This window comes from Vulpes lagopus, chromosome 5 (genome assembly GCF_018345385.1).
Source record: "Vulpes lagopus strain Blue_001 chromosome 5, ASM1834538v1, whole genome shotgun sequence".
NCBI lineage: Eukaryota > Metazoa > Chordata > Mammalia > Carnivora > Canidae > Vulpes > Vulpes lagopus.
This window is the reverse complement of record NC_054828.1, coordinates 82,479,930-82,552,018: the sequence shown is the minus strand read 5'-3', so window position 1 is coordinate 82,552,018 and position 72,089 is coordinate 82,479,930. Positions and strand designations below refer to the sequence as shown.

The following is a 72,089-nucleotide window of genomic DNA, read 5'->3' as shown; positions in this document are numbered from 1 at the left end:
CTTTTTAATTTCATAGAGCACTTTGTGCTCTGATTGTTTCTTTCCATAGCATCCAATTCCTATTTCATGGGTACGATCTCTTTTCTTAACTCCTTAAAGATACTAATCTTTAGGGTGGTTGCAAACCTAGAAACAAACCAGATGTATGTGAAGAGTGAGACCTACAGAAAGAAGACTTAAGGAAAAAAATTAAGTTGACAGATTCTTGTAATTGAGCATTTGACAGCATTTGAATACTTGGAAAAAGACATAGATAGAAAATTAGGCAAATAAAAAAACAATCTTTATCTTTTGGCTCACAGGCTAGTCATATTTACTTAATCATAATATAAAACCTAACTATTAATTCAACTAAATATTGAGATAAATGTCAACTGAGAGGATAGAGGAAGTGGAAGTAGAAGTAGAAGAGAGAGTAAAGGAGTTACATCCTTACCATAAAGTATCAATTCTCAATTTATAAAGGAAATAAAATAAATAATATCCAACTCATTTAAGTCAAGAAATAGTTACAGTATACTTTAAGACCTTAGGAGGTAAATACTAGAAGAAAAAATTTGGGATGCCTAAGTGGCTCAGCGGTTGAGCATCTGCCTTCGGCTCAGGGTGTGATCCCGGGATCTGGGATAGAGTTCCACATCCGGCTCTTTGCAGGGAGCCTACTTCTCCCTCTGCCTGTGTCTCTGCCTCTCTCTGTGTGTCTCTCATGAATAAATAAATAAACTCTTTTTTTAAAAAAAAGAAAAGATTAAAAGAAAAAATTAAAGAGTTGAAAGTAGTTGCCTCAGAGGAGAGAAATAAGGACTGAAGACAAATGAAGTGTCTCATATTTTTGTGGCAAATTTTTAAGAGCTGCTTCATTACTCTGATTATATTATATATTATATTATATAAATTTTTTTTTTTTAAGTAAAATTTTTTTTTTAATTGGAGGCACCTGGGTAGCTCAATTGGTTAAGCAACAGACTCTGGATTTCATTTCCCTCAGGTCATGATATCAGGGTGGTGAGACCGAACCTCAAGTTGGGCTCCAAGCTCAGTGTGGGGTGTACTTGTCCCTCTCCTTCACCTCACTTGCATGCTCTATCTCACTCTCTCAAATAGATAATGTCTTTTTAAAAATAACTTAATAAAAAAAAAAATAAAAAAAAATAAAAAAATAAAAATAACTTAATGACATTTAAACTGGAAGCTTTTACAATTCCGTACGCCAAGTTCAAGTACACTCAATATATTGTTTCCTCTTCACTCAGCAAGACAGTCTTGCACTCAACATCCCAACCATGAAGAAAATTCTTCCTCTAATTGTTTTAAGATCCATATCCTTTCTTCATACTCTATGTTCTAACCACTTTTTTTGAAAAAAATCTTTGAGGATGCTCTATGTACTATGAAAAAATCTTCATGACGCACGGTTGAACGGAAAAAGCAAAGGAAAAAATGGCATATATATCCGAGAAGGGGAAAATGTCAATATGTTTTGGCTTAGATACACATAAAATATCTCTGGAATGATAAGCAGTAAACGAATAATAATGCTTACCCAGGATAGGTGAATTGGAGAAATGGGAATTAAGGAGATGAGGAGCTTGGGAAAGAGGGAGACTTTTCATTGTATAACTTTTTTCCTTTTTTTTTTTTTTTTTTACGTTTTGATCTTCAACCCTATAAAACCATTGCCTACTCAAAAAATATATTTAAAAAAATTTTTTTTATCTAAAAAAATTTTAAGTACTACCCCTTTATCTTGCACACTTACATCCAACTTGAGAACTTAATTACCAGGCTTTTAATCATCACACAAATAAATCTATTAACTCATATTAAAATTACAAAGGTTCAGATAAAATAAAGAGAGTAAATCTTGGGGATAAGCAGAGACATATGGATTATCCTCATTATCTCTAGGGATTTGATGATTATTTCAAAGACAGAATGGTTTCAATGCCTACATATGAAAATATAGTCTTTGCTTTTTTTTACTTCTTTAAACCTAGCTCAAGGGTTTTTAAACTTTACCATGCAGAAGAATTTCTCTCAAAGTGAGAAGACTAAATATTAAATCATGCATAATCTTTACTACACTTCAGAATCTTCTTACACTTCTTTTAACCAAAATGGAAAAATATTCATACTTTTTTAGTATTCTTTTTTACCCTGATATCATGTTATGACCATCTTTTGATTTTTTGTCAATTTTTTCTACAACATGATTAGTAATGGCTGCATTAGTTTATGTGATATTAATATATTAATGCAACATATTAATCAATATATTGATCAATATAATATTAATATTATATTGTATTACTGTTAATTAATATACTGTAATATTACTACATTGTATAGATATTTTCTGGCTTAAATTATTTTACCATTTCCCTATTTGGGGACATTGAGTGTTTTCAAAGTTTCACCATCATAGGCAACATCACAACAAACACCCAAGTAACTAACCCTATATACAGCTCCATTAATATTTCCTTAGAGGTAGAATTGCTGGGTCAAAATGTATCTAAAAAAAAAAATGTATCTAAAATTTCAAGAATTTTAACAACTATGGTTCCAATTTTAGTATCTGTGCTGCCGAAGCGAGCACAAGAATTTTAACAACTATGAACAAAATGCTCTCCAAAAACCTACTTAACTGTTAATGGAAACCTAAACATAAGGTAATTAAGGGAAATGACAGGATGCTTTACTGATTCGATCTGTGAGTCTTCAGGTACCTCAGTGAATCCCAAAATCTCAAACTGCAAAATGTTCCACATGTATCATGTCAAAAAGTCAAAAAAAGAGGGTAACGAACCTTGATATTAAAACCATACCTCTTACATGAATGCTGCAAGAAATGTAGAAGCATTAGAGAAAGAGGAAAAAGATCTCTTGGCAGTAATACATCACTGAAAAATAGCAGACTCAAGTTCTCAAAAGCCTTCTAGTTTAATGTCATTTGAAGAAGTATTTCCTGTTAGTAATTATAATATTCAAAATAATTAAAGTATTTTGTCATCACAGCCATATATTAAAGGAGAAATGTCAAAAAAGATTTTGCTGGTGCTGACATTTCGATGAAGAAAAATAAAACTTTTAATACAATGAATAAGACCAACATTCTCTGAAGTTGCATATTCAACACCGTAATTTAATACCATTCAAAATTTGGAACCTGAATATGTAGTTGTAGGTAAAAGCAGGCCCTAAGTAAACTGGGGAAAAAATAATCTTTCAAAACTGATGACTCAAAAGACTATACATGAGTTTTTCTTTTATTTTTCTGCATTTTTCAAAATTTCCTTTAAAAAAGTGCATAAACATAAATTAAGAAAGCTCAAACTTATTATTTAGGAAACAAAACTATGGGTGTTGCATTCAAGTGATTACCCTGATATCAAAAACCATTTTTGGATGATATACAGCCTATTATACAATTCTAGAAATCATAAGAAACATAATGTAACTTTCTTTAAAAAGAGCGATCCCAACAAATTCTTTAAACCAGATTATTCTCATAGATGAAAACTGAATAAGTCTCCCTCACCACCACAAAATGTCCCCAGCGGCAAAAGGTAAAGAATTACTGCGTGTGACAGCTCACTCACCTCCCTTCTCTAAAATACATTTACAGTTCAAGGGAAAAAAAAATTTGATTGAGTGCAATTAAAAAGCACCCTTGTTAAAAACAAAAACAAAAAAAGACAAATACTTAAAGTTCAAATAAGTTACTACGAATCCTGACGACTAGGAACAGCAAAACACTCCCCAAGTCCTTTAAAGCATATGCAAAAAGAGAGAGAGAGAGAGAGAGAGAGAGACAGAAAAGATGAATTAAGGGTGCTTTTTGATTTTACAAGACCATTCACAGCGACATTCACAGTTGGAAGGCAGCGGACTAAATTCCGGCACCTTTTTCTGAAGCCAGGAATTCCTTTCCCTGATGAAATAAGGGAATCCTTACGGAATAATAAAAAAGACACTCCTCCACTCAAAGTAACCAACGGGCTCCCAGGAAAGAGCAAAGCAAGCTGACACAATGCCACGGAGCACTTAGATCTAAAAACGGAACACTGGACGTCCCGTTCTGCAAAATATCTATGGTTCTCCTCTCCCGACTCCCACCGACGCGCACAAACGCCACCGAGACCGGGAGAGGGCCCTGCGGTGCCGCACAGGGTTGGCAGAGCCACTACGAAGCTAAGCGTGGGTTCAGCCTGGTCCAGCAAGACGACCGGACGCAGACTCCGGCCCCCGGGGGAGAAGAGCTGATGCTGCTACCGAGAGCCACCCCGCCCCGCCCTCCCGGCGGGGACGTGACCGGTGTCCTAACACACACGCAGCGCAGCTCGCCTTTCTGGGGACTCTTGGAATGTACAAATCGCTGCCATCAACAGCCGGGCCGGGCGGGCGTCCTCTTGCCCTCCCGGAGCGGCGCGGCAGCCTCCCCGCGCGGGGACAGCCTGGAGTCCGCAGGCCAAGGGGGGCTCCCGGGTGGGCGGATTCCCCGCCACGGTCGGGTGGGCTGGGGGGAAGGGCCGCACGCGCTATTTGCACAGTATTCCGAAGTCTGGAACCTAGTTTGCGGTTGGGGGGGGGGGGGGGAGCAAACCTAAGCAAACTGGAAAAAACAAAGTCCTTCAAAACTGGTGACAAAGAAAGAAAGAAAGAAAGAAAGAAAGAAAGAAAAGAAAGAAAAAGAAAGAAAGAAAGAAAAAAAAGAAAAAAAGAAAGAAAGAAAGAAAGAAAGAAAAGAAAGAAAGAAAGAAAGAAAGAAAAGAAAGAAAAAGAAAGAAAGAAAGAAAGAAAGAAAGAAAGAAAGAAAGAAAGAAAGAAAGAAAGAAAGAAAGAAAGAAAGAAAAGAAAGAAAGAATATATACAGATAGATGACTCAAAACACTATCCAGGGTGTTTCTTTTATCTTTCTGTACTAGGAGAAACTCCTCTCATGAAGAAATCTATTGCTCTGAAATAAGAAAGGTCCAACTTATTATTTAAGGAACAAAAGGGTCAGCGTTGCATTCAAATGACTACTCCCGTGAGATCAAAACCTGTTTTTGGATGAGATGCAGCGTATCAGGCAACTCCACAAAGTAATTTTTTTTTTTTTTAAAGAGCAATCTTTAAAAAGAGCTCGAGCTCGGCGGATGTTTCTCTGAGAAGCGAACACCACGCTATTCGAAGACCCCTCATCACCACGGCGCCGTGTCCGCGGACCCCCTAGACCGCCCGCACAGCGCCGCGTCCACAGAGCCCGTCCCGACCCGGGCAAGAGCGCTGGGACCGCGAAGCTAAGCGACAGGGGCCGGCGAGGCGTCCCAGGGCTGTTTGCTGGCTGTCTGGCGCCTCCGCGCACAAACTTGCGCAGCGCTGAAGACCGGCCTACTGGGAGTGACAGTCACGCGGAGGGCGAGGAGGGCGAGGAGGGAAGCGGAATCCGGACCCGAACCCCGTGACGCGAGGATGCCTCGGCACGGCCAGGGCCCGCCCACCCGCCTTCGCTATCCCACCCACTGCCGAGAGCCCCGGAGGACGCAGCAGGGCCGGGCGCCCGGGGGCACCGGCGGCGCTCACCGCTTCAGATGGTCCGAAGCCCGCCCAGCTGCGGTGGTCGCGGAGACCAAACTCGGCGCCGTGGCCCGGGCTGCGGCCCGGGGGGTAGCCCGGGCAGGAACCGGCTCCCGGGGCATCGCCGGCGGCCTCCACGGCAGCCGCGCACAGCCCCCAGCGCTGGGCGCACGCCGCCTCTCGGGCCACGGGGCGCAGGGCACCCCGGCGCGGCCCCGCCCACTCCCGAGGAGGGCCAATGGGCGCGGAGCGCGGGAAGCCGGGGCGGGGCGCGAGCGGCCGGGTAGGCCCACGACGCCGTGCGCTCGGAGGTCCTAGCCGCCCGCCCGGGGCCTTCAGAGTTTCGGAGGCCGCCACCCTCCCCCCCACCTGCTTGTAATCGTGTGTGTCGGGTGAGTGTGGAGGGGACAGGAACGCACAGTGCGCAAATTAAAGATCTGTGAGAGTCGGAGGCGCCCGGGACACACCTCTGACTTTGCGGAGTCTCCTCTTTTCAGACTTCTTGGTCCGCGGATGACCGAACACCAGCCACAGGGTTTGGGGATGCGCGGGAAACATAAACAGTCCCTACTTTAAAGATCTCCCAGTCAGTCGGGTGGGGGAGCAGATAAGGAAACAGGTGACTAGGAGAGCACCTCAGGAGGGCATTCCCAAATCAAAAGTCCTGTTTTGCAATGCGGGGGGTGGGGGGGGTATGTGAAGGTGGGGGCTGGGTTCTCCCAGGAGAGAACTGTAAGACTGGTTACCCGGCAGTACCTGTAGCCATGACTCACAGTGGAGGACAGTGCACACATCTTTTTCATTTTCTTTTTTCCTAATGGTGACCTGATAATATGCACGACAGTTAAAAATTTCAGTAGCATCAAAATACAGTGATGTGCAATGAAAAGAAAGTTTCCATTAGCCATTGCTCCCTCCCACTCAGTTTTCTTTCCTGTTAACTAATTTGTTTTATGTCCTTTCAAAGACACTCTGTGCAGTAAATATATATTATATGCTGTGTATGTTATAATATAGTCTTCCCTCAATCTCCCTCCCTCCCTCTCTCTCCCTCTCTCTCACACCTAGTATTCTATGGAGTTTTGCCACCTTGGTTTTCTTCACTTAACACTGTATTTTGGACAACTTTTATTGTTTGTGATGATTGCATAGTATTTTACCAAATTATTATTTCAAGTTTTTTCCATTCTTTTGCTTTTCCAAACAGGGCTGCGGTCAGTAGTTTACTCTTATTTATAGCCACTTGGCATGTGACCAGATGTCTGTCTAGGCCAAATAGCTAGGTGTTGAATGCTGGATCCTAGGGTATGGGCTTTAAAAATTCTGGTAAATGTTGCCACACTGCTCTCCATACAGTGTGTTATCAAACTTAAGTTTTTTGAATTGCCATTCTGTGGATTGGCTATTCATATCCTTTGCCCATTTTTCTATTCAACTATTGATATTTTTTTCTTTATTATTGGAGATATAGATATCTATATTTATCTGTCCCTCTCTATATAAATAAAATCAGTCCATTGTGAATAAATTACTTCTCTTTCCTCCACCTTGTCTTTTGGTTTTGTTTATTGTATTTTTTGCAATGAATTATTTTTTATTTTCATATAGTCACACTAATTGATTTTTATTTATGTTTCTAGGTTTTTTAATCTTAGAAAGATTCTAAGATTGGCTGTCACTACCCCCAAAATAAGATTCTTCCATGTTTCCTTTGGTATGTTTGATATCTATATGATTAATCCATAATGCAGATAATCCACAATAAAAATAATATATGTTATGATAAGGAAATAAATCAGAGCAAAAGATATGATCAGATAACTCTCCAAAGAAGGTATCCAAATGGCAAATAAGCAATGAAAAGATACTTACAGTGTCAGTAACCATCAACAAAATGAAAATCAACACGACAATGAGATACCACTTCACACTCACCAGAATGGCTAAAATCAAAAAGACAGATAATAAGTGTTGATGCTTAGTCTCTTTGAGTCACTGTAACAAAAATATCATAGCCTGGATAGCTGAAACAATGAACATTGATTTCTCACAGTTCTGAAGACTGAGAAGTCCAAACTTAAGGCACTAGGCAGATTCTGTGTCTTGTGGGGATTTGCTTCCTAGTTCAAAAATGCCTGTCTTAAACATGAGAGACATCTAGCTCTGGGAAATGAACAAGGGGTGGTGGAAGGAGAGGTGGGTGGGGGGTTGGGATGACTGGGTGATGGGCACTGAGGGGTCACTTGGCGGGATGAGCATTGGGTGTTATGCTATATATTGGCAAATTGAACTCCAATAAAAAAAAGAAATGTCTGATGAAAAAAAAAAAAAGCCTGTCTTATTCTATATGGCAGAAGGGGTGAGGCAACTCTCTGGGGTCTCTTTTAGAGGGCACTAATACCATGTATGAAGGTTCCACCTTTGTGACCTCATCGTCTCCCAAAGGTCCCACCTCCAAATGCTATCATGTTGGGGATTAGGTTTCAACATATGAATTTTGGGGAAATGTAAACATTTCAGTCTGTAGCATTCTGGCAAGTGTTACAAACCAAACTGTCCCTCCAAATTCACACATTGAGACCCTAATTTCCAATGTGACTGTATTTGGAGATAAGGTGTTTAGAGAGGTAATCAAAGTAAAATGAGGTCATAAGGGGGCCCTAATCTAATATGACTGGTATGCTTAAAAAAAAAGGAAGAGATACCAGAGATATGCAAGGACACACATAGAAAAGACTATGTGAGCACACAACAATAAATGTTACTATCTGCCAGCCAAGGAGAGAAACCTCAGGAGAAAGGAAACCTGTTGACATCTTGATCTGGAACTTCTGGTCTCCAGAACTCTAAGAAAATTAATTTCTATTGTTTAAGACGCCCAGCCTGTGGTATTTTGTTTTGGCAGCCCTACAAAGCTAATGCAGCAAGAATGTGAAGAAATCAGAATCCTCATACACTACTGGTGGGAATGTAAAATGATGCAGCCACTTTGGAAAACAGTCTCAGTTAAATATAGAGTTACTGACTGTATGACCCAGGAATTACACTCCTACATATATACCCCAAAACATATTTCCACACAAAAACCTATACATGAATGTTTGTAGCAAAATTATTCACAAGGCAAAAAGTGGAGGCAACGCACATGCCCGTCAATTGATGAATAAATAAATGTGATATAGCTCTATGGTGGAACATTATTTGGCAATAAAAAGGAGTGAAGGGATGATACATGCTACAGGATGGATGAACGTTGAAAACACTATGCCAAGTGAAAGAAGCCAGTCATTAAGAACCACATATTATATGATTCCATTTATATGAAATGTCCAGAATAGGCAAATCTATAGAAACTGAAAGATTTATGGTTATCTAGGTCTGGGGTGAGATGTAGGGTAAGTAAAGGCTGGGGTATGGGGATTCTTTTTAGGGTAATGAAATGTTCTAAAATTTATTGTGGAGATGATTGCATAGCTCTGTGAATATACTAACATTCACTGAGTTATACACTTTCAGTGTGTCAGTTGTATGGTATGTGAATTATATCTCAATAAAGATGTTAAAATCAATACCCAGGGATCCCTGGGTGGCGCAGCGGTTTGGCGCCTGCCTTTGGCCCAGGGCGCGATCCTGGAGACCTGGGATCGAATCCCACATCGGGCTCCCGGTGCATGGGGCCTGCTTCTCCCTCTGCCTGTGTCTCTGCGCCTCTCTCTCTCTCTCTCTCTATGTGACTATTATAAATAAATAAAAAATTAAAAAAAAGTAAAGTCTGTAGATTTAAAAAAAAAATCAATACCCAGACTTTACTGGACATGAGGCCAAAGTATATGATCAAATATTCCGTAATGGGAAAACTCAGAGAAGTAGATTTTGGGGAAATGATTAGCCTTGCTGCGAGGTTAATTGAAAGTCACAAAGGAGAATGTTGGCAGAGCTAAGCAAAATGGCGAAACTCATAAATTTTTTTTTTTGTTTGTTTGTTTTTTTTTGCGAAACTCATAAATTGATACAATTACTTATTGGGACAACTGTTGATGAGAGAAGCACAAAATCTATGAGGTTATTCATGTTTGTGCCATAATCTACATTTGGGAATATATTCCCCCAAAACAACCCAAGTGAGAAAACCAATTTTCACTAAATGTTTATAGCACCACTCTTTATAATGTGAAACTAAACTGGAAATACCTCAAGAACCTGATAATTCGGAGGATGTTTATTAAAGTGGGAAGCCTGGGCTGCATTCATAAATGGGAAAGTATATCCAAAATAATGAGGAAAATAGAATTCAAATGAGTTTGGGAATGCTGATAAGTGTACATAAATAAATGTACATTGTTGAGTATAATGAAGAGGAAATATAGTATTAAATGGCACCAGTATTCCTCTTAGAAAGAAACTGTATTCATTTGGAAAAATAACCTGATAAGCTCTTTCTGGTATAAGGTGATACTCCAAAAAAGACATGGGGACACCTGGGTGGCTCAGTGGTTGAGTGTCTGCCTTTGGCTCAGCTCATCCCGGGGTCCTGGGATCAAGTCCTGCATCAGGCTCCCTGCAGGGAGACCACTTTTCCCTCTGTCTCTCTCTCTGTGTCTCTCATGAATAAATAAATAAAATCTTTAAAAAACTAAAAAAAAAAAAAAAAACCACCAAAACCAAAACAAAACAAAATAAAAAAACCATAGGAGTAGTTGAAAGCCCCAGCAACACAAGAAAAGCTGCTCTCTATGTAAACACTAGAGGAACTTACATTTACATTTGCTAGTGGGAAATCTCTGGTGATAGGGTAGCAAAATGGACCCTAAAGACAGGAATGTCTAATATATACATCTTAAATTGTTTTCTCAAATCTTAAAATCTCACTAATGCTGTGTATGAATGGGGTTTTGTAGAAACTGAAGAAGAGCCTGAAGATAGAACAGTTGGAACAGTGAAAAGACAGCAGCCATGGATATAGGGACTCAGGGGAGAGAAGACAAGAAAATGAGTCCCTGGGAGAAACATGTCAGTAATCTTGGGAAGGACTCTGAACACCCAGATTGGATGTTTGGGGCATTCTCCTTGAGATTACAAAGGGAAGGGAGGCTCTGGCTGACATTTGCCTTACATAAAGGGTACGAAAGTAACATGAAGTAAATGCAGGTGTTTTAAGTTTATAGCAGGCTTAAATATATGATTTTTTTTTAATTCTCATTTGTTCTAAAAATATTGATCCTTATCCACAGACTAAAACAGAATGAATGGATCCTGGCTAAGCCTCTACTGTGGCAAAAATCTGGGGGAAGTGATGTTCAAGTAAACCCTGGATAATGGCTAGGGGAATGGAAATGAATGTGTAAGATGGAAAAATGTATACCCTTTCTCTTTAGCAGTAAGGAAGGCCTGAAGGGGGGTAGTTAGGCTGTCCCATTATAGAAACATTGTTTTATGTGTTCTGCATTAAAGTGTTATTAGAGTAAAAATAGGATCAAATGTTCAAGAAGGCTGGTCTGTGCAAAAAGTTCAAAAGAACTAAGGTGTAAATGACTCTCAGTATGCATGTTGAGGTTCTTAATTGGCTAACTCCACAATTCATGACTTCCACTGACTTAGCCAGAGGCAGGTTACTAACCAGGCCTAATTTACAGATGGCAGGTCTGTGGCAGAGGGCCTAGAGGTGATTTTCCCAAGGTTATAGAGCAAGCCAGAGGGTGAGCCGAAAATAGAACTGTACCTCACACTGCCATGCAAGCTACATGATAACTTGTGTACTGTCCGCAGAATTGAGGAGTCAATGTCCTGGAGAGGTTAGCCTAGTTTTATGGCTAAAGGAGCTTTCCTCAACAATTGCAAAATGCTACTTGACAACAGCAAATGACCTACTTCATCTTGTAAATGGTAACATTATAGACAAAATTAAGCAAAAGTGTCAGGAAAAAAAATTACTTTTTTGACCATAGCAAATTTTGAAGCTACTATTTGTATAATGTGTAGTACTGTAGAGCTGGTTGTCCTCTTCCTCTAAAGACTAAACTTCCAAATGATGACTCTCAACACTCTAATACCAGCAAGCTTATGGGATCTGGCTGACCTGCCTAAACATTTTCAGAAGTGTAGGATTTTTCCGGATTTCTCAAAGGGTAGGATTTTAGGCCTCAGTGTTGACATTCTGTAAGTTTCCTTACTAAATGAAGAGAATTAGAAAGTACAATGGGATAGTCAGATAGTTAGAGCCACAAGGCTTAGCCACTAAATTTATGCCTCTTGGGTTACCCTGGCTATGAAAGGATTGCTTAGCCAGCTACTATGCTGCACCTGAGCTACCGTGCTCCTATTTTCAGGAAAAACAACAAAAGCTAGTACCACTGTTAGGTAACTCTTCTCTAGAGTAGATTTTGACATTGCGCTGATCTAGTCAATAAAAAGCTTTACAAATTTATGTCTTCAGGAGTGTTGTTAATCCCGTTCCCAGTTTTTAGAGTGGGTTCTTCTTGACGATTGCTGTACTGGATTAACACTTATGGGCCAGCTCTAAAAGAATATCACAAATGATCACAGACTATGGACCTGACTGCCAGTTTCCTTCCCATCACATGTGAGGCTGCACTTTTACTGCTTTAGCTCAGTGCTTCAGTCTCCTGCCTTCTATAAGACCCTGACTAAAAAGATAAACTCTGTACAATAGAAAAAAGAAAGTGATATATCTGGCAACTATTTCTCAGAGAACTCTCATTTCATTGTTAAGAGTGGTGGAAGCCAGACCCCTTTCCATAACATAACATCCTATCTGAAACCATCTTACAGAGACCCCATAAAAAGCAGGAAATGACAGAACTGCCTGAACAAAATGTAGACCAAAGTGTCCAGGATAAAATCAGGATTACTAGAAATGTTATCTTTTGCAGGCAATATTTTATTAATGTCTTAAAAAGGCAATTACGGTGAGGTGAAGGGAAAATCCAGACATCCAAATTTGCATGAAATTTTTTTGCTCTTTCAGTCTCTTTTAGCATAAATATTTTGGCTGCTTCCAGGTTGTTGTTTTTTCCCCCTTTTAAGCAGCACAATGACATAGGTCAGGATTTTCTGAGTTATATTAACATAAATAGATAGTTTAAATACTTTTAGTGTGGGAAGTGGATCTAGCATTATTTAGAATACCTTTTGAATATTTTTGGCCATTCTGTCTAAATTCTAGCTGTACACAGGGTTTGTCTCTGCTCACTGAAACAGGTAGCCTATGTTTCATACAGAAGAGCTCCAAAGAGTCAACAGTGTACCTGGGTCACCCCTTTGCTCACTTCTACTCCTCCTTTCTCAGTTGGACCTATAATCTGTTGTCCAGTTTTGTTTTATTATGAACCTTCGTTTAGCCATTTCTGTATGCAGAGTTCCAACATATGGACTATTTTATTCTATTTCATGTATTTGTCCATTTTTTCACAAAGATTTCTGTCCCTCCAGGAGACATAAGTATCCACTACCCTTCTAAGGCTGCAACTGAATGAGGGAGATAGCAACCATGACAAACACAGTGTAAGAATATATGAAGTAAGTGCTAGAGGTAAGCTTTGGGGTTCAGAAAGACTTGTGTTCAAACCAGCTCTGCTATACACTAACCAAGTGACCTTGGTCGAATTATTGAACCTTACTGACTGTCTGTTTCACCATCCAGGAAAAAGAGTTTGGCAGTTCACTTTCAAGATGGCCCTCAGGATCCTGATATTCATGCGCTTATATAATCCCCTTGCCTCCAATGTGGGCTGGACCTAGTGACATGCTTTTAAAAAGCGAACACTACAAAAGTGATGGGATGTGACTTCCATTGTGAGAATTCAAAAAACTGACTTCTGTCCTCCTGGCTTTTCTCTCTTACCTTCTTAGCTTATGTGCTTTAATGAAGCAAGCTGCCATGTTAGAGAGCCCCACGTGGTAAAGAATGGAGAGAAGCCTCCAGCCAACAGCCAGGGAGGAAATGAATCCTGCCAGCAAGCACATAAGTCAGCCTGGAAGCAAATCCTTTCCCAATAGGGGCTTGCAATGACCATAGCTTCTGATGGTTGGCTGCAGCCTGTGATGTCAGGGACCCAGCTAAGCCAGCCTGGACCTCTGACCTTATGGAAACTATAAGATAATAAATGTTGTTGAAACCCACTACACTTGGGGGGTAATTTGTTATAAAGTGATAGATAACTAGTACAATGGGATAACATGTTCCTTGAAGAATTATCACAGGGATTAGAATGTATACAAGGATTAGAAGAATGACGATAATAATAATGACAATGACAACAGGGGATCCCAGCTAAGCTTAAATTAAGACTCAGAACCTGGTGGAAATGCTGCTATTGTAAAGTTATTTTTAGTGCTTTAGCCTCCTGAGAAGTACAAGAGAGAATAAAGTATGAAGAACAGGGTATCATATTTCTCAATCAGGCTCAGACTATGTCTGACTCTGATAGAAAGGGGCTTGTGAGCAGAACTAGAAGTAGCAGGTTTGTGAGAGCCAGTGAATAAGAAACAGTGCGTGGGAGCCCAGGTGACGGAGTGTCACCAAGAACTGGGGAGAGGATCATTCTTCTACTTCTGTTCAGGTTGGAGCATGGCTACAGCTATAAACAGAAGTCAAGGGATAGTGCAATTGTTCAGCTCATACCTTGGGAGCATGGAGCATAGGACCCTTGGCAGGAAAGAAGGGATCTCATGAGGGACACTGGCCACAGTGGAGGTGACAAGGTCCTCCTGCTTCTACTGAGACTGGCACATAGCTATTTCTATGTTTGTGGTTGGTGAATAGTAAAAGAGACTATGGGAAAGGAGCATAAGCACACTTGATTCTGGGCAGCCTCTGAGAAGGGAAGCTGAGGACCTGTGTCACCATAAGCCAGGGCAGTGGGTTATAGGTGTCTTAGAGGACATGCAGAGTTCTGACAGGCAAAGAAAGGTAAACAGACATTCTAAACTAAGGGAATAGCCCATATAAAGATTCAGAGCTGTGAAGAGAAGTCATTTCTTTAGGGAAAAACAAGTAGTCCTGGGTGATCAGGGAAAGGAGTACAAACTAGTTAACATCTCCTATTCTGGGAGATGCCTGGGTGGCTCAGCGGTTTAGCGCCTGCCTTTGGCCCAGGGGAGTGATCCTGGACCCACAGGATTGAGTCCTGCGTCGGGCTCTTCCGACATGGAGCCTGCTTCTCCCTCCTCCTGTGTCTGCCTCTTTCTCTCTCTCTGTGTGTCTATCATAAATAAATAAATAAATAAATAAATAAATAAATAAATAAATAAATAAATCTTAAAAAAAAAAAAAAACTACTCTGGTTCTGATTTAGTTTCTAGACCAGATTTTGGGTGTTGGTTTTCCTTCGCAGTCTTAGAAATTACTGATGACCTCAAAGAGCTTTTATTTCTGTGGTTAATATCTTTTGAATATTTACTGTATTAGGAATTAAAGCCGGTAACTTAAAAAAAGAATATTTAGTTTGAAAGCATCTAAAATGATAATAAACCTATTAATATAAATAGCATATTTTAAGGAAAATTATCTACATTTCCTAAAACACAACAGAAATAAGTGAGAGAGTGGCATTCTTTTACATTTTTGAAAATCTTTTTAATGTCTGGTTTGATACAAGGCAACTGGATTTTCATATCTGTTTCTGCATCAATCTCTTACAATCTCACATATCACATTGCCTCTGGAAGAGGGCACTTGATGCTTGTGAGAGAATAAGAGTGAAAACAACAAAGTAGGTTTTCATTTATGAAAACAGTTTTGATCTCCCAGTCCCCCTGAAAGGGTTATGGGGACCCACAGAAGTCCCTGGGCCACACTTCGAGAATCACTGCCCTGGAGCAAAAGCAGTAGATGTTCCTGAGAGAAAAAGCCAGAATTTACACATGTAGTAATTGGTGATGAGATTACTATTTTTTTAAAAGATTTTATTTGTATTTATTCATGAGAGACACCAAGAGAGAGGCAGAGACATAGGCAGAGGGAGAAGCAGCCTCCCTGCGGGGAGCCTGATGCAGGACCCGATTCGGGGACCCTGGTATCACAACCTGAGCTGAAGGCAGATGCTCAACCACTGAGCCACCCAGGTGCCCCAAGAATACTATTAATAATATCGATATCTACCACGCATTGGGTGCTGACTATATGCTATTCTAAGCACTCACTAGAACCAAAGAAGCATTTATAATTCGATTTTCCAGATAAGGACAAAGAAGCGAAGTAACTTGCCCAAGTTTCCATAGCCAGCAAGGGGTGGTGAAGCTGGAGGTACAAACACGGGCAGCCTGACTCCAGAGCCTGTGCTAACCACTGTACTGCCCTGCCTCTCCCAGGGACAAAGAGCTGCAGTATAAATCACAAAGGGTTGAGTCATTCCACTCATTCACCCCTTCTCCACCCCCTTCTCCCTGCCATTTTAGATTTCAATGCTCTTTTCTCTTTCCTTTGTGTGTTTCAGGAACTCATATTCCTTTTCACTCTGCAGTAAATCCTTGTACATTGCCTGTTGTTCATTATTCCCCCCCACTCCACAGAAGCTGCTCTCTCAAAGGCACCAATGACCAGATAATGACCAGATTCAGTGACTACTTTTCAGTCCTCATCCTCCTTGCTCTTTGAAACATGGGATATTATTGGCCATTTTCTTTTTTATTAAAATTCTCTCCTCTGGGCACGCGGGTGGCTCAGTGGTTAAGCATCTGCAGGCTCCCTGCTTCTCCCTCTGTCTATGTCTCTACTTCTCTCTCTGTGTCTCTCATGAATAAATAAATAAAATCTTTAAAAAAATTCTCTCCTCTATTGGTTATTCTGACACCAGACACTTCTATTTCTCTCAGCCACTTCTCCAGTAAATTCTTTTCAGAAAATTCTTTATGAGGTATCTTTTTCTTGGCCCATCCCTTAAACATCTTTATTCCTCAGTGTCAGTTAGGTTGTAGGCCCATTTTTCCTCTCATTCTTAAATTCACCAACTGCCACATCATTTACCTCCATGGCTTTAATTACTAAATATACACTATTGACACCCAGAGACATTATTTACAGCTCAGTTCCCTGTCATATGTCCAAATGATGTATACGCATTCCTCAGGCACCTTCACACATCCAATCCCTTGGGACGGATCATCTCTCCCTTTAAAGTGATCACTCCTCCTGTGGTCTTTAACCCAGGGAATTATACCAACCATCCTCTGTGAGCCAGATGCTTGGGGGACTTTCCACACTTTTCCTACCTCCCCTTTACCTAGGATCTGCCCCATGGTTCTTCTGGATCTGCCTCTGAAACATTTCTAAAATGTCCCTGACCCTAGCTCAGACCCTCCTCTTCTATACCCAGATTATTACACAAGCCTCATTAGTAGCTCACTTTCATCTAGTTCTGGCTCCTGACAGTTCATCCACAGCAGCAGAAGCTGCTCTTCTGCATGACCTAGATACTGTCATTACATCATATCCTATATTATTGGTACTTCCTGGACTTGTGCAACACTTAGGCTTTGTACATATTGCTGTTGAAATATGCCTTCTAAGTCCTATGTGTGACTGGTCACTACACAGCCTGAAACCACTCTCATGATTCCCTGTTGCCTTCGGGATAAAGCCCAAACCCCAACACGCTGTTCCAGTTATTATGGCTGTGTAGCAAACTACTGTAAATGTAGCAGTAACCATCTTGTTAGACGTGTGGCTTCTGTGGGTCATAAATTTGGAGAGGGCATAGGAGGAATGGTTTATCTCTTCTCCTTGATGTCTTTGGCCTTACCTGGGGTTGTCTCCATAGCTGGTGACTGGGACCATCTGAAGTCACATCTGGTACCTGTGGTATGTGGAGAAGATTAGGCTTACTGACTAGAGCACCTACGTGTAGCTTCTCCTTCCGGCTTGGTTTCCTTATAGCTTGGTGGTCTCAATGTCTTACATGATATTTCAGAGTTCCAAGTACCAGTGCTCCAGGAAACAAGGCGGAAGCTACATACCATTTATGACAGCCTTTAGGTTCACACAGTCTACATTCTGTTGGTTACAGGCAAATTTGTCCAGATTCAAGGTGAGGGGACATAGACTTAACCTCTCAATTGAGAGTATCTGGTCACACTGTAGATGAGTATATGAGATGGGATAGTATTGTGGCCATCCATGGAAAATACAGTGTGCCTTACAAACTATACCAGAACCTGCTGACAAACCCAGCCTCCCCACTTGCTATCTCTCCTTGATCCCTGTGCTCTGGTCACACAAACTTCTGGCCTTTCCCTTCTGCACCTGTTGCTTCCCCTCTACCTGCACATTCCTGCACCTCCCTTAAGAGTTAGCTCAGGCTCAGTTACTGTAGGCAACTTAGGCAGGCATAAAGTAAAAGAAATAATCTCATTTTAAGAATGACGAAAAAATAGAGATAAGGATCCCTCAAGCAAAATAGAATCTAGAAATAGACACAAGGATACACTGAAATTTCATATTTGACATGGGGGATAGGGAGAAGATAGATGCCCATTCTCTCATGTAAGAGTCAGCTTCATCTGGTAGGCATTGGAAAAGTAGACATTTGTCAGACATCCCTCTTTCCTCCTGAGTTATCAACTCTGTGTGTGTTCTACCCAGCTTGCTCTTCTCTACCTGGGGCTCCTGGACACATCCCCCATAGATTCTGCTCCTTGATGTCCACACCACCACCACACAAGGCTGCCCAAGTACATTCTACTCTACTGAAGGATTGGGGAAAATGATAGGAATCACAAGGTAGGGAGTGGAACTTAAGAGCTGAGTGAAAAATGTGTTTTTTTTCTCCAGAAAATGCCTATGATGTTTTTTTAAGATGTCAACAGTGTTCATTTAACATGTATTTATTGAGTATCCTCTATGTATCAGAGGCAGTTCTGAGTGCTGGGGATAGAATGATGTAGCAGATGGTGTTATGGCTGCACTCTTATACCTTGGGCCTTAGAATGCACCTCATCTCATTTCTTATCATTAGGATCTGCATCTTTTTGCCTATTGATTTTCTTTAGCAGGCAGAATATGGCATGGCCATGGAACAAGTGGATCCATCAGGCCAGGAGTACATAGGAATTAACATACCCTAGAAACAGCCATTATTGGTGACTAACAGGAGTTGGTGTGTGAATATCTCAGCAACTACACTCCCCAGGGTGTATTGGTGGAGGCCCAGGTTCCTCTTCAGGATGAAGCTGTAGTTACACACAGTGATGTCTTGTGGATAATGCATCCTTTATTGATGGCCTTCTCATCTCTGCCTCACTTCTCCATGCTCCTGCTGGTATTCTCTGGGGGTTTGGCTCATAGAAGCAATCACACTCAAACTCTCATTTCAATTCTACTTCTAGGGAAACCCAAACTAAGGTAAATGATTGAAAAATACTTTTTTTAAAAAGACTTTATTTATTCATGAGACACACACACACAGAGAGAGAGAGAGAGAGGCAGAAACACAGGCGGAGGGAGAAGCAGGCTCCATTCAGAGAGACTGACGTGGGACGCGATCCTGGGTCTCCAGGATCAGGCCCTGGACTGAAGGTGGTACTAAACCACTGAGCCTCCTGGGCTGCCCAAAAAATACTTAAAAAAAAAAAAACTTTGAAAAAGGCAAAGTCCTGGGGTGCTTAGTCTGTTTAGTATCTGCCTTCCCTACAGCCCCACATCGGGCTCCCTGCTCAGTGAGAAACCTGCGTCTCCCTCTCCCACTCCCCCTGCTTGTGCTCTCTCTCTGTCCAATAAATAAATATATAAAATTTTAAAATTCAAAAAAAAGGCAAAGTCTTGACCTCATGAAGAAGATAAACAATAAGTAAGTAAATGAATGAATATATGAGTTTAAGAAGAAGCAGTGTTATGAAGAAAAAGCAAAGGATAGAGATAGTGATTAGTGGACGTAGGAGGAAGGGATACTATTTAGATAGAGTGAGTGAGGAAAGAGCCTCTGAGGAACTAATATTTGGGAGAAGCTTAAATGAAGCCAAGGAGGGAATATGGTAAATGTTTAGTAGAAGAACATTCTGGGCAATGGGCAAAGCAGCAAGAATGAATTCTAGTGTTTGAAATACAACAAGAAGGCTGGGGTGGGGGGCCCACTTTCCTCTTCTCCATCTATACGTATTCGTTTGGTGATGCCATCAAGTCTTGTGGGTTTGAGCACCATCTATAGACTTTCAACTCCCAGTCATATCTCCAGCTGGACCTCTTTCCTGGAACCCATACTCATAAATCTAACTACCTGTCTCCACTTGGATGTCTAACAGACATCTCAAATTTAACATGTCAAAGCCAAAATCCTAGTCTTCTTCCTAAACTTTCTCCTCTCACTGAGATGTCTTCCCCCATCTCAGTAAATGGGCAACTTCATCCCTTCATCCCTCCAGTGTCCCATGCCATGACAATAGGGTCACCTTTGACTCCTCTCATTCACCTCTCTCATCTAATCCAGCAGCAGATCCTATCAGCTCTGCCTCGAAAATATATCCAGAACACAGTTACTTCTCACCACCTCCACTGCTGCCATCTTGGTCCAGGCCCTCATTATCCCTGCCTTATTGGTCTCCCTCTTTTGCCCTTTGCTTCTCCTATAATTTATTCCAGCTCAGAAACAGAAGAAATCCTTTTAAAATGAGATCATCTCAGGATAAAAGCCAAAGTTCTTACAATGGCCTACAAGATGCCACACTGTGTACATTCCTGCTTACCTCAGTGCTTAATACTCTCTCTCTTGCTTCATTCCAGCCATATGGGCCTTTCTTGCTTTTCCTTAAATATGCCAGGCACATTTCCATTTTAGGACCTTTGCAACTTGCTGTTCTCTCTACTCAGAATGCTCTTTCCTCAATTATCTTTCACCTCCTTTATACATTTGCTCAAGTGTCTCCTTCTGAGTGCTATCCTCCCTACCCAGGGCCACTGGCCAGAGGGACAAATGGGGCCTTGAAACCCAGCCTCAGTACATGACACATAGTATGTTCCCAATAAGTATTTTTTGAATAAATGAATGAATGGACAAAAGAAGGAACTATTAAATCAGACACACATAACTCCTGATTCAGTATAAATCCTTAAAGAGGAAGGGCACTTCTTCACTTGTGCAACTAGAGTACTCTCACACTGGTGTCAGGGTCCCGCATTATTATGCAGAGTGCTTTTAGCTCCTCTCCCCTTTCTTGGCTCACAGGTTGTGCGCATTCTGGCTTGCTGAGAAAAAGAAGCCCAGTGGCTCTTTATGGTCTTTCCTCAGTTGCACAAAGACTTGGCCAAGGCTGTGGAGATTACTATAATGCTCTTAGTAACTGGATTACATTCTTAGCCCAGAACCACATCTTCCTTGGTTTCTATAAGAGAGCAGGAAAGGGATTGTATTATCCTTCTTAAGAAACAGATTATTCTAACTCATGCTATTGGGGCAGCTAGTTAGCCATCTGGGAAAAAAATAATTCTTTTGTTTTCTACCTCAATTCCTAAATCAAATAGATAAATTCCAGATGTTTTTGCACTTAAATGTAAAAATTTGAAACTGGTGCTACAAGAAAATAGTGAATTTTATACTGTAGAATTCTATACAGTGAATAGATAGATGAGACAGAAATTTCTATGCACAAACAAAAGTCACAAATCATCAAGCAGAATAGACAAGTTTGACCTACACAAGAATTTAAAAAGCTTCTACGTGGTCATTTTAGATTAATTATAGATGAGGCCAATTATAAAGAAAAACAAGATGTGATTGGCACAAAATTCTGTATAACGGTAACCTTTGCGGAGAAAGTTACTCAGGATTTTACTCCTTTAAATTATCCTACAGAGTGGGGATCCCTGGGTGGCGCAGCGGTTTGGCGCCTGCCTTTGGCCCAGGGCGCGATCCTGGAGACCCGGGATCGAATCCCACGTCGGGCTCCCGGTGCATGGAGCCTGCTTCTCCCTCTGCCTGTGTCTCTGCCTCTCTCTCTATCTCTCTGTGACTATCATAAATAAATAAAAAATTAAAAAAAAAAAATTATCCTACAGAGTGAATAATACAAATTTCTAAAGATATATTTGCAGGGGTGTTAATACCAGTATTATACATTGTAAGTGAAACAGAAGTTCAAAAAAAAAGAAATAGAAGTTCATTAATAGGGATCTGGTTAAATAAAATATAACATACATACAAGCAATGGAATTCTACATGCACACTAAAAATTATGTTAGTCTCAATATGTTAATATGAAAAGACACCCACAATATTTTTTCACTTAAAAAAGGAGATTAGAGGGCAGCCTGGGTGGCTCAGCGGTTTAGTACCTGCCTTCGGCCCAGGGTGTGATCCTGGAGACCCAGGATAGGGTCCCACGTCGGGCTCCCTGCATGGACCCTGCTTCTCCCTCTGCCTGTGTCTCTGCCTCTCTCTCTCTCTCTCTTTCAGTGTGTTTCTCATGAATAAATAAATAAAATCTTTTTTTTAAAGGAGATTAGAAAACATCACGTGTACAATGGTCCTGTCTGTACATATGTATGTGTGTCATTAAATAAAGAGAGAAGTATGTGGAAGGAACTATTAACAGCAGTTATCTCTGGATAATGTTATTTGTGGACACATTTGCCTTCTTCATATTTTTTTGAATCATTGGATGTTTGTTAATACAACATACCGTTTGGTCCATAAAATAATTTGTGGTTTTTAAAAATTGGAAAAGTATTATAAGTGTTTTCATTAATTGAAAATAATTAAACATATCCCATCCCTATCGACCCAGGATTTCATATAGCTCTAGAATTTTAGCATTCCCTTCCCTTCTCTTACTCTGCACCTCAAGTCCACGCTGATCCCCAACCCCACACAGAGATTTGTGTCCCTGTGTTGTATCTTATTTCTCTTGGTAGAACTGCATAGTCTCCTGTCCCATTAATAGAGCCATTCTAGAAACCCTGGTTGACTGGACTCCTGGCATACCACCTAACTTTTACATCGGTAAGAACAATTAAGTGAAAGAAAGAGATTACCCTAAAACATAAAGAATAACACAGAAGGGAATCTAATCCTCCTATATATTAAAATGTAGAGTAGAGTAACTATAATCAAAATAACATAGTATCCTTCTGTAAATTGGACTATGATGAATGGCACAGAAGTATGCCAGAATTTTTTTTTTTTTTTAAAGATTTTATTTATTTATTCATGAGAGACACAGAGAGAGAGGCAGAGACACAGGCAGAGGGAGAAGCAGGCTCCATGCACCGGGAGCCCGACATGGGATTCGATCCCGGGTCTCCAGGATCGCGCCCTGGGCCAAAGGCAGGCACCAAACCGCTGCGCCACCCAGGGATCCCTATGCCAGAATTTAATACTAAAAGAGACACCACTAAAATAAATGAGTGAGGATTACTTAATAAATGTTATTATAGTGAGTGGTTTATAACTCAAAGTAACCTCTAGATGCATAAAAGAGTGAAATATTAAAAAGTAGTAAAATATATTAAAAAGTAATGAAATAAAACATAATTTTGTATCAGATTTTAGAAGGAAAATCCTTCTAAGCATTAATGCAGTAGGATAACTCTAGTCAGCAAATCAACTTTATGAAAATTTGAATTTTGTACTTAATCCAAAATGGTATCACTAAATTGCTACACTTGAAATATATATGTAGCAAATATGACTAACAAGGAGTTAATATATATCCAACTCTTATAATTGGTATGAAAACCTAATACCATGTATACAATGGAATATTACTCAGCCATTAGAAACGACAAATACCCACCATTGGCTTCAACGTGGATAGAACTGGAGGGTATTATGCTGAGTGAAATAAATCAATCAGAAAAGGACAAACATTATATGGTCTCATTCATTTGGGGAATATAAAAGTTAGTGAAAGGGAATAAAGGGAAAGGAGAGAAAAATGAGTGAAAATATCAGTGAGGGTGACAAAACATGAGAGACACCTTTTTTTTTTTTTTAAGATTTATTTATTTATTTATTTATTTATTTATTTATGATAGACATAGAGAGAGAGGCAAAGACACAGGCAGAGGGAGAAGCAGGCTCCATGCAGGGATCTTGATGTGGGACTCTATCCCGGGTCTCCAGGATCATGCTCTAGGCCGAAGGCAGACACTAAACCACTGAGCCACCCAGGGATCCTGAGACACCTAACTCTGGGAAAGAAACAAGGAGGAGTGGAAAGGGAGGTGGGCGGGGGGGGGGGGGGGGTTAGGGTGACTGGGTGATGGGCACTGAGGGAGGCACTTGGTGGGATGAGCACTGGGTGTTATGCTAAATGTTGGCAAATTGAACTCCAATAAAAAGAATTTTAAAAAAAGAAAGAAAACCTAATACCTCTGTAGATAAGTATTTGAAACCTAGACATAGTGAAAAAGATGGAGGACAGGATTTTTATGATGTTAAGATAAGGAAGGCCTTCCCAAGGAGCTGAAACTCAAAACATCTGAAGGGAAACACTAATAGATTTGACACTGACATTTTTATAATTTCAAATAGCAAAATGAATAAAGTTAAAAGACAAATGTGAGGAAAATATTTTCAACAAATATCAAGATTAATATTCATGACATATAAATGGCTCCTATAAATCAGTATGATATCATAGGGAGAAAATGAACAAAGATATAAAGACAATTCCTAGAAAAATATTCAAGTGGCTATATATATGTGTGTATATATGGGTTTGAACTTCATGGATTAATTAATATGTGGATTTTAAAAAATTAGTACAGTACAGTATTATAAATGTATTTTCTCTTATTTTTAAATATTTTCTTTTCTCTATCTTTATTGTAAAAATACAGTACATAATACCTATAATATACAAAATAGGTGTCAATCGACTGCTAAGGTTTCCAGTAAACAATAGGCTGTTAGTAGTTAAGTTTTTGGAAAGTTAAAAGTCATATGTGGATCTTTGACTGCATGGTGTGGAGTAGATGTTCCTAATCTCCAGCATTATTCAACTGTATATCTGAATATCTCATATAGATAGATAGATAGTTATAGTGAGGTTATGAAATTATATATATTTTTATACATATAAATATATAAACATTATTTATAAATAAAATATTTTATAAAATAAAATATAAAAATTATTAACAAATTATTTATAAATATATTTATATATATAAATATATATAAAATTTCATAACCTCACTGTAACGAGGATTACAGCCCTGTGACTGTTTTTACCAATAGATTGAAATGGATGTGTTGTTCTGGAACTTCTGAATCCAAACCTCAGAAAACTGGTTACTTTTGCTCTTTTTTCTTGGAATACTTTTAAGAACCCAGTTACTATGGTGGGAGAAGCCCAAGTCACATGGAAAAGTCATGTGAATCAGAATCAAGACACTCCGGTTGACAGCCCCAACTGAGCCTGCATCAACTACCACTGATGTAAGTGAATCTTCCAACCCCAAATGATTTTGATCCCTAATGAACAGAACCCAATTAATATTTTACAATCTACTCAATCAGATCAGAAATTTCTTTTTCCTAGAGAAGAGATGGAGGAGTTAGAAGGGATGGGAAAATTATTAGTAACCCCCAATCCACCAGTAGTTGATGTGGGGAATTTATTTTGCTCATACACTTGGCTTCTGGTTGGCCCGAGTGGAGCCCATCAAATTGAAACTCTGATGGGCGCAGTCTATAACTGGGCTTTGAGGCAGGCACTGTACACTACAGCTCCACCTAGACTTGGAGCCTGCAATCTGTTTCATACTTGGCCCTTTGTTCTTTACTCTGAAGTGACTTGGCCATGTATCATGCCTTGACCCACCTATGAAATAAACCACAACTTCCCACAGTTATAACAAGGAATACAACCTACTTAGAGCCCACTTAACTCATCGAAGAGTAGGAGAGAACTAGTAAGGAACAGAACAGTTACCTTACTTTCTACTAGTTAGATGCCACCAACGTCTGGAAAGGGAAGTTAGGATGCAGTTATATATCAAAGGATAAATAATGGTCTCTCAGTAGGTTCCATGGCTCATACATGCACTTGAATTCTCCCTGCTTCTGGACTAGGTAAGAATGATCAAGGAGCCTGTGGATATCTGTTGTCTGTCCAATTTCCCTTTTTCCACTGAGAACATTCCCTTCTCTCTCTCTTTTTTTTTTTTTTAAGATTTTGTTTATTTATTCAGAGATAGAGATACAGAGAGAGAGAGAGAGAGAGAGAGGGAGTAGCAGGCTCCATGCAGGGAGCCCGATGTGGGACTCGATCCCAGGACCCCAGGATCACATCCTGGGCTGAAGGCAGGCACTAAACTGCTGAGCCACCTGGGAATCCCTCTTCCCTGTCTTTAGTAGTGCTGGTAGCATTATCAATCACAGTGCTGTACCCACATTGTGGAGCATGGGTGAGAAAGTGTCCTAGGCCTAGACAATTGTGATGCTTCCTTCTACTGTCCACAATAGTCAAATAAAGGGCCATGTGACACAATCACAGATAATCAGAGTCACTACATGAGATATGGTGGTTGGAGAGCAAAGCTTTTTCTGGAACTAAAAGTTGTCAGAATCATAAAGTCAAAAGCTGCATGTGTCCTTTTTTTCCTACCACGGAAGAAAGCAGAGCTAAGAGAGGGAATAAGAAATAGGACCTAATAACGTTGTTTGAACACCTAGATCGAGCCATGCTTGAAGCTAATACCAATCCTAGGCAATTAATTAAACCAACAAATTCCTTTCTGCTTAAGGCAATTTGGAGTTGGATTTCTGTCAGCTGTACATAAAGAGTCTTGACTAGCAAGGTCACTACCCTTGATCCCTCTCTGACATCTGTATCTTGAACTATGTGAAAGGGAGAATGCTAATTATTCACCCTTATCCAGCCAAAATTTATTCATTCTTCAGAGGCCTTGATTATCAACTCTAGGAAGGGGTAAGGAAGGCAGGGAAATTCTCTTCATTTTTCAAACAAAGCACCTGAAAGAAAGATGAAAGGTCTTCTCATAACTAAATAGCTATTCATTTAAAAATGTATATTGCATAGCTATTATATAATTGGCACTATGCTTACCACTATGTGAAAGTGCAAGATAATCATGACCATCAAGTAAGGGATCTCCAGGAGATAAGAGTTAGAGATATGCAATACCTAAGTAGCTATCACAGGCTCAATGCATTTTATAGGCCAAAATAAAATGTGCAAATACCATGTACCATAAAAATTTGAGAAATTTCAGAGTTTTCTGGTCAGATGATGGAAGACCTCAGAGAAGAACTTGAAAAGTATTAGTATGCTGAAATGATTAGCAAATTTGGCTCGTTAGGGCAAAGAGGCAAGTGGAAACTCTGGAGACCCACAGTTTATTCCATTCCTATTTGTATGTCCTCTCTACGGTCCATAGAGTCTGAAATTTGTTGTTGGTCTTGTTTATATTTTGTTTTTTTTCCACTCCCTGTGTGTCCCTCAAAGACAAGAACAATGTCACATTCATTGGTGAATCCCCGGCAAGAAGCTCAGCAGCTGGTGTAGCGTAGGTGGTCAGTGGGTGGGTGTTGGATGGAGGGATGGCAGGATGAGTGAATGAGGCAGCGTCATCTAGATCAAAGCCATTGGAGACCCACAGACCATTCCTGTGCTTCCTTCCTACATTTTCTAACTTTCCTCTCTCCCATGCAGGTGCAATTAACACATGTCATTTGCCAGGATACAAGATGCAAATAAATAAGTGTTGGGGAAGTAACAAATTAGTTACTGTCCTACGTATTTTCCGAGGCCCCAAAGTCTGGGCTCTGCCAAAGGCTTCCTGCCCAGAGACAGAAGCTGTTCTCTCTCTTGCCAGCTTGCTGTGCTGACAGCTCTAATTACTAAATGAACAGTCTGTGTTTCTAGTGAGAGAGAGGTTCTCAAAAGAGTGTTTGCTCCTGCGGCCCGGAGACTGGAACACAGTATTGTGCAATCAGAAACTACCACCTCAGCAGAAGAGGTGAGCACTGGATTTTTCCATTACAGGAGGCGTAAATTTGGAACTGGAGGCATTCTTGGAATTTTGATTCCCATAGTGTAGTGGGACCCTGCTAGTCATTGGGAATGGTCATCTGGTCATTTGCTTTCAGAATGCTAGCTACTATATAAAAAAATAATGGTTTGCAAAACAGAAATTGTGTAGTAGTAGTAGTAGAGTTTATGGGTTCTGCAAACATATTCGCACATGCAACTTTAAAATCCAACCGTAAGTAAATACTTTTGGGATATGTTCATATAGGGTAGAAAAATCAAGAATTCTAAATTATGACCCTTAAAGAGAATGCAGTTTTATTGAGGAATAAATCAGGCAGTCACAACATAAAAATGCTATGCAAAAAAAAATGGTAAGAATCACAGATACAAGCACTCAAAAGAAGAAAGAAATCATTACTCCCAATGTCTTTAAGGTAGATCAATTTGCAAATGAGTATTTAGATTATATTGAAATCAGGAAATAACCTAGGAAACTGCTGGAGAGCTTCAGAAACTATTTTATTAGCCAGCTCTGATCTCAGATTTAATCTACAGAGTCTATATTAGAGACCTTTGGCCAAATGGTCCTGGTCAACACTGATAATTGATAACATTTTCATTCACATAGTCTTGATTTCCATTAATATAATCAGCAATTTATTACATAACTGTATTTTAGTTTCTCATTCATCTGATTTTTAAAGCTAATGCTTTAGTTTTCTTCTTCTATTTTTTTTAAGGTTTTATTTATTCATAGGAGACATACAGAGAGAGAGAGAGAGAGAGAGAGAGAGGCAGAGACACATGCAGAGGGAGAAGCAGGCTCCACGCAGGGAGCTTGACGTGGGACTCGATCCCGGGTCTCCAGGATCACGCCCTGGGCTGAAGGAGGCACTAAACCGCTGAGCCACCTGGGCTGCCCTAGTTTTCTTCTTTTTAAGTTATGTTAAGAAAAATAAACAAACAGAAAATTAGAAAGAATAGTACACCAGACAGCTGTATACTCATTACTTGAATCCAAAACTAGTTAACATTTTGCCATATTGACTTTTTCTAGGTGTATATATATATATGTGTGCATTGCTAAACCATTTCAAAGTTAATTTCAGGTATCATGACATTTCATCCTTAAATATTTTATCTTGTAGCTCTAAAAAATTAAGAATATTCTCCTTATTAACCACAATACTAACAAAATGAACAATACTTCCCTTGCTAATATCTGGTACACATTTTATTTTCCCAACTATTCCAAATATATTTTACAGCTGTTTTAGCCTATTACTTAAGAGCTCACTGAAATCACCATTATCATTAAGTAATTACTGTTAGTATCACTTACATTCTTACCTAATAACCTCTCCTATGCTGTGTTAGGTTGAAACTTAACACAAAGGAACTTTGTGTATCTCAGTCCCTTTCACAAGCCCTGACTAGGCCCTTTTCCCCATTTTTTTTTTTTTTTGCCTTTGTTCCTCACCTTTCTTTTACTTGGCTCCCAACTTTTTAGTTTTACCTGGTTTTTGCCATTCTTCTAGCCAAACACCATTGGCCTCTCCAGTCTTAGCTTTGGCTCTCTCCTGGATGGTTTTTGGATCCTCCTCCAAATCTGTTCCTCAGCTGTTTCTACCCTGCTTTACCAAACTGGTGCCAACATTGGCCAAGCTATGCCTTGGAGGTCTTCCAGGGTTCCCATCTAGTGGGATGGGACATTTTTGCATTTAGCCCATGGTGAGTGGGGTAGAGAGGGATTCTAAGCACCAAGTAGGTTTATCATGCCCTATCTTAGCTGTGGCTGACCACTCTTCCATGGCCTTAGCTGCTCCTATCTCTCCATCCGGCATTTTCAGATTAATGCTTCATCGAACTATAGGTTTGGTGTGCTCCAGGACCTCAACTACAAGAAGAGTTTTTCTGCATTCCAGTTGTACTTGCATAGGGTCTTCCTTCTTAGGGTAGGTAGAGAAAAGGGCCAGTTCAGGACACACAGGTGCGCAGGGAAGCTAATGATTTGATGCCCCATTAAATCAATGCTTAAAGAATATTTGCTCCGATGTTTCTTTAGAGGATAAGTTACACACTCTGTAGAGAGGTGTGGACAATAGTAGACTATCACATACCACTTGCGTACTTGACTAAGGAAAACAAAGACTGAAATTAACTGAACCTACTCTTCTTTAAATAGTTGGAGAAGGGATCCCTGGGTGGCGCAGCGGTTTGGTGCCTGCCTTTGGCCCAGGGCACGATCCTAGAGACCCGGGATCGAATCCCACGTCGGGCTCCCGGTGCATGGAGCCTGCTTCTCCCTCTGCCTGTATCTCTGCCTTGTCTCTGCCTTGTCTCTGCCTCTCTCTCTCTCTCTCTCTGTATGACTATCATAAATAAATAATAATAATAATAAAATAAATAGTTGGAGAAAAGAAAGGAAGCAACCTTGCTGAGGTTGAATGGAAGGAGGGACAATGACCCAGAAGACCACTTTGTTCTAGCTGTTCTTAGGAGCAAACGTTCAGAACCGTCTGCTATTAGTCCCATGCTGCCTACACTATTTGAGTTCCTTGGCCTTACCAGACTGGGGGCCAACAAGCAAAGCATCCCTTGAAGGATTCATGCCTGCCATCCACCAGTGTTGCTTGGGCCACTAGAGCCAGATGTACACCACCTACAGAGAAGCTGAGGAGCTGCCCTGTTATCACCCCTAGCACGAATGTGCAGATGAACAGGTGCTCACCTGAGTTCTTGCCAAGCAGCTGCATTCCCTCTTCTAGCCTGAAGCTAAAGCTCTTCTCATTAACCACAACACTAGTACCCCAGTGAGACCCCAGTGACCTTTGTAAAGAACTCCTACCAGGATTACTGAGGCCTCAGTACAGCTCATCACCATACCCGGGGGCATTAAATATTCCGAATGCTCATTTACTCCTTTCATCACACTCTGAAAGCACCACATTTGACTCATTCAGAAGGCAAGGTGATTTGTTAGATCCCTGGAAGTTGCTTTACAATCCAGAGGCAGTAGGCTTTGTTTATCTAACCTGATCTCAGCCTGTCTGGCATTTTATAGTTCTAGACGCTTAGCTTACAACAAAGGTATAGAGGCAACTACATCCCTGATGAACATTGGGTCTGGTACTTTAACCTGTGCCCATCTCTCACAGAAAATGACCCCAGTGCAGGGCCAATATTATCAAGGGAATGGGAATTCCAACCTAAAATCAGCTTTTAGGCACTGTTTCCTAAGGGCTCCACACATCTGAAGGTAGGGGATCCACCCCGTCAGCCTGTTGGCAGCTGCCACATGCAGAAAAGTTCTGTTCACACCAGGCCAGCTGCCTCTTTTAATGTTCAGGATTTTCAACCTCATACACTCTAGACAGCCAAAACTGCCAGCTAGACACTCTTTCCCTGAAGTTCAGGGAGCATGTGCTCAGGCTGATGCTCCGTTACCATGCTCCTTGGCTAGCTGTAACTAGCTCTGAATATGATCTACAAAGTGCAATATCAAAGTTGACATCCTGTGCATTACTGCTAATGTGAGACTCATGCTGACGTCAAGGAGTGCCTGGGAATCCCGAGGATTTACTGCATCCTTCCAGTGCTTCCTTGTGTGTTTCTGACCCAAACTCCAATCAGACATTTTCCATATTGGCCCCTCTCTGTACCTCCACAACCAATGTATTCATCAGTGAGGACCCACTTATTATGTCATCCCTAGTCAAGGCCCACTCCACTGCCTCAGTTCCCCGTCACTCCTTGTTGTTAGAAGAAACTTTCATTCCGTCACCCATTTTCACTCCTTCCACATTGGCTCTACAACCTGGCTCCTATTCTGCATTGTCCTGAGGACGACCTCGCTGGTGTATAGTCTCTACTTTTGCCTCTGATTCTGATTTCTGCTTTCTGGCTCCAGGCCATTTAAACATGGGAAGGAGGTGCTCTGCCCACATACTATGCCTGGAACCCACCAAAGCCTAATCGGACTCATCTGGCTTTAGTCCTTGTCTGGCCCCCGTCTGACATCAGAGTTTTTGATTCCCAGACTGGAGGACAAATACCAAAGCTGTGTCCAAGGATGGGTGCCAACACTGAGGAACTTAGCCAGTCTAGTCATCATGCAAGGAGCCAGAGGCAAGTAACAAGATCCTGAGACAAGGTCAGGGAGCTGGGGAACATGAGAGTAGAGATCAGCAGGGAGGACACTGCAAATAGAAACTCCACCAGCTGGGTCCCATATTCACACCTTAGTGTTTTCTAATTAAATGCCTTTATGGTTTTTTAAAAAGATTTTATTTATTTGAGAGAGACAGACAGACAGAAATAGTGACCAAGAGAGCACAAGCGGGAAGGATAGGGAGAAGCAGGCTCCCCATGAAGCAGGGAGTCTGGATGTGAGGCTTGATCCTGGGACCCTGGGATCATGACCTAAAGCTGAAGGAAGACACTTAGCTGACTGAGCCACCCAGGTGCCCCTAATTCCTAATTAAATGTCTTTAATCAAAGCCATGACTACACATCTTTTGTTTTGTTTTTTCCTACATGTGTTTTACAAAATCAATTAGTTTTATCATACCTTTTTTTTTTTTTAACCAAGCTTTAAAAAAAAAAAGAATCAAAAAAAAAAAAAAAAAAGAATCAGCAGTCCCCTCCTTGGTCCTTGCAGCAAACTTTTTCAACATTTTTACTGATTTTGTGTGTATGTATGTGTACCTCTTTCTTTAATGTATATCCTCACATATTAATAATTTGGTTATATGCCTATTCTTAGAATTTTTCTAGACTAGTCTATCACTTTTCTGCTGTGAAATATGGGTAATTAGTTTGATTATGCTACTCCCTACATACTTTCTTTTTCCTTACCCTCCCAATGTGTTTACATCCCAAATTTTGTTAAATCCATTATTTAGTGTTACTGTGATTATAACTATATAAATATTGTCATAGAAGCAGCAGAGCACAATGCTTGAGAGTAAGAATTCAGAGAGTAAGAATTCAGAGCCACCACTACCTGTGTGTACTAAGCTGAATAATGTCTCCTTAAAGATGCCCACACCCTAATCTCTAGAATCTATGGATATGTTACCTTACATAGTAAAGGGGACTTTGTAGAAGTGACTAAGTTAAGGATTTTGAAGTGGAGAAATTGTCTTGGACTACCAGGTGGGCCCAAAGTAATCACCAGAGTTCTCTTAAGAGGAGGGCAGGAAAATCAGTCTGAGAGAGAAGATGGAAGGACAGAAGCAGATGTCAGAGTGAGAGAAGATGCTGGGTTGCTTGCTTTGAAGATGGAGGAGGCCCACAAATCAATGAATGTGGGTGACCTCTAGAAAGGCAAGGATGTATATTTTCCCTGAGAGCCTCCAGATGGATGTGGGTCTGCAGACAGACACCTTGACTTTAGCTCATTGAAACTTATTTTGGACTTCTGGCCTCCAGGACTGTAAGATCATAAGTTTGTGTTGTTTGGTGCATTTAAGTTTGTGGTATTTGTTGAAGTAACAAGAGGAAACTAATACACTGTGTGACCTCTTTGTGGAAGATTTCTTATCTACAAAATGAATTGCTGTGAGGATTAAATGAGTTAATAAGGGTAAAACATTTAGATCAGCACCTAGCATACAGTTATATTTGCTCTTATTTTTTGTAGCTAATCCACCAAGAGTAGTATGACCATGTACCTCTTCTTTTGTCTTTTCCTGGTGCTTACAATTTCAAGGCTTCAGTGATTTATGCCTAACTCCCAGCTGTAAAATTGCCTGTCAATATGGCCATATATACAGGTAACATAATTATTACTCTGGGGATTCCCTTCATTCTTATCTTTTGTTAGAACTGCTTTCCTTAATTCTGTGGCTTCCTCTTTCTTTTTTTTTTTTTTACCCCCAACTTAACTGGGATAGAATTGTGTCCCTCTCTGTCTTGATTTACTTTCTAATTTTGATGGTGCACATCCTCCAATAGCCCCTCATAATGGATAACTGAGAGGTAAATTTGTTGAGAAGTTGATTGTGTGAAAATGTTTTTATTCCACCCTCACACTTAATTGATGGCATGGCTGGGTGTAGCTTCTAGTACCATAGACCAAATGTCTGTGTCCCCCCAAAATTTTTGTTGATACTTAATCCCCAATGTGATGGTACTTGAAGGTGGGGCTTTGGGGAGGTCATGAGGAACAAGACCTCATGAATGAGATTGGTGCCATTATGAAGGAGGCCCTAGGGAGATACCTCACCCCTTCTACCCTGTGAGGTTATAGTGGAAAGACTGCCAGCTATGAACCAGGAAGATGGCTTTCACCAGACACTGAATCTGCTGGTACCTTGATCTTGGACTTCCCAGCCATCAGAGCTGCAAACAATAGATTTCTGTTGTTTTTAAACCATCTGGGCCAGGTTAGAAACAGTTTCTCTCGAATTTTGAAGGTATTGCTCCATTGCTTCTGTCTTCCTGTGTTACCTATGGGAAGTCTGATTTTCTTAATTCCTAATTTTATGTGTGACCTATTGCTCTCTGGAAACTTTCAGGATCATCTCCTTATCCTTACTGCTTTGAAAATGCTTTGACTTGAATTTGACCTTTTTTAAAAAAAAAGATTTTATTTATTTACTCATGAGAGACACACAGAAAAAGGCAGAGACATACGCAGAGAGAGAAGCAGGCTCCTCTCAGGGAGCCCAATGTGGGACTCTATTCCAGGACCCTGGGATCGTGTCCTGAGCAGAAGGCAGATGCTCAACTACTGAGCCATCCAGGCGTCCCGAATTTGACTTGTAATAGAGAATCTGTCTCCATTCTTTACATTTGACTGATTATAATTTGTGATCCCCACCCTTCTTTCTTCTCTTGCCCCCATAGTAGGCAAAGCAATAAGCCCCGTGCTTCCTCCTTTGGGAAGTTCAAGCCATGCGAGCCACCAACCTGTACATGAAAACCCTTACCACAGTACTACTCACTAACCACAATTAAAGTCAAAGTCAGTTGCCCTCCTGACTTTCTCAGGACATAGTCTGCCCTATGTGGGAGCCTGAGGCATAAAAGACCTCATTATATACACAACAAATCTCTTAATGCCCTCTTGGTACATGTGTGGCATCCATTAGTAATGACATCCAAATCCATTATCATCTGAAGAGGGACCACAACGAAGCTGCCCCACTAACGAGCTGAATGATTTGGGTAAATTACATAATCTTTTTTACTTCAGTATATCTGTTTTTAAATGGGGATAATAACAGTACTCCTGTTGTTTTGAAGATTAAATGGGTTAATACATGTTAAGAACTTAAAACAGTGCGTAGCACATAGTAAAAATTTAACAAGTATTCCTACTGATGTGAACCTTTTTAATTTAAAGTTTGGGGCACTTTAGTTCTTTCAATTAAAGGACTCAGGTTAATTCAGTTATGATACATATTTTTGGTATCATTTAATTCATATCCTTGCCTCTCTTCTCTACTTCTGGAACCTATCTCACACTTTGTCTCCTATTTTCCATCAAATTCACTTTTGTTTTGCCTTTAAAAAAAAAAAAAAAAAGATTGTATTCATTTATTCATGAGAGACACAGAGAGGAGAGAGAGAGAGGCAGAGACACAGACAGAGGGAGAAACAGGCTCCATGCAGGGAGCCCGACGTGGGACTCAATCCCGGGTCCCCAGGACCAGCCCTAGGCCAAAGGCGGCACTAAACCACCGAGCCATTCCGGGCTGCCTTTGTTTTGCTTTATGAGACATTTCCTCAACTTTATCTTCCAGCTTTATCTTCTGTGACCTTTATACTCATTCTCCTTTAAAAATAAATATTTTAAAGTAATCTCTACACCCGACATGGGGCTCAAACTTACAAGCCCAAGATCAAGAGTCATATGCTCTACTGACTGAGCTAGTCAGGTACCCCTGTTATCCTCTTTAATTAATAGTAGATCCCTGGTTTTTAACTACCCAATTGATCATCCAGACCTAGCACAGTGAGAAATACTCTCTGAGCATCAAAGGATATTATCAACAGAGGGAAAAAAGGCAACCCACAGAATGGAAGAAAATGTTTACAAATCCTATGTCTAATAAGGGATTAATATCCAGAGTATGTACAGAACTTCTAAAACTCAAAAACAATACTGTTAAAAATATGCAAAGGACTGGTATAGACATTTCTCCAACAAATCTGAAAAGCACATGAAAAGATGCTCAGCATTACCAATAATTAGGACAGTGCAAACCAAAAATAGAAGATACTACTTCGCACTCCTTAGAATAAGTATTATAAAAAAAAACAAAACCCAAACAAACCCCAAGCAGAAAATAACAAGTGTTGGTGAGAATGTGGAGAAAGAAGGGTGTACATAAGTACAACCCTTATGTACTGTTGGTGGGAATGTAAAATAGTATAGCTGCTGTGGGAAATAGTATGGAAGTTCCTCAAGAACTTAAACCTAGAATTACCATATGATCCAGCAATTCTGCTTCTGAGTATAAACTCAAAAGAATTGAAATCAGGGACTTGAATAGACACTTGTACACCAGTGTTTATAGCAGCATTATTCACAAAAGTCAAATTTCATTGATGGATGAATGGATAAACAAAAGATGGTATGTATATACAATGGAATACTATTCAGCTTTAAAAGAGAGTGAGGGATCCCTGGGTGGCGCAGCGGTTTGGCGCCTGCCTTTGGCCCAGGGCGCGATCCTGGAGACCCGGGATCGAATCCCATGTCGGGCTCCCAGTGCATGGAGCCTGCTTCTCCCTCTGCCTGTGTCTCTGCCTCTCTCTCTCTCACTGTGTGCCTGTCATAAATAAATAAAAATTAAAAAAAATAAAAAATAAATAAGAGAGTGAAAGTTTGATATATGTTACAACATGGATGAACCTTAAAGATATTATGCCTAATGCAATAAGCCAGACACAAAAGCACAAATATTATATGATTCTGCTTAAATGAGGTACCTATAATCATCAAATTCACAGAGACACAAAGTCGAATGATGATTTCCAGAGGGTAGGGGAAGGGAAGATAGGAAGTTATTGTTTACTGAGTATAAAATTTCAGTTTAGGATGATGAAAACATTCTGGAGATGGATAGTAGTGCTGATGGCACAACAATGAATATACTTATGAACTGTACACTTAAAAATGGTAAAAAAAAAAAAAAAGTAAAACTTATATCATGTGTATTTTACCACAATAAAAATAAGAGATATTCTTTGAGGATGAAGATTTATCATCCATGACAGAAATAGGATGTGCAGGAAGGATTGGTGGACTCCTCTTGTTTTCCTCTTTCCAACTGACACCATCCCCTATAACTTTGTGACTGGTTATTTTTTACTACCTCTTGCTTGGGATGCCTATGTATTCTGCATACCACTATCAGATATCCACCTGGTTACCTCCCTCATTCATTGTCTTTTGGCTTCCATAGTTTCTGATAGGAAGTCTGCTGTAATTCTTATCTTCCCACCCCCAACACCGCCGCCCCCCACCCCCTGCAAATGTAACATTCCTTTTTTCTCCATCAACTTTTAAGATTTTCTCTTTGTCGTTGGTGATATCCAGTCATGAAGTTGCAAGACAGTGTCACTGGTAGGTAGGGAAACAATAGTAGCCCACCAGTACTTCCCCACATCATTGCTATTCTGTAGTATATCTACATCCTATAATAGTATTTCTGATTCTGCAAGAACACAATATGGACTTGAGGACCCTATTTTTCAAAGCTTTGAGATCCTGTAAGCACACTCTCACCAAATAGCTGAAGACAACTTTAGGAAAAGAAGCAATGGAGGGTGGGGAAGTTATTTTATAGTTGGATTTTTTTTTCCCTGAAGAAGGTAAGTATTTCTAGTAGGATCCACTTACATTATTTAACTGAGATCAAATTATTATTTTTTTACTTTTATTTGTTAAAATATTTTATTTATTTATTCATGAGAGACACAGAGAGAGGCAGAGACACAGGCAGAGGGAGAGGCAGACCCCCTGCAGGGATGGATGTGGGACTCCATCTCAGGACCCTGGGATCACAACCTGAGCCAAAGGCAGATGCTCAATTGCTGAGCCACCCAGGCGCCCCAACTGAGATCAAATTAAAACCAGAGCAAGCAATCCTAAAATTATACCTAATAACACAAATTGGAAATACATGAAGCAGTGTGACTAGTGATCCTGGTGTTACACGAAGCAGAGGCCCAGCTTAACAGTCTCTTTCCTGCTCTTCACATTATTCATATCTCTTTGCAATGCTGTTTCCTCAAAAAGCTCTTAAACTCACCATTCTACCTAAAATAGCCATTCCTTCAACCATTCTTTAATCCTTGCTTTATTTTTCTTTGTAGCCCTCAATCACAACTTGACATTTTATTATTTGTTGGGTACTTGTTCATTGTCACTCTCTTCCACTAGAAGGAAAGCACTTTTTCCATTTTCATTGTCTTATACGTATCATACACCTGGAGCCTAGATCAGAGCCTGCAATGTCATAGCATATGCTCAATAATATTTGTTGAATGAATGAATTTATTTATGTATCAACTTTGTTACATTATTTATATTAACTTTATTATATTATTTATATTTATATTAAATATGTAACATTTAATTATTGTTACTTAATCTGACTTTATTTCACTGCCCATTTCATTTTTATCCACTCATCATGTAATCACTTATTAAACCTCTACTTTGTGTTATGTGTATAGGCAGCATGAGAGGTGGGGAGAGACAAAGACGTATAAAGACTTCCGTAAAGAAATCCTCGCTTCCTGAGGTATAAAATTTAAAGTCCCTAGCAAGCAAAAATGGGACACCCTAAGTTTAAGGGGGAGATTTAAAAGCACTCAAGAATTTAGGTTTGTTTCTAGAAGTGTGAGACATCTCTCTGCCGCTTTCGACCCCCTCCAGGGAGCCCAGCTCCGCAGCTTCCCGAGGGTGAAGCGCAGCGCCAGCTCCAGCCTAGTTCTAAGGCTCCTCCCGGGGCTCTGGACAGTCAGGGAAATCCCACTGGGGCCCGCCCCTGTGCCCCTCCCGGCTAGGTTGAATGGCGCAACCCGCTGGGAGGGGCCGCGGACTCAGCCAATAGAAGGAAGCGCCAGCCGGAGCCTGTGTAAACAAACCCCGAGGTGCGGCGCCTTGGGTTCCCCCCCCACGTGGGGGCTGGACGCTTCCTCGGCTCTACGCCCATTCAAGACGAGCGCAATGTCCTTTCAACCAATCAGAGCTGGTGTCTCCCGAAAGGAGGCGCTCCACCCTGGGAGAAAGAACGAAGGCGGCGAAAAGACAGATGTTAACACCAATCGGAAGCTGGAACTTCTGAAGGAGTGGGCGGGAACTGCCTCCCGTTTGGACCAATAAGCATCACACATGCCCTTCTAGGCGACTGAGCGGCATCATCTTCGGCCCAATAGGCGAGTGGGGCGGTGCCCAGCAACCAATGGCTTGGGTTCGGGGGCGGAGTAAGGAGCCAGTGTGCTGTAAGAGGTAACCTGGCGAGTGGCGAGCGACGCTTCTCCCGTGCTGTGGCTCACGCTTTGGTACTGGAGGCCGAGACTCTTCTGGCGACGGCGACCTCTGCGGCGACGGCTGAGGCTCTCGGAGGAGTGGCAGAGTACGATCTGGAGGAAGGGCTTCTGATCAGCCCAGGTGGGCTTGGGCAGCCGGGCTGCCAGGGAGGGGGACCCACGGGAAGCGTCTGTCTCCTGGCTCTGGGGGCGCCCTGCGCCTGCCTTTCCTCCGCAGCCGTCGGGGCTGTGAGGGGCGACGCGCGCGGGTCCGGGCTCCTGTGGGGAGGGTCCCAGGTCTTGGCCGTCGGAGAGAAGGGACGTCCGCTGGGGTTACCCTCTGCCTCTCGCGGGCGTCAGGGCGTCTTAGCCCCGTTCTCCCCGCACAGGCGCGCTCTTCCTCGCTCGCCCCTCAGTTTCCCGGAGCCCCCTCAGCCTCCTGCGGACTGGACCCTCCGGCTTGCGAGTCCCCTCACTACCCCGGTGCAACACCGCGAGGCAAACTGACCGGTGCCGCCTCCCGCGGTCCCCTTCCCGGCGGCGAGGCGGACGAGGTGCGCGTTTTCACCCCTCCCCCATTCGCGGGCCCCGGTGCGTTATCTGCTTTGCGTCTACTCCCGCCCCCTCCCCACTTTACTCCAGCTTTGGTTCTAGAAACCTAATTTGAGTTAGGAACCCTGGCCACTTCTCTGCCGCCTTCTGTTCTGCGAGTGAGTCCCTCGCCCCTCCCACCCCCTAAATTTCATCCACATCGCTCATGAAAACTAACATTTTCCACTTGCTCGGTCCAAGCAGCTGGAAGGTGAACGCCAGAGACGCAGAATACTCAGTACAGGGAGCTTTGCAAGATTGGGAACTTTAATCGGTTTCCTTAATGGTAAACTATTCTTGCCTTCCTTAAAAATGGTATTTGGTCGTAATATCCTCTGCGAAATCTTTGTCCCGGTAGTTGTTTTGGTGATAGTTTCTGAAAATGGACGTGAGAAGGGTTTACTGGCCACAAGAAATTTAAAATGTATTATTATTTTAAGTAGGCAGTTTTCACTATTCCTCCTTTCTTTCTTTATTCATTGTACCTTAAAAAGCTTAACTGGAGTACCAGAGAGTTTCCAATGTAAGGGCCTGTCCACCCTACTTTATCATAAAATATATGACCTATTTTAGCTGTGTAGCACCATGTGATTTGATCACACCCAGACTATGGATAATACGGCATTAAAACTACTGAAAAACAATATTCTCTTTTCCCCATTCACAGAGGATTTGTATTCACATTTATAGTATATCAGTTTGTGTTTTAATGATGTTGGTTCTAGCCACATAATGATGTCAGTTCTAGATAATAGTGCAAACTGTGTCATGCCTAAATAAAATTATGCCAAGAAATTTATGGGGAAAAGTAGCTTATCACTTTAGAGTTTTGAAAATGTTAATTTAGATATTGGACAGTAAGGGTTTTATTTTGAGGAAATAGAAGTATTGGATTAAGTGTGATGGGCCCCTTAGGCTATGTGTGTATGAGAGTGTGCAGGAGAAAATACACGTGTACAAAACTTTGTAGGTTCTAAAAGTACTTAGTTTCACGAATTCATATAAATTGTAATTATTTTTCTCAGTACACAGGTGAAATGTAACGCGTGTTCAGAATGCGTTTGATATGTAAAGTGTGTTTTGGCCAGAATTTAGCAAGTTTTTGTAAAAAAAAAGTCTTACTGTTTTATCTTATTTGTAATACATGTGTATTTTTCCTTGTATTTTGCTATGGTAAGACTGTACCTTGTATATAGAGAAATAAGTCTAGTAGAGTGAATTAAGAGGAATCTTTACTCTGAGGAGGCAACATTGCATTAATAGACCATATGTTTGAGCCCTGCTAATAAATCACATGAAAAAGAGGAAGCTCTTAAAGCTATTCTAACAAATGCCCAGGTATTGAGAACAATAAAAAGTATTAATTACAGTATTATTAGCAGTCATCAAAGAAAAGTTCTGGAAAAACTGCAAATCTATGAGTTAGTTGCTATTATGAGTTGGCATAAGGCTGTGGTTGAAAACCAAAGGTATTTTTTTTACAGTCTTTTCAGGTGTATTGGTGCGTAGTAATAACTCATTTGCAGATTTAAAAGATTGTAACTATGATTTCTTCCTAGAGATCTTGTCTTTAAGGAACTAACAGTTTAATGAGAGAGAGACCTGTAAACCAAAAATTAAATGCAGAGGGAGAGGTTCTGCAGTGCAGGGTGTATGTAGGGCACCGACAGGCAGTGTGACCCCATGTTCCCGCCATTTCCTAAACCTGTCTATTTTACACACTTGGGTCTCTCTCTGTACTGTTTCTCTCTTCTTGAAAGCCTTTTCCACACCTTATATGCTTAGTGAGATTCTATTTCAAAATCTCCTGAAGCTTGACACTGGCCTGCACTCCATCCAAATAATTGTTTTCTATATCTTTCCGTTATTTCATTATAAATGATTATCTTTAATTCTCATTATTTGCAGTAATTTTGGTCTATAAAGCCACCTAGAGCACTAAATTAGCAAATACTGAACCAATGCTCCTAGGGAAAATATGTATATGTATATATCTTACGTAGGTTATAATCTTATATAAATACAGTTCATCCTGGTAAATTCTATTTTCTTTATTTCAAAAGAGAAAATGAGGTTCAGAAGTGTTAAGTGATTTCTCTGAGCCCACCTTCGAACAAGTGCCTGAGTTAGGATTCAAACTCTGACTGGCCCCTAAGCCAGAGCTTCTTGTGCTATACTCCACTGCCCCCTGCCATCCGTGTCTTTTAGTCATCTTTGTATGAGACTGGAAACACAAATGCAGAGCACTACCTTGTTCTACCTTAGCTGGGAATGTGTTTGAGGGGTGACTCCACTTTTGCACCTTGTGCATGTGTGTGGACGACAGAGAAAGCAACCGTGAGGGTTGGTTTTGTGGTTACAAAGATATTTTAGCAAGTAGGAGAATTCACAAATACACAATCCATAAAAAAGTGAGGATCAGCTGTACTTATAAATGACCTCTGGTGTCTATTTCCTGATAGCCCTTTTTGCAGCCCACTGTAGAATGTTCTTTTAGCTTCTTTGAGAATATGTTCACTTATTCAACAAATATTTATTAAGCACTTACTGTAACCAAGGCTTTATTTTAGACTCTGGTGAACAAATAGATTAAGCTCTTGGCCTTCCTGATATTATAAGATAAAATCTTACGATTTTAGAAACAGTTAAACAGCTCAGAGAAAGAAACAGTTAACAGCTCAGGGGAGAGGTCCAGGTTGGAATGATAAATTGACCAAAGTAAAACCTGGTGTGCCCCCTCCCACTTCACATCCCCTAGCATATTGACTTTTAGGACATTTCTGTTTAACTCTGTGCTTAAACTCTTCCTTTTAAGCCTCTCTCCATTAACCTGACTCATAGGAATGTTTTCCAGGTGCATAGAACTTTGAGACAGCATTCCAAGCAGGGATCAGCAGGTGCAAAGGGACAGAGACATAAACAAACAAAAATCACCTAAGGAAAAAAACTGTGAATGGGCTTGGCGAGAGGGCTTGCCACAACTGAGTTAACTCTGACCACTGCTGTTCCATAGGGGATGCAAGTTTTAGGGAGAAAGCATAATGTTCTCAAGCTGATGGCAAGGTATCACTAACAGTTCAGAAATACAAGAATTGAATTCTGGGTAACTGTTATAACGTAGTGACTTTGTTTACTTCTTCATTGTGAGGCTCATATGTGCCCTACACTGTTTCAAGGTGCTGAAAATATAATCCAACTTACTCTCAAAGAGCTCACCATCTAGCAAGGAGACAGATGGATGAACTGGTTTATCCTGTGTTAAGTGAGATAATAGAGCTATAACTAAATGCTGTGAAAACCAGGAAAAAAGGAATAGTTAGTAATATAGAGAGCACTGGGTGAGATAATGAGATAATATTTGAGCAAGGCTTTGGTGTGTAAAGAGGTAGGAGTTCACTAGACTGAACATAGGAACTTCTAAAAGAATTAGTATTTTTGTGTTAGGCAAGATTTAAGAACTATCTATTTTTACTGTATCTATTTTGGGTGTTCAGTTAATAATTACTTTTATCCGGGCAGTTAGTCTAAACATATGATGCAAACAGTTAGGCTGTAGTAGAAGAATTTTGTGTCAAAATAAGCTGGGTTAAACAAAGGTTTCTATGATGTAAGACTTCTCTAGAGCCTTTATTATATTAATGTTTACTGTGATTTGTAGATCCCCAGAAGGGGTGCATTGTATTTAACCATGACTTTTCCTTTCCACCCCTCTGCAATATATCTAATTATCTTTTGGAACAGGATTATATGAGACATAGTTTAAGGAATGATGAATTAAATATACTTTGGAGCACCTGGGTGGCTCAATCTGTTAGGCATCCAATTTTTGATATCAGCTCAGGTCATGATCTCAGGATTGTGAAATTGAGCTCTGCATCAGGCTCCTTGCTGGGTGTGGAGCCTGCTTAAGATTTTCTCTCTCCCTCTCTCTCTCTGCTCCTCTTTGTTTTTTATTTTTTTAATTTATTTTTTATTGGTGTTCAGTTTGCCAACATACAGAATAACACCCAGTGCTCATCCCCTCAGTGCCCGTCACCCAGTCACCCCCACCCCCCGCCCACCTCCCTTTCTACCACCCCTTGTTCATTTCCCAGAGTTAGGAGTCTCTTGTGTTCTGTCTCCCTTTCTGATATTTCCCACTCATTTTTTTCTCCTTTTCCCTTTATTCCCTTTCACTATTTTTTATATTCCCCAAATGAATGAGACCATATAATGTTTGTCCTTCTCCGATTGACTTACTTCACTCAGCATAATACCCTCCAGTTCCATCCACGTTGAAGCAAATGGTGGGTATTTGTCGTTTCTAATGGCTGAGTAATATTCCATTGTATACATAGACCACAGCTTCTTTATCCATTCATCTTTCGATGGACACCGAGGCTCCTTCCACAGTTTGGCTATTGTGGACATTGCTGCTATATAAACATTGGGGTGCAGGTGTCCCGGCGTTTCACTGCATCTGTATCTTTGGGGTAAATCCCCAACAGTGCAACTGCTGGGTCATAGGGCAAATCTATTTTTAACTCTTTGAGAAATCTCCACACAGTTCTCCAGAGTGGCTGCACCAGTTCACATTTCCACCAACAGTGCAAGAGGGTTCCCCTTTCTCCACATCCTCTCCAACATTTGTGGTTTCCTGCCTTGTTAATTTTCCCCATTCTCACTGGTGTGAGGTGGTATCTCATTATGGTTTTGATTTGTATTTCCCTGATGGCAAGTGATGCGGAACATTTTCTCATGTGCTTGTTGGCGGTGTCTGTGTCTTCCTCTGTGGGATTTCTGTTCATGTCTTTTGCCCATTTCATGATTGGATTGTTTGTTTCTTTGCTGTTGAGTTTAAGAAGTTCTTTATAGATCTTGGATACTAGCCCTTTATCTGATAGGTCATTTGCAAATATCTTCTCCCATTCTGTAGGTTGTCTTTTAGTTTTGTTGACTGTTTCTTTTGCTGTGCAAAAGCTTCTTATCTTGATGAAGTCCCAGTAGTTCATTTTTGCTTTTGTTTCTCTTGCTTTCATGGATGTATCTTGCAAGAAGTTACTGTGGCCAAGTTCAAAAAGGGTGTTGCCTGTGTTCTCTAGGATTTTGACAGAATCTTGTCTCACATTAAGATCTTTCATCCATTTTGAGTTTATCTTTGTGTATGGTGTAAGAGAATGGTCTAGTTTCATTCTTCTGCATCTGGATGTCCAATTTTCCCAGCACCATTTATCTGCTCCTCTTTAAAACAAATATACCTTAACAAATCAAGGTTTATCAGTGGTCTCCATATGTATTATAAAATGACCTGTATAATTTTATAGGAAAGGAGAGACACTGGAGAGAAAGAATATACTCTAGTTAACTTATTACCATCTGGTCTATAAGTCCCAAACTTAAAAAAATATATTTTATAATTACCCCCTTGAAAATATGGCTTATTCATATTTTGAAATTCCGTAAAGTATGTGGAGACCAGACTAGAGCAGGAGTCAGAGACAAAGGTTGTTTTGAGAGTGAGAATCTTCTGACTTTAGAGGATGTTGCTTTTATTATACATTCATTTTGGGCCATATTAGACATTAACTTTGCCAGTTAGGTGATTTTTGTAGAAGCACCCACATCCTCTCCTAACTCTGGAGTTTTGGGAGTTGTATGCTAGCATTCTCCCTTTAAGAAGATCTGATTATATGAGCTTTAAGGACTGAGGCCTTATACTGTATAATTTTCATTCATCTATCAAATTCTGATTATGTAACTAACTCCAAAAGTATTATTAAAGTTAAGGAAGCAACAGTTATGGTTTTGATAGTGCACTGATTTTGCAGCAGAATATCTAGGTTTGAAATTTGCCTCTGCCAGCCTTACTATTTGAATGACCTTGAGCACAACTGCCTAACCATCTGTTGCCTCCTTTTCCATTTTGATAGAATGAAAATACATAGGGTTAGTATAGAATTAAATGATGCACATAAACATACTTTAGGAACAACTCTGAAGCACTCACTGTATAAATATAAGACAGACCAAAGGAATATATCCAGCTCAATTTGAATTAACATTTTATTTATAGCTTTTAATTTTATATTATGGAAATAGTATATTACTTTTATAAAATTAAAAAGCATTGATAGGCAAAAAAAAGGGGGGGGCTACAAAGCATTCCGTAGATCCACCATACTAAGGCAGTGGTTCACATTTTGATGGGTATATTTTATACTTTTTATGTACATTCATCATTTTTTATGGAAATGGGTTCATCTGCGTGTTTTAGTCATTTTATTTTTATGAGATGAATCCCCTAAGAGTACAACTGCTTGATTTAGTGGAATCGTTCCATCTTTTGCTACATAATGCTGTATATAATGAGAACTAGCAAAGGGGTAACTTCTGAGCCTGATGAATGTGTTCATGAACTTGTAATCATCTAGTATCTTGAACCATTCCAGAAGCTTCATCAAAGCCACACTCAGAAATGAATTTGATGTATGCATGTGGTTATGCTTGGCATTATTGTTTCTAATAGCATGATAGGGATGACCCTGGTGTTTGTCAGCAGGGAACTTGTTAAGTAAATTCTGCAAGCAAACCATGGAATATTGGATAGTTGTAGAAAAGAATGAGGAAGACTATGGACTGACCTGATGCAAAAGAGCTCTAAGATATGTTGTGATTTTTTTTAAAAAAGGGGGGCACAAAAAATTAAAAAATAAATAAATAAATAAAAAAGGGGCACAGCACCCAGCCATCTATTTAGTAGGCTACTTTTTGTGCTGAGAGAGAAAGAAGGGTGGAATAAGAATATACATTTATTTATATTTGCTTATAGTTACAAAAAGAAATTCTGAAATGATAATATAAGAAACCAATGGAAGAAATAGGAGTAGAGATGGGATTTCACCATATGCCTTTATATATATATTTAAAACATTTTTCAAATCAAGAGTTTGTGTTACATTTTCAAGAAATATGTGAATGGGGAGACCTGGGTGGCTCAGTGGATAAGCATCTGTCTTCGGCTCAGGGCGTGATCCTGGGGTGCTGGGATCGAGTCCTGAGTCTCCCCACAGGGGGCCACTTCTCTGTCTCTGTGTCTCTCATGAATAAGTAAATAAAATCTTTAAAAAAATATATGAATACATGAATTGAAGTAGGGTTTTAAGGAAGAAGAAAGGGTCTGAGGAGCTGCCCATCTTTTGATGTCAGGTGAATACATAGCAACAGTAGCAAAGATTGGAAGAGTGGCCCCTGCAAGGGTTTGGCAGGGCTTTTTTTCCTTTTTACTCAATTTTGTATGTTTAAAAAATACTTTGAACACAATGAAACAACATTTCCAAATGATCGCCCCATGGCTTCAGTAGCTGCTTTCTTTTTCATGTTCACTTGTAGTATTTTTTAGTGAGTACATATTATTTTCAATTGTAATCACACTTTTCATATTTTTTAACTTACCTAATTATGTTTTTTCTATGTTGCTATTGGAGGACCTTTAAAAATAATGAAGATAGGGCAGTTTTGTCACTGCACATCTTAGAAGTGAGCTGATCAACCTCTAGAGGCAGTAATTCCAGCCCTGTAGTCTGCATGTGATGTACATACATGAGGAAAATAAGAAAGAGAATTAAATATGTATACATGAAAACATTTCTCCCTAATTATAAAAGAAGCCACATTCTTCTTTATAATAATTAGAAAATAAAATATAAAGAAAAATCTGTAATTTTACTACCCAAAACATTCTGGTTTTTTGCTTTTTAGACTTTTTTTTATATATAGAAACATTTTTTTTTGTGCATTAATGTTGTAATTTAATGGTGTTTATCAGTTTAACAGTATGATCCTAACAGTTCAAGATTTAGAGACAGTGAAACCAGCTTCCCTAAGTTTCACTATGCCACTTACTAGCTGTGTGGGCAACTTATTTAAACTGATTTTTTTTCTGACTGTAAAATAATACCCATTTAAAAAGGTAGCACCTATAAAATGATAAAAAAAATACAGAAATATTTAACACATAAAGTAAAAAGTTCACTACTTAAAAGTTTTTTTTTACTTCTCATTTTACTTTATTTTAGTTTTTTATTTTTTTATATATATTTTTTGTATAGAAACATTTTTAAAGGTAGAATCATAATATATGTATCCCTGGGAACTGCTGAGATACTCGTTTAGGTTTTTTTTTCCCTTTTGCCTGTTAATATAAAAAAATACATTTTATATTTCACAATTTCAGACTATCCTTGTGTTTCTGGGCTGAACTTTGGTGATCAGTGTTATGGTTTTATTTTTAAATAAGTTGCTTTTTTTTTTTTGCTCATGTCTTATTTGAAAGTGTATATCTATAGCATGGAAATTGGTCTGTGGTTTATCTTTGGTGCTATTTTTGTTCCGTTTAGTGTATTGAGCTACTTGTAAACTAATCATTAGGAGGCTGTCTTGTGCTCTGAAACAGTTGCATGGGAACTATCTGCTTTTTGAAAGGTGGTGCTTCGTGAACTGCAGGCTGGTCTTGCCCTCCTTTAAAATGCAATAATACTAGGGGAAGTAAAGTTTTAACATAGTGATTTTAGTATAAACATGAGTAGAACAATATGTAATTGCTTTTGTTTGATGGTGGTGTTCTTGGTGTCTTTTTATTACCTAGGCAAGTACTGAGGGTTTACACATCCTTTGTTTCAGCATTGAACAGATGTGACTGTTTTGTTCTGCAGCCTTGCAGATACACAAAATGGGCCTCCCAGGGCTCTGTTTTATCCCCACCGAAAGCAAAAAGTAATGCAGTGAAACTTTGCCTAGCTAGAACTTTTAAAGAATAGAGTGTTCTGATTTACTTATGTTAACTTGGAAGTATAAAGGTGAAAAGAAATCTCTAATTCCCTATTGAATACAGTTCTGAGATGTAGAAAATAATTCCACTTTTCTTCTCTAATAAGCTTGATATATTCAGACCTAGTTGATGTTTTATTATACAATTCCTGAAGTGTCCGAAGCTTACATTATGAAGGTTCTTTTTTGGAACTTTAGATGTAAGAAGATATAAATGGTATCATGTGAAATCAAGCTAGAAGGGAACTGATGCTTGTTAAGTGTACATTTTTGACTAAATCTCAGATCGCAGCTTGTTTTCTTAGCTCACAAAAATAAAACACATTGGATTGAGGATAGGAGTTTTAAGGAGATTGTCTTTTAATTGGATGTCTTTATTTCATATGAAGATAGAATATACAGCACCCCTGGCTTTGGACCAATAGAAGGAATCATATTTTTTCCTTATTGTTTATCAGTGGTTCTCAAAGTTGAGTGTTTCTGAATCAGCTGGAGGGCTTATTACGACACAGATTGCTGGGCCCCACCTAGAGTTTCTGATTCAGTAGGTCTGGGGTGGGACTGTAAATTTGCATTTCTAGCAAGTTCCCAAGTAATGAGGATGCTGCTCGGCCTGGGAGTAAATTTTGGGAACCATTGCTATATACTTTTTTTTTTTTTTTAAGAGACTCTTTTTTTTTTTTTTTAATTTTTTTATGATAGTCAGAGAGAGAGAAAGAGAGGCAGAGACATAGGCAGATGGAGAAGCAGGCTCCATGCACTGGGAGCCTGACGTGGGATTCGATCCTGGGTCTCCAGGATCACGCCCTGGGCCAAAGGCAGGCGCTAAACCGCTGCACCACCCAGGGATCCCCCATTGCTATATACTAACTAAATACTAGAATTCTGGCTTTAGAGGAAGGCTGAATTTGGTCTAGGAGGATAGGAAGTAAACCGGTTATGGAGCAAATCATGAAAGATTTACCTCCTTTGCTGCCAGCATAGTGTTGAATTCAGGTAATCAGCAATACACAGTGACATAAACAATTCTTGTTTCATAATTGGAAGTCAAATCAAATGAGAGAAGCTGTTTCATCTGCAAAGCTTAGAGGTGAAGGGATTCTGTTGAAATAGGATTTAGTGATTAACCCCATGAGAATAGGAGTTATTTATATGTCCTTTTTGTCTCCCCTGTCACTGACCATTTAACCTTGCTCTAGAAGGTTCCACTAATTTTTTTAGTTGGGACAGGTTTTTGTTTTTGTTTTAAGATTTTATTTATTTATTTATGAGAGACAGAGAGAGGCAGAAACATAGGCAGAGAGAGAAGCAGGCTCCCTGTGGGGAGCCCGATGCAGGACCAGGACTTGATCCCAGGACCCCAGGATCACTCTGAGTCGAAGGCAGATGCTCAACCACTGAGCCACCTAGGCGTCCCTGGGACAGATGTTTGAATGCTTATTGAAAGTTTTGTTGTTTTAAAAGGTATTAGCTATGTGTATTCTTAAGATTTTTTAAAAACAGTAACAAGAGAATAAGATAATTTTTTTTTTGCCAAAAAAGGAAATTTTTGGAATTAATTTTTATCTTATTGGAAGGTTGGAGAATGTAGCCTGCTGCATTAGACATCAGGTATACTGTGGATTTTCAGTTGTTTTCATGATTTGTCATTATATTGTTTGAGGTAATACTAGTAATTTTTGTAATCCTTCTAAAAATGAAAAATGAAAGTCAAAATCATAGACCTGGCTTAGCAGCTGGACACAGAAGACAGCTATGAAGAATTAGATAGATATACACACATGCATATATGTTTAAATATATATTCATACACACATACATTTTTTAAATTATTTTTTTTCTGGCAAAGACAAGTATACCTGTGCTGAATTAAGGCATCATATAGAATCTTTGAGTTGAGAGAAAGAAACTCAGGAAGCCAACCTTTTCATAGAGGAGTTTTGCTTCAGCAGGCTTTTCTACCACCTAATTTCAGTTGTTCCACTGCTAACAACCTCAGTTTGCAAGTTGACGAACTGGTCGAACATTGACTGTAGGAGGAATAACATATTAAAGACAGTGGGTTGGTCAGATTCCCTACATGGAAACAGTTCTGTTTTGCTCCTCTTACTCCCTCAGAAAAGAATTGACGAGAGGGAAAAAAAAAAAGGTGGAACTAGATCCTATGGACTAGACCAGTGGTTCTGAAGCTTGGCTGTACATCAGAGACAACCCACAAGCTTTCTAAAACATGATATAGGTATGGCCCACCCCGAGACCTTCTCCTAGGATGGAGCCCCAGGGACTGCATTTTTTAATCATTTCCTGAAGCAATTTTTTTTGTAGCCAACTGAGCTCTATGCCTCTGACCAGAAAGGTGCTGGTCTCCAATGAATTTTCACCAGCCTGTGGTGAAATAAGAAAAATTAGGACTATAGTGTTTTTTGTAAAGTTAAATTTATTCAATTTAAAGAACTGTCTTTTGCATTGAATTAAGGTCTTCTTGTGTTTTCTGGTGTTGAAAATACCCTGTTATAAAGTGATATTGATAAGGATATTTTTGTTATCCTTACTTAGTTTTTAAAAATTGTAACTCTAGGGGGACCTGGGTATCTCAGTGGGTTAAGTATCTGCCTTTGGTTCAGGTCATGATCCCAGAATCCCATTGAGCCACAATCAGGCTCCCGGCTGAGTGGGGAGTCTACTTTTCCCTCTCCCTCTGTTCTTCCCCATCCCCTTCCCACCCCCACTCATGTGCTGTCTCTTTCTCTCTCGCTCACTCTCTCTCTCATATAAATGAATAAAATCTTTTTTAAAATTGTAACTCTATGTTGCCTTCAAAATATTTTTGAAAATTTACTGTCTTGTGAGATCCTGAAGATTAAGTACCTCTTATCTAATCATTCTTAGAAATTGTTTTTAAAATACTTTGGAATACAAGTCTATAGAAGGTATAAAACCTTGACTAGATGAGTTTCAGAATTCAGAATTTTTCAAATTTTAGAGATGCTTTCTCTGTGTGTTATGTAATACCCCCATGGTCTGTTGCAGTACCCTTAGTTACACACAGTAGTATTTCTGAGCAAAACAAGAGTATTCACACTAAGTGGATAAATGCAAGCTAATATAGCTTCGCATCAGTTCAAGTTCTAATGTCATCTGAGTTTTGACAGAAAGCGTATGGAAAATTCTTAGTTTTTAAAGCTTTCTGGATATTGGAATTATGCATAAGGGATTATACATATTGGAATTATGCATAAGGGTCTGCATTCTCATCCTAAAAGGACTAGCAAGCTTCAAATTAAATGGAGCTTTTATGTTTATGACAGAGAACAGAGTTTATTTTTATTTAAATACACCAGCATGTGGTATGACCCTGTTCATATTTTCCTTCCAAAGACCTAATCCTTTTGTTGAATAGCATTTTTCTTTATCCTGCTTCCCCTACTTCCATTAACAATATTTGAGAAAACTTAGCATTTTATATCATAAGTATTCTGGAGCTCAAGTGGGAAGTGTAAGAGTGTAGGATAGTAGCTAAGAGCATGAGCTTTGGATACAGGAAAACCTGAACTTAAGCCCCAATTCCTGCTCTGACTGTATTATCCCTTAGGCGAGGTGTTTAATAAATGTTTGAATGGTTGCAGATTAATCTGAAAAGCAAGGATAATGTCAGCACCTACCTCAAAGAATTGTTGTGAACATAAAAGAGAATGTTAGTGTGAAGTACTTAGAAGAGCCATTATTTTATTTGTGTCTTTTCCCTTTGTATTTGGGTAGATTACTTGTTTCCTCTTTATAACTGGATGTCTTCTGGTGCCCTCTTTTTCCCTTGGACAATCTGGATCAATTTGCTTCAAGTACTTTCCCAATTCACAACTGACTTCTGGTTTGCCTCTACAATTTAGACATCAAATCCTGCCTCTTCAGTGGTTCCACACCAAAAAATCCATCTGCTCCTAAGCTTTATATGGCCCCAGTAGTTTGCTGAACACTAAAAGTCTTAGAGTGGAGACCACATTACACAGTGTCAGGCCGCCCGCTATCTGAAAGGTACTACTTTTGACTCCTTGTTTTTCTTTGTCATGTTCCAGCACTGTGTTCCCCCTCAGCCCCCGAGGGAAACGTTTCCCTCTCTTCCATGGAGTAGTTCTCTTACCTTGGTCCTTCAAGGACCCCCAAATTCTTCTACCCCAAATTAATTTTCAAGGAGTTTCTCCCCTCAAAAACGGTACCTTTCCTGAAAAGACTCGTAGTGAAAACAGTTTTCTCAACCTCATTACATATGTATTTAGAGTGGGTGGCTCCTTTCTTCCCACTTTATATTTTTTCCAAAAATAGATAAAATGAGCATGCAGTCCCTTTTGGTGATATTTGTTGAGAATCCATGGTATGAATTTCTTCCAGGTTAGATAATTGCACGGTAGCAAGCTTTTATCCCTAGCCTACAACTCCTGATGAGACTATTAAATCCACCTGGTGTTATTAAATGCTAAAATAGTAAACAAGAACATATAAAAATATTTCTTAGAATAGAAGTAGGAATTTTTGCCTCCTCAAGAGTAATTTAACCTGTCAAAAACAGATTCCTGAGTCATGTTGTCACTGGCTGAGGGGAGTATCTGTTAATACTCAATAAGGAATGCTCAACCACAGATCATAGCCCCTAAGGGCATGGGCTTCCTTCCTAGGAAATGAGATTTAGAATACAGCCTTCTGAAAATGGCACTTAGTCAACAAATTATTTATTGAGGACCTGATGGGCACAAGGCATACTAAAAGCTGTAAAGACTTGATTCTTGCCCTCAAGAAACTTCTAAGATTGGGATCCCTGGGTGGCGCAGCGGTTTGGCGCCTGCCTTTGGCCCAGGGCGCGATCCTGGAGACCTGGGATCGAATCCCACATCAGGCTCCCGATGCATGGAGCCTGCTTCTCCCTCTGCCTATGTCTCTGCCTCTCTCTCTTTCTCTCTCTGTGACTATCATAAATAAATAAAAATTAAAAAAAAAAAAAAGAAACTTCTAAGATTATAAGTAGACTGGGCCCAAAACAAATGAATAGTAAATACTCAAGTATATTTATAATCAAATGTGAAATGGGGTAGACGTAGGAGAGACCTTAGGCAGAGGTTGTATTCAGCTTTCTATAGTGGCATTTCTGATATTATTGTGCATTTAAAAGACAAAGTGGCACCAGATTAGTCTAAGACATTTAGAGGCCTTTATTTTGTGATTGAGAAAAGTTACACCTATTTCATTTGTAATAATTTGCCCATAACAATGTTTTCAATTAGCGTAATCTGCTAAAGAGTTCAGAGTGTTTCCACTGTTAATAGCATATATCCATCTGGAGCTGGATATGGGGAAGTCAGGGTCCTGTAATGACCACCATTTGATGTTATCCCGGGAGGACAATTGATGGCCTTTACCTGGGGAAGTAGAACTTGAGGGCATACCTCTGGGGTACAGAGAGCTTACCACTGACTAGGCAAGTGTGTTTATTCTACCTTAGAAGTGCTTTATATGCTTTATGGAGTGCATTTTTTGTCTGTTTTATGCATTGACAATAGTATAATGGCACAGGCATCCTTGAGGCAGTGTTTCTAAAAGCTTGTGGGTTAATAGGTGTTAGATTAAAAATGTAATAAATGAATAATAAAGGCAATTAATTGATTAGGGAAATGCTTGGTAGTTCGAGTTAAATAGGTCTTCTCAGAGAAATGAATTTATTTGGCTGTATTTTTTGTTTATTTTTTTGCAAAGAGCAGTCACTAATTTTGGAACTGCTGATGTGGGAATTAGGGTCATTGAGATTTAGATTATTCCGCATAGAATTTGCTACTTTGTTGGAAGAATTCTTCTTAGTCTTTAGTCTTTCTATACTCATAATAACCTATGGCAGTTAACAAGCAAAAATACAAATGTTGGGCGTTGGCTTGGGCCTAACAAATTATAATGTCTGAAAGGTATGATGTGGAAAAGTTTCCTAGTGAGTCTAATGTATTCTAGAGATTGAAAACTACTGAATAAAAATATGCCTCTGGACACTGGCTAACTGCATTCTTAATCCTATTTGAGTATGCTAATAAGCTTTTGAAAGTGACTTGTCAGCTTCTAATTGCAGGTAAGCTCAGTTTTCTGTGTGCTTAACAAGCACATTGATACTCTATTTGCAAGCCCTTTTCTTTTTTTTTTTTTTTCTTTTTTTTATTTTTTATTTTTATTTATTTTTTTTATTTATGATAGTCACACAGAGAGAGAGAGAGAGAGGCAGAGACACAGGCAGAGGGAGAAGCAGGCTCCATGCACCGGGAGCCCCACGTGGGATTCGATCCCGGGTCTCCAGGATCGCGCCCTGGGCCAAAGGCAGGCGCTAAACCGCTGCGCCACCCAGGGATCCCTGCAAGCCCTTTTCTTGCATCAAAAGGAAGATAACTAATGGAGCATTTGTGTATTGAGGTCAGTATAGGAAAGTTTAGCAAGGTGTTACTTATTTATCTTTTGTTAAGTCCATGTAGCCTCTCCAAGAACAAATGAAATGGAAATTAGAGACTGACCTGGAACCTGTTTTTTAATCACCATGTATGTATTCTACATACATGACGTTCTTCCCACGTCACTCTGAAAAAGCTCATCCTGCTTCTACCACCTGGATCTTCTACCAAATGATGGAGAAAAGCTGATGGGTTTATTTACTTAGTAAAAGAAGACTCTGTTGAAGAAGGAAACAGAGAAATTATTTTAGTGCAAAGTATAACATGGTATATATAAAAATATATTCTATATGAATTTAAAAGGCTTTATGAAATTATTTCTTGTATTGCTTATGTCACTTTAAAATAAAATACACACACACAAAATACAATACACACACACACTCATGACACTGTAAAAACTTAGAAGAGGAAATAAAAAGAAACTCAGAAAGTTGGAGTTGGGTAGGTTTATCCAGCAACTGTCCAGGCAGGGAGACTTATACTTAGGGGATGAAAGGGAGCAAATTTAGCCACCCCAAAAAATGCCCCTTTGGCATATTGGTTATTTCAAGCTGTTTATTTTTTAAGAAACTACAGATCTAAAAGAAGTTCTTAAAAGTAAGTAGAGACATTTATGTTTTTAAAAAGATTGATTATTTATTTATTTATTTATTTATTTATTTATTTATTTATTTAAGAGAGAGATCATGGCACATTTGAGAACTGGAGTATGGGGGAAGAGGGGGAGAGGGAGAAGCAGGTTCCCCGTTGAATCGGGAGCCCAATGCAGGGCTCTATCCCAGGACCCTGGGGTCATGACCTGAGCTGAAGGCTGATGCTTAACTGATTGCTTAACCCAGGTGCCCCAAGACACTTACTTTTATAAGGGAAATTTCCATTCATTGTAAGAGTGTCTCCCTCAGTACCAGGAAGAAGGGGATGACTCCAAATCTCTACAAAATGTTATTAATGGAGAAGGAATGGACTTAAATCTTAAAGCAGACTTAAATCTGTGTAACAACCTTACCCTTGTTTTACTGTGCTTTTCTTGTAAACTTCCATAACTTACTTTCCACCCCAAAGATTTTTTGTTTTTAGCTGGAGGTGGTATTTAAGGTGATGCCTTTAGCCACTTTGATGAGTTACTGAGTTTTCATGGGTCTCTCCCATATCTACAAGAGGTATACATGTTAAACTTTTGATTTTCTCCTGCTAATCTGTCTCATGTCAATTTGATTCTTAGACCAACTAGAAGAATCTTGAAAGGTCAAGAAAAATTTTTTCCTCCCCAACAAGATCCTAAGCATTCTTGCCACCAGGGAAGTAAATATCCTGCCATGGAGTAAAGATGTTTCATATGGCTTTGTGATGGATAAAATCTCTCTCCTGATGCTTTTCTTCTCTCAGCTCTCACTACATGCTCATCTTGCAACTACCTATATTACTAATTAAAAATCCCTGGCATTTAGATTTTGAATCAGGGAATGTATGAGCTATTCAAAACATGAGTAGTTCAGTATCCCTTCCTGCCTTCCCATGGCCTGCACTATCAGTCATTCCTTCTTTCTCTGGTTTCTGTAGCCTCTTCCTCTCCACTAGACCATTTCTATGAACATTCAAACAAGCTCTAGACTCTCCAGTTATTAAAAATACTTTCCAGGGACCTCTCACACTCTAGTTTTTGTCCGTTCATGTCCCTTTTCTTGACAGCTAGATTCCTCCAAAGAGTTATCTAATACTTCTGTCACATACAACTCACATACCCTCCATTTGGCTTTCCTTTTCATTTATGTTCATGGCAACCACTCTCATTAAGGTCATCAGAGACCTCCGTGTCCTAAATTCTATGGATATTCCTCAGCCTTCCTCTTGACCTTTCAGAAGGCTTCAACATACCCACCATACTGGATTTATTAGTTTTCAGTGGTTATTGTAACAAATTACCACAAACTGGTAGCTTAAATTAACATAAATGTATTTTCTTGCAGTTTTTGGAGGCCAGAAGTAAAAAAATCAAGGTGTCATCCAGACTACACTCCCTCTGGAGGCTTTAGGGGAGGGAAACTCTGTACTTTGCCTCTTCAGCTTCTGGTGGCTATAGGCATTCCTTGACTTGTGGTCACATCATGCCAATCTCTACCTCATGGTTATATTGCCTCCTTCTCTTCTCTGCTTTCTCTTATAAATGACATTTGTCAATGATTTTAGGGCCTACTGGGATAATCCAGGATGATCTGCTTATCTCAGTGTTCTTAATTTAGTCACATCTGCAAAGACTTTTTTCCCAAGTAAGGTGGCCTCCCAGATTCTAGGGATTAGAATGTGGACATATCTTTTGGGGGGCTACCATTCCACTCATTATATGGAGTTCTATCTTCCCTTGATTTCTATGATGCCATACTCTTCTTCTGATTTCCTTCCTGACTCTATGGCTTCTTCTCTCTCTCCTTTTCTGTATTCTTCTCCTCTACCTGACTTTTAAAAATGTTCACATACATCAGGTCTGGGTCTTGGATCCTCTTCTCATCTCACTTTGCCCTTTCTCTCTAGGGTAATATCTTGTAGCCCCATGATTTCTATTACCATTTATATGAACAACTGTTCCAAATTTCTTTATTTAACCAGACGTTTCCTAATCTTGATGCGCATGGATAACCTACTTGACATAGTCATTTGAGTGTTTCAAAGGCATTACAAATTTAATGTGTCTAAAATAGAACTCATCACCCCTTTTACCCCTCCTCATCACCACCCAAAAAAAGTTTGCCCTTCCCACAGGATTCCTTAGCCTAGTGAATGACATTACCATCCACCCAGTTGCTTGTACCAAAGTTATCCTTGATATTTCCCTCAGTCTATCTCCCCACGTCCATTATCAAAAACAACTGAAAATAGTTGCCTACTCTCTTCTTACTGCATTACCTTAGTCTTAAGCAGCAACCATATTTTCATCTGGATTAGCGCATTAGCTGCCTTACCGGTCTCCCATTATCCACTCTCAGTCTCTCCAATCCATTTTCCATATGGCAACCTGAGTGATTTCAAAATATAAATTGAATCATATTACCCTTTTTGAAGGCTTTCATTGATAACATTTAAAATCTTTCCTGTAGTCTCTAATGTCCTGCATGATCTAGCCCCATCTGTCTCTACAACTTCATCTCTCTTCCTTGCCATTCTCCTTTGACCTCCAACTGTATGCATCTCTACCTTCTGAAGTTCCTTAGAGTTCCTTCCTGCGTCTGAATCTTTGCACATGTGTTTTCCTCATTGGGAAGGAAGAAATTTTCCTTGGTCCAGGGTTTTTCTAGGTGGACTAAATTAAATTCACATGAGACAGATTAACAGGTGAAAACATACTTAGTTTCATGTGTATGGGACTCCACACAGACATGAAATTCCAAGACAGTTGGGTGATTTGAAGCTTATAAGACATTCTGAATTAAAGAGAGGGGTAGGAGTCTAAGGAAAGGAAGGGGAAGAATATCTTTAGCAGGATAGTGAGAGGAGATGTTTAGAAAACAAAGGTTGCCCTGTTAAGTAGGTAAATTTATTAGGTAAAGAGGAATCTTTGTTAGTAGATCTCTTCCTGGTACAGGCTCTTCTTGCCAATGTAAATTTAGGCAGTTGAGGGGGAGGTAAAGAGCTTTTCCTGAATCTGCTGGGTTTCAGCTGCTTTTATCTCAAAATAGTCTTTATGCCAAAGTGGCCCATCTTGGGGTTCTTACCTTGGCCCTATACACCCTCTTCTCCCTATTGCTAGATAACTTATATTCTTCAAGTATCAAAGAAAATATTGCTTTTTCAGGGAAACCTTTCCTAACCATCCCCCACTCTTGGGACTTGATTAGGTCCCCTCCCACCCTGTTGTTTTCAGTAGTCCCTTTAACTTCCTTTTATAACACAGATCAGAAGTATTCTTAATTATTGTCTCCTGACAATGTAGATACCTCTAGGGCAAGGACTGTATACCCTGTCAAAGCACCAGTCGAGTACAGTGTCTAGAGTAAATAGACACCCAGAGTGAGTGAGTGCATCTAATGACCTGAGTTGCTAAGATGTAACTGAGAATGGACTAAACCTGAATCTAGTACTGCATATTTGAGGTAAAATAACATTTTAAAATGCTATTCATAATATTTAATTTAAAAAATGGTATTAACCAGACTGAACGAAGTTCACAAAACTGTAGGAAACAGAATAGTAGAGACTAGTTTTTATAGCAATTTCTCAGACAATTCAGCCAAATTCCAGATAATTCAGCCAAAAGTCCCAAGTATTCTTCACAGTCAAGCTGTTACCATGGGCACAATCCAGGTTTATAGCTTCTGAAAAATTTCAGGTTCAAAGAATAGCCAGTTTTTGGTATGAGCGCATTGGATCTGAAAGTTTTGGGCATTCAAAGTATTGAACTGATGAAGCATGTATTGTAGAAATGTCCTAGGCACATTAAAAGTCTTGAAGTTCTTTATGGCTGGGAACTGGGCTTTTATTTCAAGCCAAATACCCTTGACCATGGTAAAGTATTAAATCAAATGCCTAGCAGGTCTTAGCACCCCTATTTGGACTCTGTGCTGGCTACATGCTTTTCCATCTTAACCCAAAATAACAACTCTTATTTTCCATTTTCAGCATCTTTGCCGTGTGTATAGAAGGGAAACTGAGGTAGGGGAGAATAAATGTCAAATAGTTCTTGGATTTCATAACGCAGTATAGATGCAAGCCAGACATAAAAACTCTTTTATCTTCTGTTGAGATCCAGTTCTTGAAGAACTTCTCAAACCATGACCTACTTCAAACTGCACATTTGTTGTTTGGATAGATAAGAGGAAAGATGTGGCAACAGATGATTTGTATGGCGGAACTAGTTGTCATTGTTTATCAAATCCTGTATTACCTATTGCCATGTGACATCTTACCGCAAAGCTTAGCAGGTTAAAGCAGCAAACATTTGTTATCTCAGAACTTCTGTTGAGTCAGGAATCTAGGAGCAGCTTAGCTGGGTATGCCTCTACCTCAGAGTCTCATGAAGTTGTTGTTGTCAAGTTGTCCCTTGGCTTCATCTGAAGCCTTGACTGAGGGAAGATGAACTAAGCTCACTCACATGATTGTTAACAGAATTCAATTCCTTGTCACATGGGCCTCCATAACATAGGTGGCCATTCTGATTTGTGATCCTACTTACGTACGCAAGCATTTCCCTCATCTCTAGAAACTTGGGGGGTATTTACTATGTCCCCACTACGCTAGGATGACACATAATGTACCTTGTTGTGGGTGAAGATCAAGTGAAATAATGAACATCAAAGGTCAAAATCTGGTACCTTCTTTGGTACTACATATAGCACTATCTGGATGGTTTTCTTTTTAGAGTGAAGTTGGACAGATTATGTGTCTGAAGTTTGAACGTAGATACAGAAGTACTTTATAAATTGTTAAACATTATACACATTAAGTTGTTGGATTGCTTCTACTTAGAGAAACCTAAGCTTGCCAATTGTGTGGAAAACACAGGTTAGAATAGTATAAACTACGATCAACACTATGTAGCCTGCTGAGAACCACTTTCCTAGTGTTATCAGTCCCATATCTCAGTGTTTTCAACTTCTCTAAAGTGTTTGCATTAAATTGGGTAACATCCCTATGTAGGGATTATAGTATGTCTCCATTCCCTTTCTCATGAAGGAGAGCATCCTGCAGTTTGCTCTGCAAGTTTCACCTTGCTCTTGAATTAAATGGGTTATTCTGTTCTTTGTTTCTCTGCCCTCTCTTTTTCCTTATGGTCATATGCACTTAGGATTTGTTTTTTAGGCAAAGGCAGATATTTTAGAAAACTGAATACTGGTTATCTCTGGGTGATTTCCATACTGATGGGGAGAAATCACTGTGCTGATTATAACCAACTGCCAAATGACCTGGGACTCGATCCCGAGTCTCCAGGATCAGGCCCCAGGTTGAAGGCAGCGCTAAACCGCTGAGCCACCCAGGCTGCCCTTTCCTTGTCTTTTAAGATTTGATTTTCTTTCTTTTTTTTTTATGATTTGATTTTCTAATGTTCATAATGGATTAAAAAGTTATAAAGTTATAAGAACTTTAAAGGGGAGTAAGCAGTAATTTTTTTAATGTACCCAGAAGCAGCGAAAGACTTTCTCATGAATGTTGACAAGATGGAAAGGAGTGAAGAAAAAAATTATTAAAGGAAATTTAAAGATGCCCCAAGGAGAAAGGAGGAGAGATTGAGAATATAAGCCTCCATCTTGCTTTTCACAAGTTGAGAATCTAATTGGAAAGAGAAAAATTATGCCTATGAAACAGAATAGTTAGGGACTGCTGGGTGGCACAGTGGTTGAGTGTCTGCCTTCAGCTCAGGGTGTGATCCTGGGGTCCTAGGATTGAGCCCCACACTGGGGCTCCCCGCAGGGAGCCTTCTTCTCCCTCTGCCTATATATCTCTGCCTCTCTCATGAGTGTGTGTCTCATGAATAAATAAAATCTTTTAAAAAAAGAAGAGACTAGTTACTTTAGTATGAACACTGACTTTACAAGGTATAGGAACATGGAGGAGGGAAGCAGTGAGTAAAGACTGCAATGATTTTTGAAGAATAATTAAGATTTAAATAAAGAACAGAAAAAAGACACATTCCAGATGATAGCAAACACATCAGTGTGGAATTGGAAGCCAAGTATAAGCAATTCAAAAAAATACGTATGTACTTTAAAGAGTTATAGGCAGACACTCACAAGAGGTAGACAAAACTTAAGGCCAGCAAAAACTGCCACCAAAAAAAAAAAAATTAAGAAAATAAAACAAACACAGCATTTTTAATTTATAAATTATTTTATGAAACATAAAAATTATGATATATATAATAAAAGTCCTTGTAACAGATTAAAAAAAGATACGTACCCTGATAGAGAAATGGTCAAAATACTTGAGCAGAAAAATGACAAAATAAGAAATCAAATGACCCAGAAGTATATCTCAAAATATTCAGCCTCAGTAAAAATTACAGAAATGTAAATGTAAATCATAAGTGACAATTTTTCTCTTCTGAGACTGGCAGTGGTTTAAAAAATAATAATATTCAGTGGGACACCTGGGTGGCTCAGTGGTTGAGCATCTGCCTTTGGCTCAGGGTGTGATCCTGGAGTTCTGGGATCGAGTCCCACATCAGGCTCCCTGCAGGGGAGCCTCTCCCTCTGCCTGTGTCTCTGCCTCTCTATCTCTGTGTCTCTCATGAATAAATAAATAAAATCTTAAAAAATAATAATAATAGTACAGAGGAATAGGCACTTATATTCTACTGGTGGGAATTTAAATGCTCATGGCAATGTGACAATAAATCAAGAACCTTAAAAAAACAACATAGTTTCCAATATAGCAGTTCAGTTTCTGGAGTTATCCTAAGGAAAACATTGAAAAAGATGAATGCAAGAAGTTAATCTAACCTTTATAACATGGAAACATTGAAAATATCCCAAAAGACACTATGGTGGTATTAACACAGAAATGAGAAAAGGCAAATGATAGAGCATCATGCTGTTACTCTAAGAATGGATGCTTGGGGGATATGTGTGTGTATATGTGTCTGCATACACATAAGGGAACTCAGAATGGTTATATGCACTACATTGTATTACATACATATCACTATTAACAATAGTTTTTAACTCTGGGTAGTTGGACAACTGGTAACCTTAATTTTCTCTTATTTGTTTATCAATACAGTTAGCATGTATTATTTTTTGAAATATGTTTTAGAGAAAAACAGCTTGAGAATCAGAATAAGGGGCAGTTGCTCACAGTGTTCATTGAGAATGTATTTTCTCTGCCTATTTAAACATTAAGGAAGCTGTGTGAACTTGATTAGGTTCTAGAGCCTGCAAAAAATTGACTTGAAAATATCCCCCCTCGCACTTGCCTAGAAAGGATAACTGAGCCTAGATGTTTCTTTTAACTCTTTAAGAATTCTACACCTGTATAGTTGATACTGCAGAATATGGTTAGCTTTATAACAGTTACAGACTAATAGTTTCTGTTCATCTGTAGTTAATAACTTTGACTTAGAACTTCAGAAGCATCTGGAAGAATCTGGATGTTCTAGGTTTTCATTTCCTTGATCCTTTCCTTTGCTTCTGTTTAGGTTCTATCATAATGAATGGATCCAGTGTAGCAAATACATCACCTAATGTAAAATCCAAAGAGGATCAGGGATTAAATGGGCACGATGAGAAGGAAAACCCATTTGCAGAGTACATGTGGATGGAGAACGAAGAAGATTTCAACAGACAGGTAAAGAAAGAAGTGGAAGGCTAAGATGCATGTAACTCAACAGCTATAATATTTTACCATCAATCTGTAGCAAAAGAAATGGGCTTGTCAGCTTGAGAATAATTTAAAAAAATGCATGGAGACCTGGTCTGGGTTGACCCAAGAAGCCTCTTCAGCTGGTAAGACACCAGACTATAGTACTTTGGAAGATACTGATCCTTTTCCATCACATTGGTTACAAGAGGATCTCATGCCACGGTGTCCTGGCGTAGACTTCTCGGGAACAGTAGAAGATGGGCCGGCCTGGCATACTCCCCACATGGGAACTCGGGGACTGATAGAATGTATGTCTGAGATGGAGAAGTGTGTTAGGTGGAGAAAAACTAGACTGTTTGAACAAAGACTCAGCAGTAATCCATTGTCTTGTATCGCGTGACATTAATAGCCCAAGGTAGGCATTGTAGGTAGACAGTGATTCTCCAGCCACCTGGTTCTCCAGTGGTGTTGCTCTGGCACCGCCAGGACATTTATCAGCTGAGTGACTGAAGGATAACTAGAAGTCTAGCCACGGGGAAAAGGGGAGAGCTAAAGGCCAAGGAAGGGATCTCCCTTTAACCGAGTGATGCATCTTCTGGATGACATTACATGATGAATAGTTACGTGGCCATCATCAATGTGGGAGATGGGAAATGTGGTTTTAACTGAACAGCCCAGTGCTCTGGGAAGAAGGAAACAAGTTGAGTGGAGCAGCCAGCAGTTTCCTCCCCAGTCAGCTCACTGTGTTATGATTTGTGTGACTAGCACATAGATCATGCAGGTCTTGAACAGTCATGTTTAATCTTATGGGTTGGAAATATTTTGTGGTGGTTGTTACATTAAGTACTTCACAAGTATCTAATTTACTTGAGATCAATGTGGCTAATTGTAAGGTTGAAGACTATTTTTACATCTTGTGCTACTGATGACTTCTGAATTCACGAATAACTGTATGGGCTAGTCTGGGTGATTATTTTTGTTTGACTTCCCCTCTGATGGTGGTGCTAGTGAGCTATGAATCTATCACCACTAGCCCACAGGAAAAAGATGACCAAATGTGAAGCCTGGGGCCTGTTAAAATCACACTCCGTTTGCAGAGTGAACCATACTCTTTACTAAGACTTGACAATGTCTGCAAAGAGGTCTAAAATATCCTAGATACAAATTACTTTAGTGTAGGGCAATCTTTAAGAAATAGAGTTGTTTAAATATTCATATTTTTCCTTGTTTTGAAAGGATACCTACATTGATGACATCATTTTCTGTTGGTTTGCCAAAAAGTGTTCTTTATATCTTTCTAAGGTTCTGAAAGTATTTTTCTCCTTTAGGGGCCTCATTACCAGAAAAGAGGGCCAGAAGCTGAGAGTTGGTTTTGATTTAATCTCCACTATCCAGGTAGTGGTCTAGTTATGTAATTCCTGTACCTTTTTCATACTTGTAAAATGGGAAATTTAAGAAGTTGCTTCTTAACAAGATTGAAAAAACAATCTCAAGCTTTAAAATGATTTTCTGTAACTGCCATCTGAAGGGAAAGTTTCTGCGTCCCATATTAGAGATGTTAGAAGAGGTGTGAAGGCCTGGACTTCCTGCTGTTCTGAGTAACTGTTTCCTTAGTCTTATTGTTGATGGAATTTTGTTGAAAAAAAACTAAAAATTGTGTTTTCTCTAGCCAGTCATTTGAAGCATTTTAATTCTTAGTATACCTCATGCAGGATCATTCCTTTTTTTTTTTTTTTTTAAAGATTTTATTTATTTATTCCTGAGAGACACAGAGAGAGGCAGAGGCATAGGCAGGGGAGAAGCAGGCTCCCACTGAGCAGGGATCATGACCTGAGCCAAACACAGATGCTTAACCGACTGAGCCGTCCAGGCACCCCTTAACCCCTTTTCTTTTTAGTTCGCCTTTCTTTTGTCTGTACTTCTTCTTTTTTAAAGATTCATTCATTCATTCATTCATTCATTCATTCATTCATGATACAGAGAGAGAGAGAGAGAGAGGCAGAGACTTAGGCGGAGGGAGAAACAGGCTCCCTGTGGGGAGCCCAATGCAGGACTCCATCCCAGGACCGCAGGATCACGATCTGAGCCAAAGGCAGATGCTCAACCACTGAGCCTCCCAGGTGCCCATCATTCTTAACTGCAAGAAAGAGGTAGAAAACGTCCCCTCTGGGATGGGAAGTGTCAGTTCCTCCCCTTTGCTTGCTAGGTGGAGGAGGAACTTCAGGAGCAAGACTTCTTAGACCGGTGCTTCCAGGAGATGCTGGATGAAGAAGACCAAGACTGGTTCATTCCCTCACGGGACCTGCCTCAGGCAATGGGACAGTTGCAGCAGCAGTTAAATGGACTGTCCGTCAATGATGGTCACAATTCTGACGATATTTTGGTAAGAGCCATACATAGTTGCACATGAGACATAGTGGAAATAATAGAGAATTTGGAGTGACATAGTTTCTTTCTGGCCCTACCACTTTGGGCGAGCCTCTGGAGCATCTGAGCCCCTGTTTTCTTCACCCATCCCCTAGGCATTGCACCACATACAGCATTGTGAAAACATCACTGTGGCATTATCACCAACTCTCATTTTCCCCAGTGGGCCTTTCAGAGTAGAATTGGGATTAGGATAAGAATTTGAACACAGAAGAGGTTTGGTTTCAAATGATCACTTGCTGTTGTTCTTTCCTTTTACTATTCCTCAAATCTGTATTTATAGCTTTGAATGATGTGGTTTTGGAAGGAACATACTCCTAAAAGGCCACTTTCCTCTTAAAATTAGAAGACTGGATAAACCAATTTCCTGCTTTTCATGTTTACTTAAAGTCAGAGCTCTGTGAGTGACTTAGTTCTCACAGAACTCATGTTCCAAATGACTCTGGCCTGCGGTTTGCCCAGGTTTTGGACATTCACAAGAGAGTAGATAACCAAAGAGAATACAGTGAGGTGGAAAATAAAGGGGTTGTGGTCACCAAACTGGTTTGGTGGAATACTCTTGATTTTCATCGAGTTAAGGTACTTGGTGAATTGCAAAATTATTTTTGGAGTCAAACTTGCAACGAAAGAATCAAGAAGAGAACTGGCATCTAAAGCAGGAAGGAGAAAATGAGGTTGCTCAAGGCTTAGTATGCCTGGAGCCCTGGGCAGGAGCCCAGCAGTGGCAGCGTGAGGTTTTTTCCTCTCTTGGAGGCTGAGGGTACTGGTAATAATGGAAGCGGGAAGAAAATAACTTTTAATGTGGGATTTCTTATCTCTTGGTTCTTATTTCAGAGCAAAAGTAATCTGAACCCGGATGCCAAGGAATTTATTCCAGGAGTGAAGTACTGAGCTGCAGAAAGTTTTGAGGAGAACTTGTATGTCCCTCCACCTGGGGACAGTGCTGCACAGAGAGGCAGAGCTGAAGAAAGGGGCGGGGCAGGGCGGGCGAGGGGTGCTCCGTGGGGAAGGGGGAGAGTGATTTAACTTGACCCTGTGATTGGAGTAACTAATGTCCTGTCTTATTCGACAAGCCTCTGAGTCTCTGAGTATTTCTCTTGTTCTACTGATTTTGGTTTGGAGCAGTTTCCTATCATTATTATTAGTAGCAGTAGTATTAGCTTTTTGAGTTAAGGAAATTGCAGTATTTTTCTGCCTTCATCAGGAATGTTCTGCTGTGTGTGTTAAGCCAAAATAAGCTGACCAAGAAAATCTGGGTGTTTGAGAATGTCCTTCTCATCCTACTGTACACTTACCAAGGGCAATGAGCACCTGGGAAACTGTTTATCGAGTACGTTCAGCTGGAAGAGAAGAGGCACGAATGGAAGAAGCAGGTGTTTGCCAACGAGAGTTCACCAGCCCAGCTCCCTTGACCCCCAGGGCTTTCCTGCAATGAAGCAGATTACAATGGCCTGCAAGCCAATGACTCCTTGCCTGGAACCCCATTCAAGAAAACACAGACTTAAAGTACTGATTGATGGTAACTCCTTTGATGGTTACCAAAGTTTGGAAATGGCAGGGGTGGGCTGTGACAGTGATTGTCATTCAGGTCACTCAGTCACTGCTGGCCTCTTAAGCCTCTGCTTCCAGCCATAATCAAACTCATTATTCATTATTTACCAGGCAAAAGAGCTCTGGGGTGGGTTTGTCACTTTGTCTCTCATGGCATCTAGTCCCCTGTCTCCTTTCCACCGCTCCCTACTCTATTTTTAAGGAAGGATGTTGTTACCAAAGGGGAAGAAGAGGTATGCATCAGCTTTAGTCTGGAACAGTCAACCCTGAACTCTCTGTTCATTGTGTCTCAAGAGTATTTTGACAAATTTTTGCCAGCCCCATGAGGACTTGGTCCTCCCAGTATCTCCCCTTAGTAAATTATTCCCAACAATTTTTCCCAAGTAAATGTATTTTTCAGGACACCAGCAAGAAATTCAGATCACAATTTGGATGCTTCTCCCCACCTAACAGAATTATGCAAAAGAACTTTAAAAAAAAAAAGACCTGGGAGAGTGAGTTCTGCTTGACCCATGTGACCACATGACCCACTGGGACAGTTTCAGCAATTATAAAATTTTGCTATTCCCACATGCCCAGTTTTACGAGTTTTCTAGGTTGGGCTCTTTGGGTATTTCTTTTGTCTTTCCTGACTATAAACCATGGTTTTGTTGTTGTTGTTGTTGGTACTCATAAGGAATTAAACTGGGCACCAGAAACTGCCTTTTGTGTGATAAAGATGTAGGTGGCAGAGTCAGGTCTAAAGGAGAACGTGTGTAGTCCAGGCCGTCCTCCTTAGACTGGGACGTGCAGAGGCCTGAAGGGGACAGCGGCTTCTGTATGACTGCTGCTGTGTGGTGTGACAGGCCTATAGAAAAAGACCACGGAATGAAGTAAAGTCTATGTAAATTCAGTATGTGGATATGGGACAGAGGTTGGAAGGAAAGGACCAGTGTCTAGAAAGCTTAGGAACGTCTCCCTTTTCTTAGGTGCTCCCTTGTTGACTTTTTGAACAGCTGCAGGCTATTGTCAGATCTAAAATATGAACCCACATCCTTTCTTCATTTGAGTCTATAGGATGGCATTGTTTGCAGAATGGCCTTCCTTGTTAGGTCGGTCACATGTCCTAGGAGACTGTAGCTTAAGGAGTTTAAGGAGCCGGATGTGCCCATTAATTCCCAAAGCCTCTACCTCAGGCTGGGGTCGTTGCCTCTAATAGGGAGAAAGCCTCGGAAGTGTAGGAACAGAGAGGTCTGTCTGTCCCTGGCTCCATTTCCTTCTTCAGTCTCCATTAGGTTGTCCAAGCTCAGAGTCCTGAAGGCTGTGGGAAATATATCAAGACACAGAAAGAGCCATTTTCTAGAGCGTGGGCATCTTCATGGTCAACAACAACACAGTGGCTTCAAGTGAGGCTCCCAGCCCAGTAGAGCCCTATAGGGATCCGGATGGAGCCATTTCTTCATCCTGAAGAAGGCTTGCTCTCCTGACCAGGATAGGCTGAGGTGTTGGGTGCTGTGCAGAGGGCTTGTCTGTCAGCTGTGGGGTTCCGTTTTGGATGTCAGCCGTTAGCATGGTTTCACAAAGCAGATCTGAGCAGGAGGAAGAGAATTTCCTGCCAGATGAGCAGTGGAACCTGAGGCCTGGACTTCCTGGTCCCATTCAGACACGAGAGGGTGCTGACTGCAGGAGCAGGAAGCCACTGGCAGCACAACCCCTTTCTTAGCAAGTAGCTTGTGCCACAGACCGTTTCTTTCCATAGTCCGGCCCTTTCCTCCATCGTCAGTATGTTGTGAGGTGGGAGCACAGTTGCCACCCAGGTCATAGGCTCCTTATTAGAAAATGCGTGTGGGTCTTGTTGGACCTTCGCTGGGGAAAGGCTGGGCACCCTTGTCCCTGACGTTTCCTTATAGGAAACAGTCTGGGTGCATGCCAGCCAGCCACCTTGACCCTTAAAGGGCGAGGCAGGTGTTTTATAAGTGATTATTTTGACATTGAATTTAAGCCACAACTTTGTTTAAACTTTTTCTATTGGCAACTGGAAGTTTGAGAATTTGTATAGAAATAGAATGTGTATTTTCTTTCTTTCTCTTTTTTTTCTTCAAGATTTCATTCTCTTATTTGACAAGTAGGCAGAGCAGCAGGCAGAAGGAGAGGGAGAAGTAGGCTCCCTACTGAATGGAGAGCCCCACGTGGGGCTCCATCCCAGGACCCTGGGATCACGAACTGAGCTGAAGGCAGATGCTTCACCACTGAGCCACCCAGGTGCCCCTAGACCGTGTATTTTCAATGAGTGCCAGTTCTGGCCCATCCCAGTGTTGGTTTATTAGTGACTGATTTCTGAGTTTTGTGATTATTGAACTCTAAAACTCCAAGATTAAAATTATTTTATCTCTTGCTCTTCAAGAGAAAAAAAACAAGGAAATGATTTTTCACTTTCTCCAGGTCTTTGAACTGCAGTGGAAAATATGACAGCTACAGCCCAGACCTGAGCACCTGTGACTGTGTGTCTCTGCGCATTTCTGACTGCAGCAGTTGACTTTTGGGGTCGCATATGGTCAAACCAAAACATTGTAAGGAAAAGGCGGTCCTTTGCAGCACCTTTAGTTTCCAAAGTCAAAACAGCTGGAGTCTCTTTAATTGAGGTTATAATGCTAACTATAGCTTAAAAATATGTTTTTAGGGAAAGACTAAGCAGCACTTCTGACATTGTGTCTTGTCCTAGCATCCGCTTTGTCTTGATTTCGGAGAGGCTAGGGAGTAAGGAGGTTATTACAATACTCTGGCCATTACGTACATCAGAGAGGAAAGTTGTGTGAAGAAGGAGCTAAAGGAAATCGCTTGACTGAATCCTCCTGTTTGGTGCTGCTGTAGACCCCATGTAGAAACATCAGGTGCCCGGAAGTGAACCTGCTGTGATTGGAGGGGACTGCTGTCCTTCCATAAGGGTCCCAGCATCCCAGGTTAATAATGTTTCTTGGTTTAGATGATGTTTAGATATGAGCACGAGCAGACACCTGACAAATTTGACCAAGATCTGGGGATGCCTACCTAATGGGGAAGGCTGTATCTTCAGCCACTCCCCCCGGGGGATAACACCTTAGTTTGGGAAATAAGCAGAGGGTACAGGAGGATTGACGCAGTTCTGGTGTGCACTGGGAGACTCTAAGCTATTCACTATAAAATACTATGGTATTTTCACCGTGTAATTCAACACTGATCATTCTGCCGTATTGATTGAGCCTTCAGAAATATTTAATGCTTGATGTGTGGTTTGGGAAGCGGGGATTTTTTTTTTAAACAACTTTATTGAGGCATATTTTACATATAAAATTCACCCTTTTCAAGTGTACAATTCAGTTATTTTAGTAAGTTTCCCAAGTAGTAGGGCCATAACTATACTCTATCTTAGACGTTTTCATCCTGCCCCGTGAGATCCTTTGTGTCCATTTACATGATAATCCCAGCTCTGGGCAGCCACTTATTTTTCTGTCTCTACAAATTTGCCTTTTCTGGGCGTCATATCAATAGAATCCCACAAGCTGTGGTCTCTTATAGCTGCCTTTTTTCACTTAGCACATTTTTGAGTTTCACCCATAAGGCATAACATGTGTCGGTAGTCTCTTCCTTTAGAGTGCTCAGTACTAGTCCACTGATGGAAATGCCACATTTGGTCAGCAGGGAATCTTACCTACCTGGATTTCAGCCTCCTGTGGTCTAAAGAGAATCCTCAGAACACAGGACTCCTAGGGCAGGCCGCTGCGCATATGAGATGAACTGCTTTTCAGAACCAGCCTTGTCATAAGAGGCTCCATGGGAGGAGCCCAAACTGCTGCAGAAATTTTTATAACTTTGCAACTTCTTTTTTATAAGGGACTTTTGTGCTGTCTACAACACATCAGGACTCTTGAACCATCTGGTAATTTAATGAGTATATTTTGCATGAACACAAAAGTGAAACCATCTGTACTCTGTTGACTATTTTATCGTCCCTAACTGGATGGAGGGGAATCTCTGAACTTTATGAATACAGTATTGTCTCCATTACAGAGTTGAACATGTATTAAAGATTGTGCTGCCTTTGTCGGGTGGATTTGAAGAGCAGGACAGCCAGCAGAGGAGGTCAAGGGGAGAAAGGGAGTAGAGCCTGTGGAAACATGAAGTCCCAGAGGGTCTGTGTGTGGTTTACGCATCTGCAGGTGTGGATGGCCAAGTGCCCCTTGTGCCCCGAGGCAGCTTAGCACCTCTAACAGGACTACGTCTTGACTTTCGACTTTAATCCTTGTTTCACAAGTTTAAAAGCTGTTTTTGTTCCTTTTTTCTCCTTTAAATAAATATTACATGGTAGTTATTAATATGTCTTTGGGGGAGGGGAAGGGCTTTAAAATTGAAGATGGTTTTCATAAAAATATCAAAAATGTGGGGAAAGTTACTTTTTAAAAATTTTGCTATACAAATCAAATGGCAGCTGTGGAAAAATCTCAATAAATGAGAATAAAATGCATTTGCTTGCCGGCAGTGGTACTGTTTTTCCTAAGGTTGGGTGATTATATATCATTGTGCATGGACGGTATGTGTGGTGTGTGTGAGGTTTTTGGTTCTTTTTTAAAAAACATTATTTATGGGGAGAGAGGGAGAGAGCAGAAGGAGGGGCAGAAGGAGAGGGAGAAAGACTCACGCAGACTCCCCACTGAGCACAGAGCCCGATGCAGGGCTCCATCTCACAAACCTGAGACCATGACCCGAGCTGAAATCAAGAGAGCTTAATCGACTGGGCCACCCACGAGCCCCTAGTGAGAGATTTTTGTCTCCAGATGGAGCATGGTTTTAGTTGCATCGCTTTCCACTCTAAATAGTGTTACAAAATAGTAGAAGCTTTGGTTTGGAAGTTGCAGACCTGAATCCCACCTCCAAGACTTTCTTAGTGCCTTCAGGCTGCACCTCAGTTTATTTATAAAGACGGGACACCTCCCT

General features: G+C 40.2%; 1 protein-coding gene across 2 annotated transcripts; it reads left to right on the top strand.

The window, feature by feature from the left end:
• Positions 1-38,974: 38,974 nt before the first annotated feature.
• PAIP2B (poly(A) binding protein interacting protein 2B) lies at positions 38,975-71,619 on the top strand. 2 transcript variants are annotated; one of them, XM_041755474.1, is made up of 4 exons: positions 38,975-39,145; positions 62,998-63,146; positions 65,368-65,544; positions 66,423-71,619. In XM_041755474.1, the coding sequence occupies exons 2-4, from the start codon at positions 63,009-63,011 to the stop codon at positions 66,477-66,479; spliced, it is 372 nt and encodes a 123-aa protein (XP_041611408.1). In that variant the 5' UTR covers positions 38,975-39,145; positions 62,998-63,008; the 3' UTR covers positions 66,480-71,619. The 2 variants fall into 2 exon arrangements, with proteins under 2 accessions (XP_041611408.1, XP_041611407.1); XM_041755473.1 differs by lacking the exon at positions 38,975-39,145 and adding an exon at positions 64,490-64,556 and having other exon boundaries at positions 63,013-63,146.
• The last annotated feature ends 470 nt before the right edge of the window (positions 71,620-72,089 follow it).

Bases quoted from the DNA above. Each gene is read 5' to 3' on its own strand.
- PAIP2B (XM_041755473.1), top strand. From the start codon at position 63,073: ATGGGCACGATGAGAAGGAAAACCCATTTGCAGAGTACATGTGGATGG. The intron at 63,147-64,489 runs GTAAAGAAAGAA...TTTCTCCTTTAG, and splicing joins AAGAAGATTTCAACAGACAG to GGGCCTCATTACCAGAAAAG. The intron at 64,557-65,367 runs GTAGTGGTCTAG...TTTGCTTGCTAG, and splicing joins ATTTAATCTCCACTATCCAG to GTGGAGGAGGAACTTCAGGA.